This window comes from Tetrao urogallus (genome assembly GCF_951394365.1).
Source record: "Tetrao urogallus genome assembly, chromosome: 1".
Lineage (NCBI taxonomy): Eukaryota > Metazoa > Chordata > Aves > Galliformes > Phasianidae > Tetrao > Tetrao urogallus.
The window spans coordinates 66,343,588-66,415,676 of NC_136813.1; the positions used below are offsets into that span (position 1 = coordinate 66,343,588).

At 37.4% G+C, this 72,089-nt stretch overlaps 2 protein-coding genes across 2 annotated transcripts in view; both read right to left on the minus strand.

Annotated features, from left to right (window-relative positions):
* Nucleotides 1-11,531, minus strand: part of CRLF2 (cytokine receptor like factor 2) — a gene marked incomplete at both ends in the record, with an annotated part of 14,960 nt that extends 3,429 nt beyond the window's left edge. Inside the window, 5 exons of the mRNA XM_079549475.1 lie at nucleotides 1,017-1,179; nucleotides 2,227-2,366; nucleotides 3,709-3,881; nucleotides 5,953-6,064; nucleotides 11,456-11,531. Of these exons, the coding sequence (XP_079405601.1) occupies nucleotides 1,017-1,179; nucleotides 2,227-2,366; nucleotides 3,709-3,881; nucleotides 5,953-6,064; nucleotides 11,456-11,531 (664 nt within the window). The remainder of the gene's footprint in view (nucleotides 1-1,016; nucleotides 1,180-2,226; nucleotides 2,367-3,708; nucleotides 3,882-5,952; nucleotides 6,065-11,455) is intronic.
* Nucleotides 11,532-40,544: 29,013 nt separating this feature from the next.
* On the minus strand, nucleotides 40,545-57,660 carry LOC306953817 (interleukin-5 receptor subunit alpha-like; the record flags this gene model as incomplete). Its single annotated transcript, XM_079544811.1, has 10 exons — nucleotides 40,545-40,661; nucleotides 43,035-43,125; nucleotides 44,791-44,878; nucleotides 49,193-49,337; nucleotides 52,853-52,989; nucleotides 55,818-56,005; nucleotides 56,138-56,246; nucleotides 56,793-56,940; nucleotides 57,074-57,228; nucleotides 57,558-57,660. 10 exons carry the CDS (start codon nucleotides 57,658-57,660, stop codon nucleotides 40,545-40,547), a joined length of 1,281 nt encoding a protein of 426 aa, XP_079400937.1.
* Between the last annotated feature and the right edge of the window lie 14,429 nt (nucleotides 57,661-72,089).

The window sequence follows — 72,089 nt, forward strand, 5'->3', positions numbered from 1 at the left end:
CTGTTCCTACCACTAGTGCACAAGTAGTACAATCTTATGCTCCAGGATTTCAGCATAGCTTTGTGTATACTGATTTTCTTTGGGTGAGTTAGTTGTATCATAGAAAACTCAGGTCTGGGTAGAATGGACATTTGGGTGTCTCATAATTCCAACAAAGCCTAGTGGGTGGAATTCTGTGGTTAGATTATATGAATCATAGAATTTTTAAGGTTGGAAAAGACCTCTGAGATAATCTAGTCCAGCCATCATCCCCATCATGTCCAGTAACCATGTCCTCAAATGCCACATCTGCACATTTCTTGAGCACCTTTGGGAATGATAACTCCACCACCTCCCTGGGCAGCCTGTATTCGCTTGAGATAGTGTACATTCAGTTTTACAATAAATCTGTTTTTTGTTTTGATAAACAATAGAAGTAGTTTCCACCAAAGGTCTAACTGAAACCAATTACATACAGTTAAATGGGTCTTCCTGGTGGGAAAGCAATGTTGTTAATGACTTTGCTCCCATTTCATGTTTCCCCCATTTTCAGCAAATATGAACACCAGACAGTTCTAACCTCTGGTCTTATAGCACTCCTAGATGTATTTTAAAGCAATCAGTCTTAAAAAATTGAGCATAAAGGTTTTTCTTAGAGTTCAAGTTTGATGTTAATGTATCATCTGTCACCAGAGTGCCTGCGTATGCTTATGTTTTACATAAATATGTAAATCCACATATATTTGTGTATGTGTGTATATTAATATATACACACAAAATATATACACAGCATGCAACACATCACTGTCACCGGGGAATCCTAGACACTACTGTAACACAAATAATAAGGACATTTTTAACTTTGTAGATAAATGCATAAATTTGTAGTGTTATGAATCACCAGGAACAAAGTTTCTTTGATAACAGAAGATGGAACATAGTGAAACATAAAACTGATTGCACATTCTGAACTTCTTTTGCAGTCACCTCTTAACAGTTTGCATTTAGACAATATATGAATATAGCACAGCTGTTACCTAATAATGTGCTATTCATCCAAAATGTTTCTGCTTCCCAGTCACTGCTGAAATCAACTACGTTGCAAGAGGGTACTATCCTCTTCAGTCTGACCCGAAAAGAATAACATTTCCTTGGATCAAAGCCTTGCTCTCCAACTCTGCAACACTTAGAAGTTCTGGACTGAGAAGGAAGGTGTATAATTGTTAATTCCAGCTTTCAAGGCAGAATGCTTGAACATAACTCCACTATGATCATGACTAGGACAAGGAGTAGACCGAAACCTCAGAAATAAAATTTTGTTTCTCTGAATTCTGAGGAATTCTTCTTCTTGACCTATTCTTTCCCATTCATCCCCATTGTTCATTATTTGACAGTGAGCTAAAGAGCCTAACAGTCGACATACAGAGTACTATGTTACAGTTTCTGCTTACAGTATAAAAAAAGAAACTTTAATTCACAAAATATTTACATGTTCTACAGGTGCGTTGGTAGATTTAAGTCTGTGAAATAATATGTAAATAACAGCTAGCCAGAATAAATAAAAATCCTGTATCATCTTTTTTCTTTCCTTTTATTTCACGCTGTTTCTCTATTAACTCTATTCAGCTTTCTGCTTTTATCTTCCAATGCTGTTCTGTATTTATGAACTTCCCTTTACATCGTCCCCAGTTCTTTGTGTAGCAAGTAGATATAACTCAAAATGTAAATGACTTCTGTATGGTAGACTTCTATGATCTGTATGGGAATTGTTGAATCACAACCTGAACCTCTGATTGATCATCTTTGGCAAGCAATGAGTCAACTGCGGGAGCACATGTGAAGGCAATTCACCTGTATGACCAGAAGGGATGAAGCCTGGCTCCACCTCTTCTAAACCCCCATTTAAGGGCTGACTGCCACTGAGGAGATTTCAATCTCTACTTTCTGGAGATTGCTCCCTTTGGAGTTTTTCCTGTGAGCCTGATTATCCCTTGATTATCCCTTTCCACCATGATAATCCTTCTAGTTATATGACCTGTAAAATACCAAGCTAACCATGCCGCTCTGTTAATTGTATATTTTGTTCATTGTACAGATTAAAAAAAAAAATCCAGTGGGGTTCTCCTACAAACTATTTTGAATGTAAAGGTGAGGAGAACAATTAGTAAACAACCAGGCTTTATATTTTATGGAGATAATATTTCCAGCTCCTTCCAACATTGATTGAACGTGCCATGTTCAACTCACTTGCCATCCTTTGTCATATTTGCTTTTGTACTGAAGCTCAAGTCTCAAGCACTTCACACCTCTTTCTGGTTTATTACATGTAACAGTAACAGTGTCATCCTTCCAATTGAAGGTCACATTTTCTGGTCGATTGGGCTTTACTAAGGAAAAGAGAAAAAAAAAAAAAAAACATGCAATAGCCTCTTAAAAATATTTATTCTTAAATTAATTCCTTCCATCTCTCCATGTTTCCCTGAGTAGCAAGGTGGATATTCCTCTTACGTGATGCACTTCTGCAGCTAACTTCCTTACTAAATGTCAAAATGTACCACTATGACATTACTCGCCATTGGAGGTGTCACGTTTAAAGGTAGATGTCCTCCCGATTCAGGAAAATCCTGAAACTACTTAAAGAAGGACTCTGATCTTCTTTCAGTTCCTTTGGTTTGAGAGAAATGAAGATTCTTCTGTATTGGAAAGAGATTGACAAATTCAGTACCACTAAACTTAAAAGACATACATTCATCTTCTGGAGGAAGTGTGGGATATGCTGAGATATATGGCAAAAGCACTGGGTGTCTACCTGTGTGCAACTGAATCTATCCCTTGCTATTTTCAGATGGTCTAAGAGAATGCAATGGTTTGACCTATGTAATTGTGTAGTCTTTAATAGTGGGAAATAGTGTTGAGAAGAATGCTACTTGCTTTCTCAGTCCTTGATTCCTTATCATGTTATGAAGAAGCCTTGCCTTCCTAATTGTAAAACTGATGTCAGACTTCCATTATTTCTGCCTTGTTATCTAATGCTTTTGAAATTAATTTTGGTATCAGTGGGAGTTTAATAGCCAAAATTCGGGGACCAGGCTGCAATTTTTCATAGTTTACCATATGAGATACAAAAAAGTATTCTCAAAGTTAAATATTTTAACAGGTTTTTAGATTTATCTTTTTTCCCTAAAACATTCATAGTAAGCTCTAAATGTATATTTGGATGATAATGGCTTTTCCAGATTCTTTCTTACTGCCTTATTTTCTGCTTGGTATTTATTAGGAGGAAAAAAAAAAATCCTTCACTTTAAGCACTGTATCTATGTGCAATACCAGAAAATGTAAAAACAGGAATATAAAATCTCTTATAATAAGACTTGGAATTAGCAAGTTGTATTTGTTTTCAGACATGAATATTGAGTAGGTCTACAATATGCCAAGTATATCCATAAATTTTATTTTGATTCTAATCTTGAAACTACATTTTGGGACAAATCTTGCTGTTCAAAGTAATCCCACCTAGTTACAGCTGCACATGATCCTATGTAACTATCAATGACAGAAAGGTATGAAATCAGCATCCATAATTCCAAATACTGATAGATTGCTTATTGTATACACTAACAGCATTTTATACAGATAGATAAATGATTTCTTCTCAGATTAAGCACAAATAGAGAATGAATGGGGACACCAGGACTATCAAAATATATAGTTTTGATTTTACATACTTACTATAGAAATTGGATTTCAGTCTTTTAGAAAAAAGCTCTTCACTTCCATTGCTGTTCATGATTGAGAAAGCAAGGGTGTATCCTTCTGTCTTAAAAAGACATCCTGAATTATAACCTTGTGTCAATAGATATGTGGGACATATTTTCCAGTATTTCTGCTTGCCATCTTCGAATCTGGAAATTAAAAAATATCAGTGAACAGAAATACTCATATCAGGACATAAAAGCTAATTCTTTTTTGCAACTATATTTTTCTTTGTTTTGTTTTCAGTGGTCATACAAAGACAAATCCACATACAGAACTTGAAGAAGGAAATTTCATTATGATTTGAGGCAATTCATTGGCATGACCTGTAAGGTCTTAGGCCTGTAACTAGCGGTGTTCCTCAGGGGTCTGTGCTGGGTCCGGTCTTGTTCAACATCTTCATCAATGACCTTGATGAGGGGATAATGGCCACCCTCAGCAAGTTTGCTGATGATACGAAGTTGGGAGGATTGGCTGACACGCCTGAAGGCTGTGTTGCCATTCAGCAAGACCTGGATAGGCTGGAGAGCTGGGCAGAAAAAAACCGGATGAGGTTTAACAAAAGCAAGTGTAGAGTCTTGCATCTGGGGAGGAATAATTGCACGCACCAGTACAGGCTGGGGGATGACCTGCTGGAGGGGAGCTCTGCGGAAAGGGACCTGGGTGTCCTGGTGGATGACAGGTTGGCCATGAGCCAGCAGTGTGCCCTTGTAGCCAAAGAGGCCAATGGCTTACTGGGGTGCATTAAAAAGAGCGTGTCCAGCAGGTTGAGGGAGGTGATCCTCCCCCTCTACTCTGCCCTGGTGAGGCCTCATCTGGAGTACTGCGTCCAGTTCTGGGCTCCCCAGTACAAAAAAGACAAGGATCTCTTGGAAAGAGTCCAGCGGAGGGCCACGAAGATGGTGAAGGGCCTGGAGCATCTCTCCTATGAGGAAAGGCTGAGTGAACTGGGTCTGTTCAGCCTTGGGAAGAGAAGACTGAGAGGGGACCTGATCCAGGTCTATAAATATCTAAGGTGTGGGGGGCAGAATGGCGAGGCCAGACTGTTTTCAGTGGTGAGTGGAGACAGGACAAGGGGAAACGGCTGGAAACTGCAGCATAGGAAGTTCCGCACAAACATGCGCAAGAACTTCTTTACAGTGAGGGTGACGGAGCACTGGAACAGGCTGCCCAGGGAGGTGGTGGAGTCTCCTTCTCTGGAGATGTTCAAGACCTGCCTGGATGCCTACCTGTGCGACTGCTGTAGGGAACCTGCTTTGGCAGGGGGGTTGGACTCGATGATCTCTGGAGGTCCCTTCCAACCCCTACAATTCTGTGATTCTGTGATTCTGTGATTCTGTGACCTCAATGACTTTCCAGTCCTTGGATTTGGTGCAGTCTAAAACTAACAAGTTTCCTTTGTGTTAGTTGTGTTAGCTTGTTTTGTTTTTCCTCTAAAAAGAGAATAGCTTATTCAAACTAATGTTTTCATAAGCCTTTTTTCAAGATTGTGCTGTTAGTTCTTTCATGTATATCAACTAGAAAAAGAAGGGAATGTGAAGCTTTATGACTACCTTCAACCAAAACATTGAGTTTCTGTTGCGTAAATAACATCTCTTATACATATACAAAATATACATACTTAATATACATAGTATACATACTTAAATATGCAGGAAAAACACTTTCAACAGTGTAATTAACATCAACATTTAGCAGAAGAAAAAAAAAATGAAGGTTTCGTATCTATTATCACATATTTATTATCATTGTATCTAGTGGAATAGGACAAAGGGGAATGGCTCCAAACTAAAAGAAGGGAAATTTATGTTAGATGTTAGGAAAAAATTATTTACTCAGAGGGTGATGAGACAATAGCACAAGCTGCCCAGAGAAGCTGTGAATGTCCCATCCCTGGAGGTGTTCAAGGCCAGGTTGGATGGGGCCCTGAGCAGCCTGATCTGGTGGGGGACAGCCCAGCCCATGGCAGAGAGTTGTAATTCAATGATCCCCTCCAGTCCAAGCTGTTCTATGCTTTATTACAGCTGATTATTCAGCAGGTTTACGGGTTTATACAACTTTGTAGCAAGATATGAATATAAACAAGCTTCCTCTTGAATTATTACAAAAATGTTAAGAAAGTTTAATTTATAGTTCAGAGATGACTTAAATAATTTTGGTATTTTAGCTTCCCAAAGTAAATTATTTAGGGAGAGAAGCATATGCATTATCAATACTCACATATAATAAAATGACACATTCTTGCCAGGGAATAGTTTTCTTGTTGCCCACGTGATCTGCATTTTCTCATTATTGAAATTGATTATTGTGGTGCTGATGGCATCTTTCTGACCTGTCCAGTATATTTACAGAGAATATAAATTCAGCACTGAGTATGAGAAACTCCATATTTGTAGGCAATCGGTATTTCAAAGATGTTTACGCCATAGGCTCAGATAATCATAAAATGTATATGTAAGAATATAATAGTATACATATTTACATAACACTTATACATAGCATATATGTGACATGAACATGCCCAAAATGCAAGGAGACAGAATATAATACTCTAGAGAAACTGAAACTAGAATTTCAAAAGAGCAAAATGAAACCATGTGCAGCAAAATCAGAAAGAATGCAATGGTTCCTGGCCCAAAAGAAGCAGACTGTGCATGATGCCTAAATAACAAAGCCAGCTTTACTCCATAGTAACTAGTAAGATTTTCCTGCTGAAGAGATCTCTTTGGGCACCAATGCAACATGGATTCTCTGTGTAAACTCTGATCTTTACCACAAGAAACAAGGGCTCACAGCATAGATTTACAGCAGATGGATAGGGTAGACACACACAGGATACCCGAATAGATAAGCAAAACTAGGTGAACTATGCATTTAGTCTGAGTGGTCTTGGCCCGTTCCAGCTTATTGGCTTTCTCAAAGCAAAATAATTTGATGTTCCCTGGCTGCACATGGTTGTTGTTTTTTTTTTTTCTTCTCCTGGCCTCCTCTTTGTTATAGCTCCTTCTGGGGACACAGGTATTTTAATTTTGTGTCCAACAGGATTCCACAATTAAATGCTGAAGATAACTCTGACCTTGAAAAATGAGAAGCCAGAAAGAGTAGAAAACCACAATAGCAATCTTTCAAGAAGAAAGAAGAAAGACAAATGTATTTGAGTTCTATAAGATGTGTGAAATTATATTTAATTGAATTAAAAAAAAAAAAGGAAAACAGAGAAAATATCAGTATCTAAGGAGAGACTATAAGAAGGAATGGGATAGATTCTTTAGCAGGGTCTGTTGTGATAGGAAAAAGGGAAATGGTTTCATAGTAAAAGAAGTGAGACTTATACTGGACATAAAGAAGCAACTTTTTATGATCAGAGTAGCGAGGCATTGGCACAGGTTGTCCAGTGAGGAATTGGATGTATGGTCTCCAGAGACATACAAAATCAGGCTGGACAGAGTTCTGAACAATCTGATGTAGCTGTAGGTGTCCCTACTCATTACAGGGCAGTTGAACTAGATGACCTTTAAGGTCCTTTCATACTCAAATGGTTCTATGATTCTTTGAAAATATATCATGAATACTGCATACAAGATTCTGAGGGTAAAATTTGCAGGCTCTTGTCTCCAGGCATGAAACGTCTGCCACTAAATACTTCTGCAGGAACATTCCTACCTAGAGGAGAATAGAGGATTGATCCCTGTTTAAACATTTCTGATGACCTGTGTATTACAGTTAATGATCCTGAATATTCATCATAATCAGGCCTGCATATTTTCCAGTTTGCTATACTTTTGCTCAGTAATCAACACTAAGAATGTAAATAAGCTGTGTGGAAACACTTGGGTTCAAGTAATTGTTTCGTCTAACTATTTTCAAGGCTGCATCTCTGCTTAATAATTTTGCAATTAAAGCTTATCAAGACATTTTTGCATAGATGTCATTGTGTTCTTACATCATTCTCTTAAAATCTCTCTTAAAATACATGTGACAGAAATCCAAGAGCAAATGTAGCTGCAGATCCCTGCTACACTATTCACAGAGCTCTAAGAAAAAGAGTGAGTATTCCTCTGCAAGAGAAATTCTTGAACAGAAGTCCTCTGTTTCCTAACTAGTGGCTGCAGAATTGTTCTACACTGTTTTCTCAAACCAAAACTGTTATGTTTTTCTGAAGAATGGAGAAGTAAAAGTACTGAAACAAAACAGAACTTAAAAATTTTGAAAGCTGTCATAACATGGATTTTATCCAGACAACTTTATCTCTGTACAAGAAACTAGCTGTTGTTTCCTTACTCTCCAAGCCCCTCAGCAAGTCTTAGAGGTCATCTTGTCTTTAACTGAAGCCACCAATATGATGGCAAAGTGCCTGACAGTGGATTATTAGTCTGCAAGTATACTAACAAGTTTTAATTTTTATGAACTAAATTTTAGCATGTGTGCGCTATGTAGTATATATAGTGTTATGATTATATTATGATGATCCATGACTATTTGTATGCAGATTTTCTATGAAAATAGCGAAATGTATATTTAGCATATTTGAATATATAATTATATATTCTCCATTAAGCAAAATTAGTTCTATTAAAAAAAAAAAAAAAGAAATATTAGTGTACGGAACTAATTTTTATATGGAACTGTAACTCTTGGGTTTCTCAATGCATGTTTTTGGATGACAGAGAAGAATATCGATATGACTCCAGTCTGTCAGTGATTTATGAACAAACTTTGCGCTTTCTGAGTAGTCCACTTGACTTCCGCAGTATTACTCAGAGCACACTATCTTAGCATTCTATATAAATCAGATCCTTTTTCTGTTCAAAAGAAATACAAAACCAAACTAAACAAAAGAAGTTACATTTTATGATTTGGAACTCCGAGATTTTAACATTTAAATATAAACTCCAGTACCTAAAATGGAAGGTAATACATTATTGAAGATCTTCACAATAAATATAATTATGTAGTAGAAATGGAACTCAGAATGTAATGAACACTTGGTGACATGTATTTTTCCTATGTTCTATCTCTAAATGACTTCATCAGAAGTCTTAACATAATTTATAACTTTGAAATGCATTCAGCTATATAATATAGAAAAGTTTTTGAAAAAAACTTGTTATTAATAGTGCTTCCGCATCTCCATTTAGTGCAATTTTTATACTGTGCCTTCTAATTTAATGGGATTTGTAGTCTTATTACTGTGGCACGAGATGCCTCTTGTGTCAGTGAACAAAAAAAAATTATGTGCATCTTTTCAAAACATAGCATGTATATGTTGCATTATTTATATTTCCTTGCTTTTTCAACTTGAAAAGATGCAAATCCTGATTAAAGTTTTTAAAGTTTGATTTAAGTTGACATCAAACACTGAGGATATGATGTTATGTAAAATTATGTTTCTTACTGATGATCTTTCCTTTGCCTTTAACAGGAAAGGCTTTTAGCTTCTTTCTTTATTTCATTTTACTATCTTTATTTTATGTTATTTTTAATCACCTACACTTAAGGACGCAGAATCATTCCTATCTTTTGTCAGTGGGAAGAGATACAGAGAAAGAGAGGAGCGAGGACTGTTCACCTCTTTTCCTTGATGAATCCACCTGTAATAACCTGGATTGTTCTCAGCTAATGTGCCAGATCTTTCACAGTAACTGCAATATTTTAAATCATGATCCTATGGAGTACAGTATCACATTTAATTACTTTTTGTGTTAAGGGAATGGTTAGATAAAATGTCAAAAATATAGCAAAAGGAGGCCTAGGAAGGGATGGCAAAAACTTTCTGTCCAAGGGTGGCCTTTCAGTCTGTCTAGGAGGATAGATAACAGTATGTTGCAGAAGTATAGAATGTGTACCAGCACTCTTGAACATCAGTCAGAAGGAATAATCAAGGTCTAAATCTTCAGTAAAATCAGAGAGAAAATGGTAGGGCTCTACGCTGGACTTAATCTCACATATGCTATTGGACACTTGGTCTTGTTGGGAAAGAGAAGAATGGAAGATCTTGCTATAGTGTGTACAGAAAGTACTATTACAGATGAAGAAAAAGGAAATTACCTTGAGCAATGCATTATAAGGACGCAACCATGAGCAAGAACATGAGCAATTATAATCCACCTCCAAACCACTTTTCAAACTTCATTGCTAAGAAAATTTGCTATTGAAGGGGAACTTTGTTAAAAGCCCAAATGTCATGGAACAGATCAAAAAGGAAAAGAAAAAGAAAATTAGAATGTCAATCTGCAAAGATAACAGTGGAATGTACATGTACAGGAACAGTTGAAACCTCATTGAAGGCAAACAAAAAAGAAAAATCACTTTTGATTTCCTCACACTGATGAAACCTGATAAGTAACCACATGTTGAACTTACACATAGTGCAGTAGTTCTGTGTATAGAAACAAATGGAGAGAAATACCCAAAACTGAGCCTACACTCTAATTACTCATATATGAGAACAGTTTCATTTCATTAACTGGAACACATGCAAGTGAAAGTGCAAACTCTTGCACACAAGGTTTCTGAAATGTGTGCTCAAGGCTGACTGAGTAGAAAATTTATTTTCAATAGAATTAATAGGACAGCAACAGAAGGTTTTTATAGACGTTTTGGAGCAAAGCATACTCCTTAAGTATAATTCTCATAACTCATCAAATTGATTAGTGCAGGGATTTTCTGTTTGTTTGGGGTTTGATGTTGTTGTTATTTGGTTGATTTTGTGTTTTGGGTTTTTGGCTTTTTTTATTTGTATGTTTGTTTTCAGTAGAAGCTTGACAAACTATAGACATCACTATATTTTGCATTAAATAAGAACCAGAATGCTGACTTTCAGCTTTTGTCCCACAAAGTCATAGCATCTCAAGGCAGAATCAAGTCCCCTCACAAAAGAGCCAACAGCTCACGGGAGCAATTAACTTTGAAGAATTAAACAGTGTTGCATTGCTGAAAAAAAGTACTTATCATACATACAGCAGAACACAGAGTTGATTTATAGGTTGATAAGAGGAAGGGACAGCTTTAGAGTTCTCAAATGATGGGGTCCTTGTGATAAAATAATGAATGAGTATTAAGTTATCAGACTATATTTTGGGATTTTTTAATGATTTCTTCAAGATTCTATTTATCTTTAGTGAACTACAAGTAACGGCACTGCAGTCAAACACATGAAACAGAGATGTTCTTGCATGTAGACACACAATGAGTTTTTAAAGCTTTTGTTAATTTTGCTTTTTAAAATTATTTTTACCTTGTTGCTTTTACAGGAACAAAATATTGCTGAATATTTCCCAACTTTCATTCTTCCAGAATAGTAAGTGATGAAATCTTACCTGGAATTCATTTTATCCAACTTTTTTCAGTGAGAAAACTGTAGTCTGTTTCAGATTCAGTCCGCTCTATCAGAATCTATGCATTCCTTGGATGGAAAGTATTCTTGCTTAAAGATTTGAATATTTCTCTCTTTAACAGTAGACATAACCTTACAGAGTTCTTTCGGTTTTTTTATTTAGAAAATTGGGTATATTTCTCTTACTCTCATCATCACTCTTGTTGTTTATTTGTTTGTTTCTAAGAATCCATATTTACCTCTTTTGAATCTCAATTTCTGTTTTGTTGATTCTTTTTGGCAAAAAGAAAAAAAAGAATACTGTAACATATAAAGTAGGTTACCCACAGAAATATTAGTAATTAATATATCAATTTCTTAAATAAACATAAATGGATTTGAACTTACCAAATGATTGTGATAGAGTATCCACCAGGTTGACCAGTGTGAAGATCACTGAACATTCTTGAAAGATGAGTCTCATGGTTTGAATGACGCAACAGACTGTAAAGAGATGAATAATTACAATCCTTGGTCTTTACTATTTGATCACTTTATACAAGAGACGGGAGGGAACTAGAGGAAATGACTACAGGAAATTAAAAAATGACTATCTCTAGCAACAAACAAATCAGAAGTGTAGAACTTCAGTATGCATACTTTCTTTGCAGTATGTAATAATAATAATAATAATAGAATAAATTCTCAGAATAAGACTGTCAATCTTATCAATACTTGCTTTGCTTTATCTTATCACGATACTACAGGTGATGACAGCCATGATCCAAACAAGGATTATGTAGTTGTGAGTAGCAGTGACCATACCATACACCTGAGCATGCTGATCTCAGCACGCCTGGGGACCATAGGGTAGGTGGGGACCAAGCAGCCTGCCTCCTCCCCACTTACTAATAAGACCTTCTCCTGTCATTCCACATGCTTGGTGCACTTCACATGGCATTAGCTACCTCTGTCCACAGATCAGAGGCAGAATTAGTGGGCCTTCTGTGTCAGGGAAAGGTGGGCTGCCGGGGTGAGGAGGCTGTTACACAAGAGGTAGCACTACAGTGTATTTCCTCCTGCATTACCTGGACATCTATATGCTGCTATAGAGTCTTATCAGTTTTGTAACATCAGCAAAATCCCCAGCCAGATGATGTGGTACCAGTTTTGATCTGTCTGTTCACTTTTCTTGGGTTGGCTTCTTTCACTTATTTATCCATTACACATGCCAGGAAGATCTATTCAAATTTCAGCAAGTCTTGGAAGCTCCAGTCACACATGCATTACTCTTTTGCCTTTCTAGTCCCTGCTTTGACCAAGTTCCTCTAAGGAGGCATTAATTCCTGGAATGAAAATAACAAGAAACAGATAATTGAAATACTGAACTGGGTTCAGTTATTTTTGCAGCTGATGACAAATAGCAGATTTGGAACTCAATGGCCAAATCTAGCGAAGCCTGTGCACCTCAGAACTTACTCTCATGCCAGAAGAGTCGCCCAACCACTCGCTCAAACAGATTCTGCTTTCTTGAATAAATCTGTGATTATCTGGTGTGATTTTTCTCCAAATGTGAATAATCCCAATCCATGAACTGAAAAGTTGTCTGTGGGCCTAGGGTTCTGCTCTCCCTGAGTTTACATCTCTAAATGTGTAATTGATTAACTTGCCCACATCCCCAGGGTCACTGCTCCTGTGAAGACAAGGTCAGAGTGTAAAAAAGTGTGCATTCTCCTAATGGCTCTTACACAATGCAGCACTGGCATGTTTGGCCTGCAAAAAATGCTAACACTGCAACTTCACTCAGCAACAGTGAAAGAAAACAATGAGAGTGAGCTGATAATCTGCAGTCAGTGTTAGTGATTTTGACTGCCAATAGAGACAAATGCAAAGAAGACACTCTGAGAAGTATGGTGCTTTTTTATTTATGGCCTGACCTAGAACTTCTGCAAGCCAAACAAAAGAAGTGCTTTTGTCATCAATTTGGACTTTATATTAAACTGCACAAGTAGCCGCTGGCCCTCTGCTGAGTCCTCTACCATGATAGCTGCCCTCAGATGTTCTTCCTTCCTTTTTATACCTTTTAGTTTTTCAGTTCTTTTGTCATCATCACTGTGAATCAAGTCTTTGATCAACATATAGTTCAGCAAAGCAAATTGTCTCAAATTTATTTCTTCCTTCACCTAGAACATAAACAAACAATATCCTGTGAGCAACTTCCATTCGATATTTACTCTTGGCCTTGATCCACAATATGACACACTAAAAATACATAGATAATCCCATTCTTACAATGATGATTGCTTTTGATTTTTAACACTAGGAGGAGATAATGCCAGTGTGCTTAGAGTATGTGAAATAAAGAACAGAGAATCCTATCATGCCATGGTAAATCAGCTCAGTCCACAAGAGTCAGATCAGCCTTTTATTCTCATAGCAGAATCTAGTTCTCTTTGGTAATCTGCTGCAAACTGAAGTGCATGTAGAGATCTCCACTGTGCATTTTGGTGCCCATCTTTCACCCATGGGAAGATTAGAGAATTAAAAGTCAAAGGTCTCTGGCGTTTTAAAAAATCGTGCTCTTGTACAACCACTTCAGAACCTAGCAATGATGCCATCATAGCAGCTGTGAAATGGTGGGTCACCTCTGCTGGTGAAAATTTCTATGACTGCAGCATGCAAGCTCTTGTTCATCACTGATGGAAATGTATAGTTAATCATGGTGACTATGTCAACAAATAATGTTTTGCAGCTGAGAATTATTCTATCAAACAGTGTTATTGTGCTCTACATATCTATTGTAGTTTCTGTGGAAGTAAATAGGAGGCATTGCTTTCAAAGACACCTACATATCTTCGAGCGTAAAGATTTGGTAAAATACAGCCAGAAAAGATGATAGGGCCACTGATACTGCAAACCATTTCCAAATATGTGAAATCATGTTCAACAATCCTGATAACATTCTACTGCAAGGTCAATTAGGGGAAAGAAGTGGGTACTTACTTTAATAAGGCATTTTAAACTCTCTCTCATTACACATCATTGAAAAATTGACAATACACAGGCTGGATCAAAGTTAGGTGGATTGAAAACTGGCTGAACTAGAAGGGCCATTGGGTTGTGATTAATGGCATGAAGTTCAGTGGGAGGTGAGAAACTAGTGGTGTACCACAGGAGTCAGTAGTGTGACCAATAAAGATTAACATCTTTATGACTTTGATGCTGGGACAGGGTGCATCCTCAGCAAGTATTCAGACCATGTAAAACTGTCAGAAGTGGCTGATAAACCAAATGGTGCAGCCATTATGAGGGACCTGAAGAAGCTGGAGAATTGGGCAGAGAACTTCATGAACCTCAGGAAAATTAAATACAAAGTCCTGCATCTGAGAATGCAGAACAGTGAGGATCAGTTCATGTTGAGGTCTGATGTCAGTCCTTCTTTAGAGAGTGAACCTGGGAGTACTGATGGACAAGAAGATGAAAATGAGCCAGTAATGCAAAGATTGATGATCTCCTATACTACACTAGGCAGAGTATTGCCAGTGGGCAACCATTGCAGGTTGAGGAAGGTGATTCTTCTTATTGTCTCAGATCTGGTGATACACATCTGGAGTGATGGGTCCAGTTCTAAGTTCACCAATACAAGAAAGATATAAATTCAATGGATCAAGTTCAGTGAAAGCTCACACATACGATCAAGGGACAGGAGTATATTTCATGCAAGAAAAGGTTTAGATATGGGACTATTTAGTGTAGAGAGGGCTCAAGGAGGTCATAGCCATGTGGATAAAATAACTGATGGAGGGAGTAAAGAAGATGGATCCAAACTTCTCAGTGGTGACCTGTGACAGAACAAGAAATAATGGATACAAACTGAAAAAAATTATGAAATTCAATCTGAAGAAAATACTTTGTACTGTGAAGATGGTCAAAAAAACAATAATTGCTGAAAAAAAATGGCTGAAAATTCAATTGGACACAGTCCTGGGCACCTGATCAATCCCACTTGTGCAGAGGGCTAGACTAAGTGTTTTCAAGGGATTCATCTCCAACTTCAATCATTCCATGTTGGTGGGGGAAAAAAAAAACAGAAACAAAAACAAAAAACAGGCAGTATCTCACCTCTGGATTTGCATATCTGAAATTCTAAAGCAATTCCTAAACATGTTGTACAGCTAGTACAAAGAAGAGAGAGAAGAGCTACAAGGTAAAGCAGAGGTAGGGAGCAATATTTCTAAGAGGTAAAACTGAAGAGGCTGATGCTTTGCAACTTGGAGAAAAGGCAACTGGGTGGAGAATTGGTAAAGGTCTAGAAGTTCATTAATAACGAAAAGGGAGTGACTGTTTGCCTTTTCTCACTAGCTGTGGTTTCCTAAAAAATGCAATTATGAGACACCAAGAATTATCAGGTAATACTATTCCTGAAAATATATCTTTAAGCAAAGGACTGTGTGCCAGAGGGAGCAAATTACAGTTTTGCAAGTGGTACTATATTTTTGATAGATCTAGGAATGTTGATACAGCTAACAGGAGCTAAGCAGGAAACAAGAGCAGGTAGATGGTGAATGAAAGAGGAAGGAAAGAAAAATACTTTTTCAGTTCACAAAAAATAAGACCTGATATGATCAAAAAAGGAATGATCAGGAATCTGAAGTTTTTATCATTATTGATAGGAAAGAAAAATGAACTGCACAAAATGTGTCCTAGAGATAGAATATCATATTATGATCAAGTAATGGACCAGTAAATTTTACTTCATAAATCCCACGCTGACAATGTGGCATATTCAATCACAAGAACTGAACTAACTTTTCCTTCTTTCTTTCTCTGGGCAGATATGCAATAGCTACATCCAAGAACTTTGTATAGGGAGTCAAATCCATTTCTCTTACACTGTCAAGTTGATCTCTCTGTTGCAAGAATTCACTCTGAAGAAGGACAGGGAGATTATTCTAGATGAAGCAAAGATTAAGCTGAATGTGTGTGTATGTGAGAAAACTGTCTTTCTAACTTTAAATGCAAGCAAGCATAATTATAGATTCCATGCATGATTGTTCTGCAGAGATGCATCACTGAAAAGCACTGAAGGTTTCCTGCTGCTTTGCATTCATTTAAATGATATCACTACAATCTGCTGAACAGTACTTACCTTCTGAACTTATTGGAAACTTTAAGCTTTCATTCACTCCCATGCACTGCCTGTTGAGCTAGTTGTAGCCACAGTAGGCATGTAGTTAAAAGTTTGAACTTGCCAAAAACACTGCAGAGAGCCATGCATAAAAACAGTCATTTTTACCAGCGCCATTCTCATTCAGCACTGTCCTATGCATGTGTCTCGTATTTAATTTCTTCTGGTGACAGTGCCTATATCAAGAGAAGTGTAACACTGAAAAAGTACATAGGTACTGTTGCAGTAGATGAAGTCATACCATAAAAATTATTACAGATCGTAGTTAGTTTTGAAAAGTGAAGTATCCCAAAGTATTTTCTAACTAGTCAAATGAAGAGAGCTGCTTAAGTCAAACCCTTTATTCATCTCCTTTTCTGTGCATCTGCTAAAGAACTTGATCACAGAGATATGAGCCCAAAAGGCAGGAAAAAGCTGCTTTTGAAATGAATTACACTTGAATCCACATTTAAGACCTCATTTTATATGCTAAAGAACATAGAAGGTGTCCACAGAATGAATCTGAGTGGTACAGAATTAAGGAAGAGGGTACACGCCATGTTTGGAAGTTCTTAATTTTAATAAGGCTCTTTACTGACTTAAATGGCCACCACAGCTGAAGATAAGCAGCTTCAAGAATAAATCAGACACAAACAATCACTTAACGTAAAAAAATACATATATAAGAATGACTTATCCAAGTTATAAGGTGGTGAAATGGTGTAAGCGTAAGCAAAATAAATAGGAAGTATTGAACAGTTAGCATCTTGGAGAGGGTTACCAGTTCAATTAAAAAAATAATTCATTTCATGAGTCAACTCAGTCATGTATTTTGAACTTTTTACCATATCATTTTGCTACATTTCCTGTTTGCTATGTGTATCTTTAAAAATATATGTAGTAAGTATCACAGGTTTTTTTCTTGCTAATATGTTTCTATCTTCCAGGAAAGAGAAGGATGGAATTACAAATTCAGAAGTTGCTTTTGGGGATTATTTTACATTTTTGAAGTATTCTGCATCAAATATACATTTGATCATCAGTCCCTTTTTTTCTTTTCTTTGTTTTCTCTTACCTACTTATGTTAATGTCACATGTGTGATCCTTCAACTATACACTAAAATACTGTCCTAGTTCCACATCTAGAGTGTAAGGATGACAATGTGAGTTTCATCGTATGGTCAATTAAAAATCTGTAGAATACGGCAGAGTAATTGTGTACCTTTATTTAATTTATAATTTATGTATTTAATTACGTACGACAATAAGCAGTCTAAAGCTAGCCACCAGGGTCTCCAGTGCAAAAAGAAGATCCAATACAAAACCAGTAATCTTAAACCACTGAAAAGCTATTTCATCCCATGTATCTGCATAATGGAGGCAGGAGACCACACCGGGATAAGTCAGAGCATTACTTTATTTTCCAAGGGCTGAACTACGTCGAGATACATCCAAAAATACTTGAAAGGCACAATGGTGAAACACCAGTTTGAAATCAGGATGAAATGAGAAGAGCTAAATGGCTGTTTCCAGATAAGTGAGGTCTTGCTAGTTCATAAGCTCTCCTGTGAGTCACTTGGTGGCTGGGGCTGACCAAAACCTGACTTGCCTATTAAGTTGTGACAGAAATAGCATCGGTTCTGAATATAAAATGTTCTGTCCCATGTATGTGGAAACTGCATCAGCGCACTTGAGGCAGAGATTGATAACTGTCACTGTCACATTTTCACCTTCTGTGAGGCCATACCTGGAGTACTGTGTTCAGTTTTGGACCACTCACTACAAGAAAGACATTGAGGCCCTGGAGTGTGTTCAGAGAAAGGCAATAAAGCTATGAGGGGTCTTGATCACAGGGCTTATGGAGAGCAGCTGAGGGAGCTGAAATTGTTCAGTGTGCAAAAGAGGAGGTTAGGGAAAATCTTATTACTTTCTACAACTACCTGAAAGGAGATTGTGGTGGGGTGGGGGTCGGCCTCTTCTCCCAGTTAGCATTAATAGAGTGGGAGGTAATGGTCTCTGGTTGTGCCTGGGAGGTTCAGAATGCATATTAGGAACGATTTCTTCTCAGAAAGAGTGGTGAGGCCCTGGAACAGGCTGCTCAGGGAGATGATTGAGTCACAATCCCTGAAAGTCTTCAAGAAATGTTTAGATGTGGTACTTAGGGACATAGTGGGCAATACCGGTGATAAGTGGACAGATGGACTAGATGATCTTAAAGGTCATTTCCAACCTTAATGATTGTATAATAATGATTTTCAGTTCTTATTTAGCTATGTGAGAAGGAATTTTAATGAAAGTTTTTAGCAAGGATTGGGGAGAGAAAGAATAAGGTTTGGTCTTGATTTGCTTCTGCATTTGTAGAGGACCCTCATCCCCAGAGGTGATAAGTGAGGGATGAACCTGCTAGAAAGCTGGGTTGGTAGTCAGGAACATTTTGCTTGCTAAATGCAGATTGCTGGTAAGGAGAAAGAAAACAGGCTTTGGGCAGGAGCTGGTTTCATGCTGGTGCTTTCATAAGGTACTGCAGGCTTCTATGTGTTCTGGTACATCCACTGGGTCTGGGAAACTACAAGAAATGCATTCTGGAATTTTTAGCAGACTTCCCTCCCCCCTCCACTCCACTGCTACAGACACCGATAGAGATGAGATAAGGACACAGTTTAAGAGCTCTTCCGGAGAAGCATCTGCACATGCAGTTGTACAGGAGATACTGAAACAAAGATAAGAACTTTAAGAATGATTTTTTTCCATGCTACTTTCAACTTCTTGCGAATGCTGTTGCTTTCATACGTTACGATAAAATTTAGTTATTGGATTTTTCTTCTGCTGAATGCCAAAGCTAACATCCTGAGTCAAATTATGTTAATCGATCTGTTTTGTTATTTACAGTCTTTTGACCTTTTCTTTAAAAAAAGACTAAGTGACAGATGGTTTGTACTGCTTCTTATATGAATGCAATGGTGCAAGCTGAAGCAATAGCAAAATCAGTGCTTATACCCTTCCAGCTGGAAATTAACTTCATGAAAAGCAGAATGCTCCTTCTGCAACCTGCACTGAATCCCCATGGAGGAAAAGAAACAAACAGTCAAACAATCAAACAAATTAATAAAAGGAGGTTTCACCTCCAAAATGATGTTGATGTTTTGGCAGCTTTCAAGTGGATGAGGTGTTGAAACAGGATAACTGCTTTCCACAATTTTTGTTCATGCAAAACTGTTAAGAGCAAATTCAATCACAGAAAGATCTGAAGCACCAGTACCTGAGATTCAGCTTGGTGAACTTGTTCTCTGAACTATTTATTGTAGTTAACATAACTGTTTAAATATCTCATTAACTAACAGAACTTGCTGCTTCTGAAAACTCCCACATATCACCATTGCTTCTGACACTTTTTTAAAAGTATTCCATAATGCAATTGTAGTTTTAATGTACATGAGTTCTCTCAAGTTCAGATTTTGCAGAATATCTGATAACATCAAAGATATTTTGAACATCTTTTCTGTGGCCTTAAAGCCAGGTATTGTGTTCATTGAAAAGAAGTTTTAAATAAACAACAAATTTATGTCATGCATAATATGTATTACATGAAATTACAGCAACTGCTGATGCAAACTAGGCAATTGTGCATGCCAATTATTTATTACATGCCTGTTGTATTGTTTGAATAAGCAATTATTGAACTCATAGAGACCAGCATGTTAACTAGGAGTGTATATTAGGCACATAATTATCACCACTTAACTCAGAAAAATCAAGCAATGTAGAATTTAGCTGGGGGAATGGTTATGAATCTTGACATTTTTCCAAGGCATAAAATTCCTGTTTCATTATACGAATTTCTTGCATTTATACCAGCTTATGCCCCAAAGTGATTTAGAAAATGATACAAGCTCAGTAAATCAATACGCGTGCCAGCTAAACATATGAATGGTCATTTGGGTTTCTTTGTCATTCTTCAAGATTTGTGTGCAAATCCTGCAGAAACAGGGTTATCTGTGGACATTTCTTCATTTTCAACTGAAATTTAGTTGCCCCTCTGTCAGGGTATGCAGTCCCAAGTACTGCACAGCAGTGGAAGTAGTGAATGAAGCCGTACTTGGATAAAATTCAGAAGGAAGTTGGTTACAGTTAACACACTGAAACTTAAATTTTAGTCAGTGTGATGGCTGATGCCTTCTAATTTCAGATGTTTGACATCCTCAGATTGCTAGACTGCATTTTTAATCCTGATATGAGAATTGCTGTCAGCTGGTGCCACAGAACCAGTGCTGTAGTGTAGTGATAACTCCTAGATCATTCAGGGTCCTTCAGAGTACTCTGACTGCACTGGGGACCTCATCAGAAATTTCTGAGTCTCAGAATGGCACAGGCATGTAAGATCTAAAATCATAATACACTTCGATTGCTTGAAAAGCAAAAAGTTTGTAGCTAATTCTTCCTGGTGTTAGCTTTATCTGAAGTCCCAATGTTAATTAGGTGTCAGCAACTCTTACATAGTTGTCAATATTAAGAGAAGATCCAGGCAAATTTACTTTGTAACTATTTTAACTGATAAAAATAAGAATTCAGTACCGGCTAAAGAACTCTCAAATGAAGGCCACAGAATTGGCATCTCAACGCTTCCAGACTTGAAATTCTCCATTTTCTTTCCATTAATTTCAATGGAAACCGCTTGCAATATAAGGCAATATGGACAAGGTAAGTCACATCTTTAGGAGATCTGAAGGTCCTCGTTACAATTTAAGAATTATTAGAAGTCTGTATTTTTTGTGTTGGTAAAAATAAGAGTACATGTTGGTAAGAAGTAACACACTCACATCCCATGGACAGAAGAGAACTAAAGCATATCATCTAGCTGTCCTCCACTTTTCCCCCTGGTATCGACAACGTATGCTTCATCATGTCTGCACTTGAGAAATGAAAGTTGAAGCATTGTTTTCAAATTGTTTAACTGTTTTTGGAACATTGGTGGGCTCCCATAGGTATGGTAATAGTCTAGTTCTATATTTAAAAGCAAAACAAAGCAGTTGCCCCTTCAAAATACAACTTAGCTTTCCCTCTTTTTTCCTCCTTCCCTTCCCACTCCCCCAAGGAAAAGATGCTGGGTCTCATTATCTCAAATCCTGATTTCATCCATACGCAAATTAAAGGAAATAATGAGTCACCCTGCCTTACCATGCTTGCAGAACAGAACAGTAACATATTTTGAGCTCCTTCAATGGTCAATCTGTTTTATCTGTTGAAGAACACATTTGACATCAGTTTTCTTTATGACAAAGCTAAAGATCTTATTGCTTCCTCCTGTGACACTTCTACTCTGTGTATGGACCACTTTTCACTGTAACTTTCTGATGAACATACTTTAAAACCATAGCAATTATTCACAACATTTGCACACCTGTAGGATTGCTGCGTTCACTTCAGAATCACAAAAGATCTGTGTGCTTAAAAGTTTCTCGTTTTTTTTTCCAGATACGTGAGCTGGTTTCATAAAAGATATTTCCTGACAAACTTTTCGCCACTTTACTAAGTACTTTTTAACAGTAAAATGTTCCTATTAAACATAGGATTATGGTAGAATTTTTTCGCAGATAACAGCCATTTTGCTTGCTTTTTCTGTAGAAAAATAATGAAAAAGTAATAGGTTTTTTTCTTATTTTTTAAATAACTGACAGTGTATTTTTCAACAACAAAAAGTGAAGAATTTTTTAAATGTGAAAGTTCTGATTGCAGATAATTTTTATCAACTCTTGTAAAGTTCCACTTGCTACATCAATAATAGGTTTTTGGTTTTGTCATTCCAAATCTTTTCCAGATTTTTTTTTTTTTTTTTAGGGAGAAGTTCACCCAACTGTGCTACTTTCATAATAACTTGCAAGGATTATACATAAACAGCAATCTGCAGTGTGCTGAAGAGTTTTGGTTAGTATTTCTATTTTATAGGCACATATTTTATTTAGCTCTAAATTGCTTTAAAGTACTATTTGAAATGCTTATCAAAAGATGTTTTTCAGTGTCCTGAAGTTTGCAAACTACCTGCTGATAATAAATGTGTGTTGATTTACATTGGTCTAGTGATGTTTTACTTCTTTCATCTGTTCTCAAATGGACACATATATGAAAAAATAATGAAAATAAAATTGCATGCAAAAAATTAACTTTACTCATTCAGTCTTCTGGTTTAAATTTTGAAAAGCAACAAAAGAGACTAATATTAACCTAACAATTTGCTTGTTTGTTTAGTACACGAAAGCAAAGTTGAGATTTTTATAAGAAAAATGTGATAAAAATTCACTACCCAAATCATTTTCTTATACATCCTTTTTTCCTTCCATTTAATAATAAAAGTGATAGTCATTTTTTAAAAGTCTATACTGGATCTAAATATTTGTATTTTATGCCTGACATTTTAATCAGTCCAAAACCTTTTCCAAGTACTTAGTTATAAAGATTTGATTTCTTTATCTTATTTTCTAGAATAGTGGAAAATCCTCAGTATGACTATCCATTCCTTACTAAGAACTTCCACACCATGTTTAACCATCCAAAATTTTGGGGTGTTCAATTCTATTTGGACAAGTTAGCTCTCTGTATTTGATTCTTACTTGCTCAGAGAATGTATCTGTATTCTTCCTAGGTTAGTTGTCATTGCTTCCATTATTTCTAGGCTTCTGTGTTTAATCTTGACTAGAAGCTCCTAATTCATTCATACAGGCTTGATGGTGTTTTTGCTTCCTTTTCTCTTTGCTGGGATGCATCGTACTTGAGTATGGGGAAAGTTATCCTTGAATATTAGCCAGCATTCTTGGGCCCATCTTCCCTCCAGGGTTTTATGCCATGGAACTCTACCAAGCAAACCCTTGAAAAGCCTGAAGTCTTCTCTCTTGAAGTCCAAGGCCGTGAGCTTGCTGTGTGCCCTCTTTGCTGCCCTAAGGATCTTGGACTCCACCATTTCATGGTCACTACATCCAAAGATGTCTTTGATGTTTATGTTCCCAATAAACCTCTCCTTGCTATCTTCTCTATCACTTTGAAATGGAATTTATCATCAACACATTCAAGGAACTTCCTGGATTACTTATGCCCTGCTGTGTTGTCCCTCTGGCAGATGTTGGAGTAGACTAAGTTGCCTGTAAGGACCAGAGTTTGTGAATTTGAGGCTGCTCCTAACTATGTGTAAAGGATCTCATCTGTTTTGTTTCCTTGATCAAGTGACTTGTAGCAGACTCCCACTTAATGTCATCTAGACCTGTCTTCCATTTAATCCTATACCATAATATCTCCATCAGTTCCTTATCCATCCCCAGGGGCTGTTCCACAGACTCCAGTCAATAATCAACATAGAGAGTGTCATTCCCTCATTATCCACTTAGTTTATCTTTCCCAAACAGCCTGTTTCCTTCTACTGCAACACTCCAGCCACAGAAGGCATCCTACCACAGCTCAATAAGATCACAGCAGTGCAGAAGTATGCATATCTCTAACACATCTGATTTTTACCCATACAACATGTGTAGGTGTTTAAAGGGTCAAGTTTTCTGTTCCTAGAAAGAGTTTTGGGGATTTCTTTGTACTGCTGTCTTGTAGGCATTGCTTTGCTAATCTGCAAGTGTTGGAAGTGGACCCTCCCTACTACATCACTCCACATCCCTTTCTCAGGAGTCCTATGTGTCACTCCTTGACAGAGCTGCTGGTTATCATTTCCCTTTCCCTCCTTCCTAGCATAAGGCCCTGCTTATAATGTCTACCAACCTACGGGCAAAAATGTCTTTGCTCAACTTAATGAGGTACATTCCATCTCCTAAGCTGATCTTCAGACAATATCTCAAGGTGTCAGAATCCAAAACCCTGGTGCCAACTCCAGTTCTATTGCCAATCGATCTACAGTTAATACTGCTTTCGGGGGAAATTTCATCCAGGGCGCCTTCTTCCTTACAATCTAGCTGCAGTCATTACTGACAGCTGAGATGATCTTACAGTATAAAACTAATTGGAAACTAATTGGAAACAGACAGTGCATTTAAATAGGAAAAAAAATCTGTTTAAAGTGTTTAAATGAAGAAGGGAGGAAAGCCAGTCAGTGAGACTGTCTTTTGCACCAACAAGAGTCTGATCTTTTTCTTGATAGCTCCTATTTTCTTTTCTCCTGTGAGTTGTTTTTAAAAGGAAACAGGGGCCCTTCTCAGAATTGTAGCAAACGTAATTGAATTTCAAATGTTGTTTTCAAACAAACAAACCATAGAAAAGTTGAGGATGGCGAATGTATGAAAGTATGTTTTCTAAAATGCAATTGTACAGGCAAACACGTGTTTTCAGTTAAGCTAAGCTCATTTCTGGTACATTTCTCTTTACAAGGAGAGTGGTTAGGCCCTGGAACGGGCTGCCCAGGGAGGTTGTGGATGCCCCGTCCTTGGACGTGTTCAAGGCCAGGTTGGACGGGGTCCTGGGCAACCTGGTCTAAATGTGTATGTTTGGTGGCCCTGCTAGGCAGGGGGGTTGGAGCTACATGATCCTTGAGGTCCCTTCCAACCCGGGTGATTCTGTGATTCTGTGGTAACAGTATTAACTTTGTGATGGCCATGACCAGCAGGTATCTGGGGAATGAAGGGTAGTAGCGCTTATCAAATTAGATCTAAAGGGGAAGAACATGTATTTAGGATCTTTTTTTTTTTTTTTGTAGTGTTCTCCATAAAACAGTTTGGAAGAAGCAAGTGAAGGCTGGGAGGGCTCATGGAAAGATGGTAATACTTTTGAGTTGGAAAGGAGGACTCTGCATTTGTTAAACAAACATCTCGTCAAAATGTCCTTTTCTCCTTATTTCAATTTTAAATGTGTTACTGATATGAAAGGTCATGCAGAAAAACTGTATCTGGTTTTCCTGAAAATATTCTTCTTTAACAAAGTGTTTGGGTATGACAGAATGTAAGCAAAGTAGTTTTTATTCTACACTGATATTTCAAAGCTAGTTACATTCCCTGCTTTTTTTTTTTTCCTCTTTCCCCTCCATTAGTTTGTACTGCTTGGCTTCTACAGGGAGAAATTTCTATTTTTAAATGATTAAGGAATAATAACCACAAGATTCCCAACTTCATTGCTCCCACTTCATACTGGCCCCCTGTACTCCCATACAAACTCACTTATGTAATTTTAACTTCACAGCTCTTAGGGCAGAAGACTCCTTAGCTCACTTATTTGAGAAGAGAACCAAACCAGGACAGCATTATTACTCTCAGCTAAGAGAGGGTCAGCCTGAGCGCTGTGTGCCATGTAACATGGATTCACAGCTCTTCTGCTTGAGTGTACAACAGCACTATAAGAGCACCCATTATTCCCTGCTGCAAATTGGTGCCTTGATTTCATGCATGTAATATAAAAGTTTTCAGACTTTTTCCCCACCTACCCTTTATCAACCATGAATTTGTGAAATGAGAGTTTTTCCTCTCACCTTTGCTGAGGGACAAACCCACCTCTTGGTAGAAAAAAGGCTGCAGGCTCGCAGCTGTGCCAGCAGAGCCAACCCAGGCTGCAGCCCACTCATGTCATCTCTCTTGTCATGGGAAGCAAATTAAGCATTAGTCAAACTTGCACTCTTTTTAGCTCTGCACTGAAATTTATATTAGGAAAGAATGCATTCTGAACTGAGAGTGACAAACTGAACAAATGATAAGAAAACCTAGAAGCATATTTAGATTAAGCAGGATAAAAAAAATATAGTGGCACCTAAAACAGAGTACTAACAAGGAAAAAAAAATAGATCAAGATAGACCACTTTTTCCTTATTCTGTTATCTTCAGTTTTATTATCTCCCTCATCAAACAACAAAGCAGAGATAGTACAGCAAGTTAAACTGAGGAAGTTCAGTTTTTTTCTTTGACTAAAATGGATAATCTCCATGTCCATGTTCAGGCAGCACATTTAAGTAAATATATTTCTTTGCAGTGGGGAGGTAAGGAGGGAAGGAGGTGGAGAAATGAGCCAAAATATGAAATACACCCACCAGTTATAGATGAAACACATTTTCATGGCATGTGTATTCATGTGGAGTTGTGAGCTTCTGTAGCTGGAGTGTGATTACACCTTCAACCCACACTAATAGCCCAGCCCCAGCAGTCATAAGCACCTGACCAAGGTCTTAGGGCTCATATTCAATAGCTTATTGTTACTGTATCTGCTTATATATTGTAAGCCTGTTCACCATTTTTAGAAAATTTCTAGAGGCCTTTAGTAAACAAGTTCCAGGAAAAAAGATAAGGACTATATCTCCTCATGCCCTTATCAATGGTGATCAGCTAGTCTATACTTTGAAGACTTATTTTCTTCCCACTACCAAAAGGTGCACAAGAAATAAGATATGAGAGCTCAGCTCAAAATCTCCTCTGTATTCCCTCCAGGGGAGGGAGGGAGGGCATGGCATGGTCTCCCCCAAAGCCTGCTCCTCTCCACGCAGAGAGGCAGACTCTCAGTAATCACGAGTCCAGCCTGGAAGACTCCATGCCAAGGATGACATCCTAGAGCAGGTGAGGAGGGCACACTGCACCATCAAGACCACCAGCAAGTGGGCAAACACAGAAGGCAACTTTCCCTCATCTGGCTGTCTGTAGCTCAGGGTCTTCCTAAGTTAGAGAAGTGTGCTCAATAGGTCTTGATGAACCCACAACTGTTGTGTGAGGTTTTTAAATCACCTTTTGCAGTCATATTGCCTGTAGCATCCATAATACATTTTGGCAAAGATTTTGCATTTCAGCAGTTTTGTTGGAAGAGGTCTATCTGATTTGTTATGTTTATAACCTACTATCATCATTTCTCCTAGCTATTTCTGTTCCAGCCTGAAGGACCCTAGTCGACCTCATTCCTTCTCAAATGCAAGCCATCATGCCTTCTGTCACTGTTGATTTTCTTTTTCTAGATGTATTATGTTCTTTTTTGATGGTACAACTAGAATTGCTTGTACAGACACTGAAACACACTGAATTTTTACAGTGCCCTTCCTATTTATTCCAAACATTCTTAAAATCAATCAAGAAATAGATAAAAAGTACACCCACACAATACACAGGAAAAAAATAGATAAAACATCAGTCTGTCTCGACAGGATGTTTGTGATATGATTCAACATATCAAGTTGCATCTTTACATCAAGTATCATCTAGCTTTGACAAAAATATGGAACAAAGGTTAAACAAAGCAAAACCCCAACCAACCAAACAGATAAACAAACAATATATTTTGTTTTAATCTTCACTCCTATTGATGCTTACAATATCAAAAAAGGATTTCTTTCAGGATCTTCAAATTTGTTTTGAAATATGTATTGCTTGCACTTTTATACTGGTTCTTTAAGCCAAGGAAAATATATCTTCATCTCGAGCTGACGCACTGATGTTGTTTACCTCTCCTTCTTTCTACAAATGATGATGAACTGTGAAATCAGACTCTGCCTTGCTGTGGTGAGCAGTCAGAATTTGTGCAGTAATTTCACATATTTCCCACTGTTTCAACAGAATTAAAAATCCATGTAGTCAGAATTTTGGTATTTTGGTATTGATTTCAATGGGAGTAAGATTACTGTGCCTACTTGAAGTTTACACAATAACTTGACTTCCATTCACCACAAGTGTAAATATTATTTTTCAATGACTGAAAGAGCTGAACACATCTTTAGCACGTGTGTAACCACAAAAAAAAAAAAAAAAAAAAAAAAAAAAAAAAAAAGGGTTGTATGCTTTTGAAATCAGATATTTAATAACCCATATTATTTCCAAAGAGCTTGGTGTTATCTCACTTGGTTTCATTGACAGTTTCATCCTATAGCACTACAGAAAAACTGTTTTTCAAACAACCCTTTTACTCAGTTTCACTTAAGAGAAGATCTTATTTTGCAGAGAAAAAAACATCAATATTTTGAGTCTACGAGTTCTTGTATTTTTATAATTTGACAGTTTGATTATTCAAAATACTAGTGTGCCTTCAAGAATTTTGAGCACGATTTACTAGGAAAACAGGGTTTGGCTGATCATGCTCTGCATGTAATATGAAGCGATGTCTGTTAGTCACCTGTCTTTTCCTTTTAATTCTGTTAGCCAGCTTCAGAGTTTGACCAACGGTAAAAAAAATTATAAGTATTCTATTTCACAGCCATTAAGGAAGGTGTCATCAAGGGAGAAAGCAGAGTTTGTCAGATCTGCTCATTCAAATTTTAGAGCCATCAAAGAATTTTCATAGATGAAGAACATAGAGTTCTTTGTTGTGTTTGTTGCTCATTTGTTTTACTTTAGCCTTAAAACACCAAATTCAACTTCATCCAGTTAGTTTGCAACAAAAGACCTACATGATAATTTGGAACAATAGTTTTTCTTCTGGCTATATATTACAGATCAAATCAACTTAGTATCACATGCCTCATGTTCTGAGCTCAGTTTGTAAGCAAGGCAAAGACCATAGTCATGACATCAAGTCAATCTTAGGTTTCAAACAGATTAATCCAAAACCAATCCCACTTTTCTGAGCTGACTTTAGATGGAATTAGGAATGGATATTTCAAGCAGTTTGGAGGACATTTTCAATAATGGTTGAATCTTGAATCAGTCTTGCATCTTCTTGAAGGAAGAATTATAAAAATGACAGAAGTTTCAAAATACCCGATATGTATGTCCAAAATGGGCTATCTTCTGATGACAGGTCTGAGGAAACATTACATCTGAGAACCATTTTCTCATTCACCATTACACTACTTTCCTCTTTTTAACTACATTTCACATCTTTGATATCATTAATGTCTTTTCTTTATTTCACTTTAGACACTGAACTAGAGCTTAGTGGTAAGATGATCCCTCTACAACCAAAGGAAAAAAGTATAAGGAAACAGACATCCTCAGGTAGAATGAGCCATCTGTGCAAGATATCTGCCATTCTACATGGGCTGTAAAAGGGTTCTGGTTTTTTTTAGCAGACACCTCACTTAAACGGGTTGAATTCAGGTACAGTTACTGTTTCGGGTATTTCAGGTATTGTCCTACACAGTGCAGCCTATGTCCTGGTAAAAAGGCTTGGCATACAAATATGTCTTGCTTTTACTGGTTTAAGGAGGTATTACAGCCTTAATGATGATGTTCAGGTGCAAAACTATCCTGAAGTAAAGGGAAGAAGAGAGGATGGACAAGTGATCACAGCAGAGAGACAGGTTCAAAGATGAGGAACTAATTCATTGCTGTTTCTTCCCATTATCAGGAAAAAAATTACTGAAGTCCTGATGTGAGATCAAACAAACTAAATAATATTAAAAAGACCCAAATGCAGTGATCATCTGGAGATCAAAAGGACTGACTTTCCAGTTCCCTCACCTTCTGCAGTGAACTATGCTCAGGCAAGATGAGTGCAGAATGGGTGGAAATACAATTGTTCTCACAGAGAAAGCCTGCACATGGATGTATGCTGTCTCACAAAGTATACAGAGCAGTGAAAAATCCAACTCTGTTATTTAGCTTGAAAGCTGTTACCTGCCAGCTCTGATGTTCTAGGAGGTTTTTCTTTCCATGAACTGACAAGTGGAGACATAGCATAGCACAGTTTAAAGAATCATAACCCCAGGATTCTGCAACCTCGCAGATAGGCTGAAAAAATTGGCTGCTTTGCAGTCAGTATGTAACATTTCTCCTCTGTCCTACAACTGAAATGCTGTAATTTGAAATATATATATAAAAGTGTAGAGATCAGAACTGTAGAATATGGTTTTTTTGTGCACTCTGCAGTAGGTTTCCATTCAGTATCCTCATATACAAGTGGCACTGTCTTAAGAGCAGCTGAGTGTTCAAAATCATATGTACATATTATATTCCATGACATAAAGGCAGTCTGAATGTGTTTCAAGAATGCATAAGCAATTTTTGGAGGCTTACGGAAATTACTGAATTAAAAGGCAGACACAGAGAATAACAAAACATTCTGTTATATAAAGTCAAGCTTAAGACACTGATTAGATGCCTCAGAGGATGCATGTGCCCCAACATCTACTGGAACGGTGAGCGTTTGAATCAGGTCCATGATACAGTCTGAAAGGAAAGCTTGGTGCCTGAGTCACCTGGCAGAAAGGCAACAGAATTCCACTGCACAAATTCTTTCTGAGAGATCAGTAGAGAACATAGCAGTTCAGGTCCAGTGGTGGTATATCTCTAGGCATACCGAAGTGCTTAAATCAACAGGTTCTCTTGTATATCATTATTCCATGGGGACAGACTGAGTTTCTTTGTATCTCTGGCGGTACCAAAGCACTAAGAGCCAGAGCCAGGAAACTGAAGACCCTCAACACTGAGCTGCCCAAGAGATGTGACTCACAAAGTCCAGCGACACATGGGTCGCTGCCAGCTAAATGCACTGCTTCTCTTCTGGAGATCTGGCAAAAGATCTTTACTGTCAGTGCAAGCATTGCTTTGCATTTTGCTTAAGCAGTCCTCAGTTACCAAAGCCATAACTGATGTAGCTTGACTGTAGACATAAGCTTCTGTATGCCAGTGCAGTTCTGTTGGCTAGCAACCTCCAAAGGTCAGAACAAGAGGGGCCCATAACTTCTTGAAATGCAGTTGTGTGACCTCTTGCCAGTGTCTTAAGTTAGCTAGCAGGAAATGCAGAAGAATGCTTCTTGGTTCTCCAGTGTAGCTGGTAAGTGCCCCTTCTTTTGAACCTTAAGTTTTGCAAATGCTCCAGAAGCTGAAGTAGAATGGGTGATTTACTCTGGTAATTTGTTTGTCATCTGTAGTTTTAGACGACAGATCAGTGAGGATTTCACGAAGACAGTATGAGTACTCAGCTCTGTGCGTGCAAACATTTTCTCCATGCTCCCTGTGCCTGGAATCTCAGTGGTTGTGGCTGCTAAACAGCCCTGTGGGATAATTGCTGTGACTGCATTTGGCAATTCTGCAATTATTATTGGATGTCTGATTATAGTTAATACTCCCTGCAAATGTTCTTGCTGCCACAGATAAACACGCTATGGCTTGAGAATTTGCTTTTGTGAGGTGACTGACTGACATCTAGTGTTTAAACATATTCACATGAAAAAAAAAATAAGTGTATACAAAAACAATCAAATAAACAAAAAAGGTATTTTTAGTGAGAAGAAAGAGCTCTCAGTAATTTCAAAATATCACCCCAATGGTAAGGTGCCCTACAAAAGCTGAATTTAAGGAGATAAACTGCATTAATATATGCATAAATGATAATCACCATATTTTTCCTAACTTCAGCTTCTGAAGAGAACTGCCTCTACCTCAGACCTTCCTGTACCATTAAGACTAAACTGTGGCAATAGAGCTGAAAAGGAATTGACACACCACTCTTAGTGTGGTGTCTTTGGCCCTTCCATGCCCAGGAGATCCCCAGGGCACACGTAGGGCACAGTGCCCCAGTTCCCAATGTTGGTAAAGTGATTCTTCACACATTTAGTATGAGTATGCATGCTAGGTATTCAGCAGGAGATGAACAACGTAATATCCCCAAGTAGGTTAATTTCAAATTAAGAAAAGCATCTTAATTCCAAATTATCAAGATCAACTGTCCACCAAGAATAGAAGCACCTTTCCCTTTAACATACACAGTTTACTATCTAAAGGAATCCAGAATATATATTCTTCATATGGAACAGGTGTTCAGTTATTTTATTCTTTATTGGTTTTCATAAAGAAATAAATTGAGAAATGTAAGGATAATTTACAGTCTTTATATAGCTCTGAATATCTCATACTTCACAGACTCTTCAGTCAAGTAGGACAGCTTTACAATGCATCAAAGCTGACTTCATTCACAATATAATGAATATATGTTACTGTAAATTCTCCTCAGCCTGTTGAAAGTGAGCAAAATCTTGCTTGTATCCACTTCTTTCTATTGTTCCCAGATGTTGGAACAGTCCATTGTATATGCATCACTATTTATTTTTATTACATGTCCAGAGTGGATTAGGGATAAAGCTTTTCCATGCAGTATATTTTAAATGAAATATTTTGTTCCATAAAGAACATCCTCTGGTTCAAGAAGCTACTGAAATTATGTATGTGGATAAATCCCTGTTCATACTATCACTGGAAGCCCAGGTTTGATAAAATTTCCTCACATTAACACAGTGAAGATTAACTGGGTGAGTTCATGAAATGTTTCCAAAGTTCCTTGTCATTATCTGAATATTATGGGGTTTAGATGTTAGCTGAATAGCACAAATTCCTGTTTTTCTGAACACAAAGTTCATACAGTCGGTTTCAACATCAATAGTGAAAACATTACTTGGTAAATACATACCTCAGCAGTTTCTCCAGCTGCTCTATAAATAATGATTGTAACAAATCAGTCCGAAGGCTGACATAGTCCAGTGGCCTACTTTGGCTCTAATAGTGGCAGTAACAGGTGATCAGCAAAGTCAGATTGTCCCTGTGCCTTGCAACTTATGAATAGAGGACCACATTGAACAGAATCATAGAATCACCAAGGTTGGAAAAGACCTCCAAGATCATCTAGACCAAATGCCCGTCTACCACCAGTACTCCACTAAACCATATTCCTCAGTACAACATCTAAACTTTTCTTGATCACTTCCAGGGATGTTGACTCCACCATCTCCCTGGGTATCCCATTCAAATGCCTCACCATTTTTTCAGAGAAGAAATTTTTCATAACATGCAATCTAAATCTTCCCTGGCTCAACTTGAGGATATTCTTTCATCCTATCTCTAGTTAGGTGGGAGAAGAGGCTGACCCCCACTGCACCACTACCTCCTTTCAGGTCATTATTGAGAGCAATAAGGTCTCCCTTGAGCCTTCTCTTCTCCATACTGAACAATCCCAGTTCCCTCAGCTGCTTCTCATAAGACTTGTGCTCCAGGCCTCTCACAGGCATTGCTGCCCTTCTGTGGATATGCTCCAGAGCCTTGATGCCTTTCTTGTAGAGAGGGACCCAAAACTGAGTTGTCCTTGTATCTAATTGGCCTTTGCAAGATATTTTTTTAATCTACTGGTCCAGTACCCACATACAGTTTCAGCATCCTGTTGCAATCAGCCACATATCTTAAAATGTAGAAAAAGATTTCCCCATACAGTGGACTCCTGAACAAAATCAAGGATAAAAGAACTATCAGTTGGCTAGCATGGTCTAGAATATTTACAGAATGGAATGGAATGGAATGGAATGGAATGGAATGGAATGGAATAGAATAGAATAGAATAGAATAGAATAGAATAGAATAGAATAGAATATTTACATAATGACTGTATTTCTCATTTTCCCTAAAGTTAAAAAAAAGACTGCCAGAAGTCAAAATAATCTTTAAAATGCAATTATTTTCCATCTATATGAATGTAAAGTGGCAGTTTGCTAGATCCAAACTACTCTTTGTGAGCTACCGAACACATAAAAAATAGTGTTATATGTCATAGAATACGAACACTTTCCTTCTTTCTCTCTATTTCTATCTCTTCTTTCCTACTTTGTTAAAGTTTTGATTTGCTTATGTATTATACCTGTGCTTTTTAGCTTAGGTCTTTCTAATTTACCGTAGTTAGATATGTATCACTGTGTTTTTTAGAAGCTTTTTGAAACCTTGAGGTTGGTAATAAGAATAAAGTCATGGTAGAATCACAGATGTCCACTGATTCTCTGTGTCTATAAAACTAATTAATCTCCTGAACTAAATATCAAAAACATATTATCTAATTATTTGTCCAATGGTTGGAGTTTGTTAGTGATCACCTGCCAGGAGTCAGGAGATCCAGAAGCATGCATATAGGTTTTATAAGCAATTTGTACTCGAAACTGAATTTTTGACCTGGGTTATTTTGAGGAGATTAACAGAAATATGTTGGCATGACTAAATTCTGATAAGATGCAGTGATACCACTCTTAGTACACCCAATGCTGCATCAGGCACCGAAGCATTTTTATCTTCTCAATGTCATCTTTATCTTTAGATTTACTTATCTTGAAGATGCCCTCTGGTTCCTTCTGATATATCCAATTGATTCAGTTAGTTAGCACTGGCCATTCAAATGCCAGCAAGATAATGTATACAGTAGGAATTGAGAAATAGAGGCAGTATGCTAGGAATACCATACACGCCATATTTTTGATCCAGATGAAATTGATGCCTTTTTCAAAACAGAGAGCATTTTCTTTGCTGTCTTTCTTTCATAAGTCGCCTACTACACATACACACTCAATACATGCTCTTCTCAGAAAGAGTGGTCAGGTGCTGGAATGGGCTGCTGAGGGTAGTGGTGGAGTCACCATCCCTGGAGGGTTCAAGAAAACCTTAGATGTTGTACTGAGGGACATAGTTTAGTACGGTAGATGAGTAGTTGGACTGGGTGATCTTGGAGGTCATTTCCAACCTTGGTGATTCTATGATTCCATGTACAATTTATCTAATCAATACATTGTACTTTGGTGAAACTTATAATAGGCTACTGTTATTTGTAAGTTAGATATTTTTGTCCTCAAACTTTTCCACTAGAAAGAGAGAAGAATAAAATGCGGGCTTTGATTTGGCCCAAATTTAGCAGCCCAGTGATGTCTGCCTTTCATACTGATCAAAGCTGTTTCTGATCAAAATTACCACTAATGGCATAATAATGATATCCTGAAAAATGCTTATATACAAACCGTGACTTCTTTAATTGTGCTGGAAAACCTTCCAAAGGTAAATCTGTCCCATCTGGCCAAGATGAGCTTTGGCCAAAGCTTCTCCTTTCATGTGGATTGAGAGAGAAAAAAATAAAAAATAAAATAAAAATAAAAAAATAAAAATAAAAATAAAAAATGAAAATGAAAAATAAAAAAATAAAAAATAAAAAAATAAAAAATAAAAAATAAAAATAAAAAATAAAAAATAAAAAATAAAAAATAAAAAATAAAAAATAAAAAATAAAAAATAAAAAATACATGCACGTTTTGCTGATATAGGCATCTAATCTGAGTTTGACCATCTGGGTTCTAATGAGAAAGAGACAGGCATTTCCAAAGCAATTATTCGTCTTACTCTTGGGCACCTGTTTAAGGCTGTAATGAAGTGCTCCCTGGTGGAGTATCCCAGCTCCCTGGACCTAATATTTGGTTAGATGCTTTTAGATGCCTAAATTTGAGGAAGCTAAAATTAGGTGAGATGGATACTGTCTCTAATGAAAATGAAGTCTTCAGGATAAAGAGAGGATGACTTCATTGGTAACGGTGTGGTTGAATCAGCAGACCTGCCCTGAGTTAAATTGGTTTGAAAACCAGGAATATTTCTTATTAAAAGCAGGATACGTGCACTGTAGATGGCATCAGTGGACAACATGACCAGTCCTCATGCAAAGTCTCAGATCTGAAGGTTGCTTTGTTTATTTATCTTTCCTTCTTGTAATTATCTTTCTTCCAAAGCAAAGAGAAGAGGGTGTTGTGCTTCCAGAAGCTAAAAAAAAAAAAAAGAAATCTACAAAGTCACCGATGTTCAAAAAGAAACATAAATGCAGGGTGATATGTTTAGCTCCAAATCTCTCTGTGTTATATGCTCTTGGCTGAACTGAATACTTGGAGTGGAAAGCATAAAAATAGCCACTCATGATATAGCACATGGTTCTATAAGTCAAAATGGATAGACAGATAGATAGACAAATGAATAAATAAATATTTTCTCCAGATCTCTCTACATATGTAAAGTGGAGAGAAAGTGGAAAGTCCCTACATGCAGTGCACTTTCTGGTGTCTCATTAGGTAGTGCTACTTAAATACAGAATGTGCAATCTTATGAAGGTAACCAATTCATTCACAGAAGCAATCCAGCTGAATGAGAGTTTGTATATACTTTAGCATTCATCACCAGATTGTGCAAATATGCTTTGGCACATGTATGTAAGTGAATTACTTGTTTCGACCAAAACTGAGGTCTCCTGAAAGCACAGTAGTTTTTATTTTAAAGGATTATTCTGTTTTCAGGTAAAATGATCTTAATCTAGAGGTTCTCGATCTAAATTTAAATCCTGGCAGTGACTGCTGGTTTCGAGCACCACAAATTAAGACTATATAAAATATTTGTATATAAAATGCATTTTAAGGAACAACACAATATTCACTATGCCCTGATTTCACCATAGAAAGTCTGGATTCCAGATATATTTGCTAAATACGTGGTACTTCTCCACTCCACTCAGTGAACATAGGTTCTGATTCTTTCCTTGTACCAGTTCTATATCCTCATCAATAAAGGAATCTGTAAGTTCATGTCAGTTGTTTTCTAAATGACTCCTGAAATAACTTTTAGCTGAAGTAGTAGAACTTCCCACCTTTTTTCTGAAATAAGGTCTAGACCACATCTGATGAGATAAACTGCCTTGACTACTCACAGAGAAGATATTCAGTTGTCCAATAGAGAAAGAAATATGCTGATTGATGCTTTTCCTTTTGCACTCCAGGAAGAGGAGTTGTCATTATAGCAGTAGTTGTTACTGAAATTTGGTTCAGTACCTCAAATCTACCACTCATCTTCTCCCTGCTGATCTCCATAGTTATCTGTCTAAGATGTATCGGGGGAAGAGCACCAATGTTCATAGGTAAAGTGACCTTTCCCTTCTCTTACCAAAAAAACAAAAACAAAACAAAACAACAACAACAAAAAAAAAAACAATCCCCTTCCCTCAATAAACCCCCCACAAAACAAAACAAAACAAAACGAACGCCACTGAGACAGGTAAAGTAATGGTACCAAGTAAAGTTGATTGTTTTAATCCTGTAGTTATTAACTTGGTCTTACAGCAAACACTGTCAATAACAGTTCTTTCATTGTTCAGTCAATTCCAACTTGGACTCTTGAGATCACAGAATCATAGAATGGTTTGAGTTGGAAGGGACCTTTAAGATTATTCCAAACTCCCTACTATGGGCAGGGACACCTCCCACTAGGTAATGCTGTTCAAATGCATGGATTCTACCATTCTTAATAGGAAAGGAGAAAGAGTGCAGTATTCTTCCTTGAAGAGAGAAACATCTTGCCAAAAAAAGGAATATTCAAGTGAACCAAAACTTATTTACTGAATGTTAAAAAAAAAAATTTGCAAACAAAATTTCTGTTTTTCCCACAATAAAACAAAAGTTGATATTTCAGGTGGAATGAAATATTTTATTCAACCAAAATTATTCTGAACTTGAAGAAATTTTACCAGAAAGCAAATTGCGTTACACTGGTATGGAACACATTTTCTCAAATCAACATGAGACACCTAGTAACAATTTTGTGGACAGTTTTGCATTCAAAAGCATTCCTTTGGACAGAGCCAGAAGATATTTGCTTTTATATGGCAAGTTCCAAGGATGTTCTCTGGCTGAAGACTTGGCCTGGGAGCAAATATTTTCAGCTTGGTACAAGAAGTTACTGGATGATACCACTGTATCCTGTGAAGGAAAGATACAAGCTGGCATATCCTTGCTTTCTTTTACCTTTACTGATTTAAATTTGCAAGCCCTGGAAGACAGGAACAAAAGAGTTCCTGCTGAGAGCCGGGAAGCCAGAGGCTGTCACTCCAAAGAGCTCTCTGAACAGCTCTGGACTATAATTAAGACTGCATGTGTGTTTATCATAGCCATCAACTGACCATCACACCTTAGACAACCCACCACTACTGAAGATCAGCATCCCCCAGCAACAAAACATCACTGGATTGAGGAGTGGTGAACCATTTTTGCCTTGCTGTGTCTGTGTACTTATATGTCTGTATGTCTGTCCATCTGTCTCTCCTTCCCCATTTTCAACCTTTTCTCTTTATATTATTTTATTTTGCATTCTTTGTAGCAGCTGTTGTCTAATATTGTCTTAGAACTTTTAACATAGAGATAACTTCTCCACCAAAGTACTCTTACCTATATTGCTTACAAATTGTTATTAGCAAATTAGCTGATTTTAGCTCCAAGTAGAGTATTGTTATTAGAAAGCTCTCAATAAATTTATTTGTATTATTTCTCTGAGTCTTGGATGACTCTGTCATGATAGTGACCTCTGCTGATTAGGGAAGACACAAATCAGGAGACAGAAAAAGATTCATTTCCCTCAAAACACACTGAGTGGAATGAGATAGAAAAAGAGGATCTCTTAAGTTTCTCCCTAACCCTCTATAGAATTAAATCAGTCTTTTACTTGTATTGCTCTGCTATAGAAGAAATCTACTGAAATATATCTTCCTTTCAAAATCAAGGCTCTATACTCCTTCATCTCAGCTAGCAGTTCAAATAGTCTACCCTGACTGCATAGCTCAAAATAGAATCCTAGAACTGTTTGAATTGGAAGAGACAATTAAAATTCATCTAGTCCAAATCTCCTTCAATGAACAGATATATCTACAGGTAGACCAGGTTGTGAAGAGACCTGTCAAGCCTGATCTTGAACATCTCCAATGACATGATGCCCACATTTCTGGGCAGCATGTTCCAGGAAGAATCCAATCTAAATCTCCCCTCCTTTAGTATGAAGCTTCTTGTCTTATCACAACAGATCTTGCTTAAGGGTCTGTTCCCTTTTTTCTCATAGCTCCCCTTTAGATATTGAAAGGTCACCCCAGAACCTTCTGTTCTTCAGGCTGGACAGCCCCAGCTCTCTGTTTGTCCTTGTAGTGGAGGTGTTCCATCCCTTGGATTATTTCTGTGGCCCTCGTCTGGACATTCTCTAACAGGTCCACATCTCTCCTGTGTGGAGGACTCCATATTTGAATACTGTACTCCAGGTGGGGCCTCACCAAAGAGCAGAGGGGCAGGGTCACCTCCCTCGATCTGCTGGCCACACTTTTGACGCAGCCCAGGATACAAGATGGCACATTGCTGGTTTGTGTCCAGCTTGCCATCCACCAGTAGCCTCACGTTCTTTTCAGCAGGGCTGTGCACCAAACATTACATCTCCTCACTTATATTGAGAGCAGGGGTTGCCATGATGCAGACACAAGACTTTGCACTTGAATTTACTGAAACATATGAAATGCGCTTGGGCCCACTGCTCAAACCTGTCTAGGTTTCTGGCTGGCATCCTATCCCTGAGGCGTGTAGACTTCGCCACACAGCTTCCTGTCATCTGTAAACTTGCTGAGGATGCACTTGATCCCTCTCTCAATGTTGTTGATAAAGGTATTGGTCCCAGTACTGACTCCTGAGGGACACCACTTATCACCAATTTCCATCCATACACTGAGCCATTGACCTTCACTCTGAGTACAGTCTTGCAACCAGTTTCTTGTTCAACAAACAGTCCACCCATCAAATCCATATCTTTCCAGTTTGGAGAAAAGGATGTTATGGTGGACCGTGACCAAGGCCTTACCGAAGTCCAGATAAATTACATCAGTGGCTTTCTCCTTGTCCACCAATGCAGATACACTGACATCAAAGGCAGCTAGTTTATTCAGGCACGACTTGCCCTGGGTGAAGCCATGCTGGTTGTCTCCATATCACCTCCTTCTCTTCCATGTGCCTTAGCATAGGTTCCAAGAAGATCTGTTCCGTGATGTTCCCCACCACATAGATGAGGCTAACAGGACAGTAGCTCCCTGGCTCATCTTTTCTACCCTATGAATGAACTTTTATGTATGAACTTGCATGGCTTGCTACTCCATGGAAAGAGAGGGGAAAATTTCTTCACTAAGATAGGAAAAATTAAGTAACAGTAGCTGTTCAGTTCAAAGCGATACCTTCTCTGAGTTATACTTATTTAAACAATTACAATAGGTTGAAAAAAACTGTCTTTTTAACCTTGTTTAACATTTTGTCCCTTCGCTAAATGCAAAAGGGTAGGTATATCATATTAAGACATTGTTTTCACATGCAACTTGTTAATATCTACTTGCACAATGTATGATATTTTTTGAAGCTATAGAGAACCATTGTGAGCTTCTGCTGCAACTTCCAGAAATGATTGCTTCTTCCATTGCTTCTTATTTCTTTAATCAGATATTGAATAGGTACTGTGGTATTTGTATGAAGAGCCAATCTTAAAGTTATTGATCTATTGGACATTATTTGGAAGCTAATGCAGCACTAACTCTAGTTCCTTCTTGACCCAAGTAGATTCAATTGTTCAGTCATATTGTCTGACCTGCTGTATTTTACTGGGCTGAAGATTAGTACTAGTTAGAGAAAGACTGCAGTATACTTTACCTTTTTGATCTGAAGTGCATTTTAAGAGTTGCAGAATGTCACAACTCAAAACATTTCAAACCATTTGGATCAGACAAACTCCAGTATCAGCCTTTCTTGGATCAGTGAGAATCCAGCCAACTCTGAGAAAGCTAGCTTTTACATGAAGATAAAAAATAAAATTAAAAAAAAAGCACATAACTCTCCTACAGGTCTTCAGATTTTTTCATATATGTATGTTGTTTAATGTCCTCGTCTCCATTATCTTCTGATATTCTCAGTATGACCTCTGACTGCATCTCCATTTGCACTGAATTTTGTTTCTGTTTGGAAAAAAAATTGCATAATGTGCATCTACATTCGATATTCTGTCTGAATTTTATTAAAAGCATGCTATCTGTTTGATGCATCTGGGATTAGTACTGATTACTTCTTCCATAATGATAACTGTGATACAGAGATCACATTAGTTACTGTCTCCCTCTAAAAGGTGCTCATAAGCACATTTACTTCATTGTTATGAACCCTATCTTTTTTTGGTTATTGCCCTGCAGGATATTGACCAAGAGTTTATGTCAAAGTAATAATCCAGCTTTCCAACATTATATTTATGTGCTGGATAAAACAGCTTATTGCAGCACCATTCTTCCCAATCTTCTTAACTCTTATGGTATGTCCAAAGCCAAAATCTCTGCGGTGTCAGCAATATTAGAGATACTAATCTATTCCACATGTTTTATTCAATTTCTCTTTCCTAGAAGTGTCATCAACAGTCATCTTAGTCACTTATAATAATCATCTAGACAATAATTACAGCTATGCTGAGGTTTTCCTGTCAGAGGTGTGAGTAGTGTTTTGTAATAGGGAACAGAACTGTCTTCTTCCTCTGTCAGTGACATTTAAATATATATTTTTTGTGGTCATTGATTGCTGCAATTTTTGATCTATACAGGGAATAAAAATGGACACCTGAATAGTAATGAATGCCGTTGTAGATTGCTGGCAGATACAGAGTATGTGTTTAATGATGATTTTGTTTTTACATTCTAGTAGTCTGTAATCAAAAGCCACAGGCACAGCCACAATTATCAATTACTTACTGGTGAAAAGGTACCAAAAGGTACTGGTGAACTGGTACCAAAGGATTTTTGCATAGAGGAGGCAGCAAATATGGCACCCTTAGGTCAAATTCAGTCAGATATTTTTGGACAGAAGTGTCACAGAAATGATCAAATCTTGAAAATAGAACATAACTTTAGTACAATTCTGGAGCTCTATTGGATTTTTCTTTCCTGAGAAGATGACTATAAAGTAAGAGGGGAACAGAATGCTCCTTAGGAGCCATCCCAAAAATGAACTCCAGGTGAAAGTTCAAAACACATGCCATCAATCTCATCATTTTGTGATATCATTATGCAGCATATACACACTGGTTTCTCCATAAATTTGTCTGTAAGAAGGTAAAAGCAAACAAAACAAAAAAACTCACTCCCTTTGCCTCAAAATTCTAATTGTGATTCATGAATTTTGATGGTCCATGGTTGCTGTCAGAGTTTGCAGCTACATACATGCATTTAGAAAAAAAACAATAAAACAACATTGAAAGACACACTCTTATTCCCCTCGGAGTGGAGGTGTAGCTCTCATTGGCAACTGGCAGTCACAATAGTGAATGCACTTGCAGAAGAAGTTCAGATATTGTAGTGTAAGTACAGCAACAGTGTTGAGTAAGGTAAAGAAAAGGGTATGAAACAAAGGCTCCTCAAAAAATGTTTTAAATACATAGGATGAAGAAAATCCTCATAACAGTTTTTTATTTACATCTCTCTGGAAAACACTGGGCACACCTTCATCTTTTCATCATATGCTATAGTAGAACTAGGTAAGAAAATCTTGCTGTGTCTTCTGGAGAGCAGCTCATTGTGTAGCTTCACTGGATATGCAATAATATAGACTACTGCCTGACCAGAACATTTTTTCTTCCAGCTCACACAATCACATGCAGCAACAAGAAACATTGAATATGCTAGCAATGGAGCTGTATTAAGTAAATCACACAAATATTGGAAACATGTATTTTCTGTTTCATCCAGTCAATTCGTAACTTGCTAATTTGTAATTTGTTTTGTAACTTGCTAAGAGATAAGTCAGAATCTGAATTTCCTGTCACGTATCATATTTTTCAAAATAAAATTTCTGTAAATGATTTTATCTTGCAGCACAAGCACTGTTGTGGTAGCTTGCATTTCATGTATTGCTGAGCTTCCTCTTATTTTCTCTAAATGTGCGTGCTTACTACATAATAGCCAATGACTTGCACTTCTCCACAAAGAACTTCCCTTTCATGACTTTCCCACATTCTTATACCTGTAAGACCGTAGAACTGATTATTCTGGAAGAAGTCATGACTGCTCCTTAAAAGAGTGGTCCATTGAGCATGGAAATGCTGAAACCCTTTCTGTCTGAGACACACTTAAGGTAGTAATCTCCTGAGGAGATTATCCTTTCTGAGAAAATCGTTGTCCTGTAATCTCCACAAACACTCTGTTCTCTTTCAGCTTCAATACAAGCATTCTACATACCTTTTCCCCAGTTCTTCTTAAAACTGACCCACTGCTTCAAATGCAATGTTATGCTGCTCTGATTGCAGGTAATATTACGCACATCATTGTAGCAAGAGAAGAAAGACACTCTACCTGGTGATGAGTCTCATCTGTAGCTAACCAAGTTGTAACTTTATCTGTAGGACCTGGAAAGGGCGTGGTTATAACTTCCAGGAGTCTATACCTACAAGAGAGTGATACAGACACACAATTCTAGAATATCTGCAAAACAAATTATTCAATAATACTTCGCAATAAATTCATCTGAAACAGACATCGGGTAGCAATTTAAATGAGTAAGAAACTTAAATATTGAGAGGAAAACATCCACTCAAATGGAGCACAGTCTCTGGTCTGAGTGAAAGATTCGGTGTGAATGTAACACATCTAAATTTAGGTGGTCAGGAGCTGCCTAATAGCCTCCAGAGATACTCCAGAGCTCTTTCCACTGACTAGAAAGGTGTCTTACACTTCAGTGAAGATTGTAGGTGCCAAAAAAATAACATGAATTAGATGTTAGCATTAGGCAGACATCTGTTTCTAAAGATATTCTACTCCTTTTTTGATTCATCACAGACATTTTGCTCAGCATTTTTCCTAGCTCTTCTTTCACTTCACCAGTTTTAACTTGCTAAAGTTTTAAAAGGATTGTAGTATGGATATGCACCTGCATTTGAATTTCAACAAAAACAAGAGACTGTGGCATGCAACCATGCTTATAGCTGGAAAAATGCTCCTGTTTTCGTACTATAAAATGTGATAATCAAAGGAAGAAACACAGAGAACAGGGGCAGGCATAGTGTCAGAAATGTGTTTTAATTCCTATACTGAAATCTAGCGCAATTCAAGTTGAGCAAGAGTGAGGTCTGCACAGAACCATGAAAACATTTTGCACTATAACAAAGGGTTATATGTTGGCTTTCAGTACTGTGTAAATTTACCACAAAAGAAATCTACCAGCTGAACTGATCTCTTGAGACCAGAAGCACTCCTTATTATTTGACCAGAATACTGTTTTATGTTTAGATGCAGGTGGGTTTTAATTGCTTTCCTTGTGCCAGTGGAAGCATTTTGTACTGTATTTTAACAGTTTCATATCCAGAGTTCCTTGAGTTCTTGTTTGCTAAAATAAAGTTTATAGTAACTTCTTCTATCCTAACCAGGAACTTTATTTAGTTTTCAATTAATTTATTTATTTACTTCTAACACTGCTTCCATTTTGTATCACACCTTCCAAATACTAAGGCATCTTGAGTTATCAGCTTGTCCTGATTTATTCTTTTCCCGGTTCAAGAAAGCCTTTTCTGCTATACCAGTAGGAAATATAAGTAGCTGAGCAGAAAAGCAATGATGTGGAGTCTTTTGGTTGCATTAATTTATGGTGGGTGTAGGGACACTAATGGTACAGCAAAGCAAATTACTTCTGTCAGCCTGACTTTCATTTTTTTACTTATTTCTTGTAAGCTGTCTGAGTTAGAGGAAAGGAATGCTCTAGGCAATACCCATGAATTATGAAATGAAGTTGGGCAACATGGGAAATGCAATTCATCTTTGGTGTGATTAGTGTTGGTAGCTCAGAATGCAGAATCCATAAAACCATGGGGCAAAATCACACTGAGAAGAGCAGTCAGGCTACTGGCAGACATACAGCTGAGAGCATCTTATGAGACTGGAGCTCCAGGGACAGTGATGGAATCTGTGAGGTGCTCAGTAACCGTGCACTACTGCACACCTCTGATAAAGCAATAGCTGTTACTGCACTATTATCTGCTTTTTGTAAGTAATAATTCATTTGTAAAGATCTCTTTTACAACAAAAAATTGTATTATCTGTCAGAAATGTGTATTACCTTCTACATGCACATATCAACAAACTTCCAAGGAAAATCAGAAGGCTGAACAATGTGAGGCTTAGCAATATGCTGTCCACAGTTTCTTCTTAAAAAGAAGAAATGATAATGTTAATAATATGGGAAAGGGTAGTTCATAAATTGATGAATTATATATTAATGACTCATAAATATTTCATCATTCGTGGGCTGCTACAGATTTAAAGAGTCTTTTCACCAAGCTTTTTAGGGGAAACTGAGCCTTCTGACTTCAGCACAGTTCTTTCCTTCTCCCTTTAGCCCTCAGCCTTGCTGCTACCTTGATCCCACACTTTCCTCATCTTCCCCTGCACCAGTGGATTCCATTTGCTCCTTTCCTTGGATTGCTGCTCTCTTATGCTGGGCATGGTCAGTCCTTTCACAGCATGCATTCATCCAGCCTGGATATCATGCTCTTCTGTCTGTCTGTTGCTGACACTCCTGCTGCTGCCCAAGTTGCTTCTGGATTCTTGCTGTTGCCACCTCTCATCTCCACACACAACCAGCCCCCCACCACTGCCTGTTCACCCCTTCACAGCTGTAACTGGTTTAAGGCAAAATGAAAGCAAAATCTTTTTGTCAAAAAAAAAAAAAAAATTCTCTTTGAATCAAGAAGCAACATATTTTTTGCATTAGACTTACCTAAAGAAATGCAAGGAAACAATCTGAAAGACATATTTATACCATTCAGAAAATATTACTGTTTTGTACTTTGTATTCCTTCCTCTAGAATAACCCAATCAAAAATATTGTGGGTTTTTTTTTTTTTTTTTCCAAATTGTGTTTTTGTTTAATACCTGGCTTTAGAACCATGACTTCAAACTAAGTACTTTGAAGAAGAAAAACAGGAAGGAACAGTTCTTGAAATTTTAGTAGTCCTAGGTCAGAACGATTTTATGGCCAATCCAGATAAAATTCAAACAAAATGGTTTGAACCCGTTTGGGGTTTAAAAAAAAAAAAATGAAATATCACAAAATTAATGTGAAAAGAAAAAAAGCTCTCAGACCTCTGAACCTAGAAAAACTTTTATGTTCTACTAAAACACAAAGATATTCTCCATTCACTTTAAGCTGAAAAGGAAGCTTTTCCATTGTCTTTCAGGTTGAGTGCTCAGAAAATATGTTTTGAGCAATTTCTGGACCATGAAGCATTAATACTTCATTTTGAGGTGATTGTTCTGTTGGTAATCCTTTCTGATCTACACACTCAAGACAAGGGGAAAGCAGTGATCTCTGTGTCAGCCAAACCACAAAGAGGTTTGGTCCTCTTGCTTTCTTTCTTTGTTTCAGAAAGTTGGAAGACAAAAAGCATGCGTTCTTTCAGTTAGGTTATTTTATGCTTTGGGGTTTTGTTTTGGGTGGGTTTTTTTGTTTGCTTGTTTTTCATATGCAAATGTTTAAACTCAGTCACATACAACAGTAAATTGAACCAAAACAATTGGCTTGGTGTGCAGAATTCAGAACACCTCTGAATTGCTATTAACATCAAAGTGATCTATGAATGCTCAGAAGCTCCAAAAATCAGACCAATTATTTCAAGTTTCTATATATGAATAAAGCTGATCAAACATTTCTCTTTTAGCAGAAAGTTTCTATACCGAACAGTTCAGTTTAAATTGTCTTATTTTTCAAGGGCATATGCTAATTCTGGTGGAAAATGAATATGTTTCCCATGAGAAAATTAACAAATTCTTTTCATGTCAAAGGAACATTTCAGAACAAATATTTTAGTTATGTTTTGAATTATGTTATTTCGTTTTGATGTATCAGCTTTTTAAAATGGAGAATGAAATGTCTCTGAAAAATGCATTCTTAAAGAAATGTATTTTTTTAGATAAAACATCAGAGTGTCACGTGAAATAAAAAAAAAAAATAAAGCAGGTCAGTTCATGTTGCTTCAAGACTTTCAGCAGAAAAACTGACACATTCTGAAATAAAAATACCCAATGGAAGTTTTTTTTTTGTTTTTTGTTTTTTCACTTTTAGTTTACTACACAGAATGTCTCAATCTTTTACAATCACTGTGTCTAAAAAATTAGGTATGGGTCTACTTCATAACATCCATTTATGATATATTTTCCCAGTTAAAAACAGCCAAAGTCATTTCAGCTGAATACAAAATAAAACAGACAGAAAACCCTCTCTAAGCATCAAAGGAGTTATTTAAAAAGTTGCCTGAGTCTGTGATCCTTCAATGTAATATACTCCATAGATTCATATTACAAAAGCCACTGATCCTCTCCAAATACAGGAAGGAAGAAGGGAAATTGCTGTATTACATGAACTTGTGCAGAGTTACATGCTCCAGAGGCAAATCAACTTTCTGCACCAAACACATGGAGATATGACATATTATAAGCAATGGCAGTCCTGTCTACCAGTTTTTCCTGAAGTAGAGAAAACAAGTTGTGATTGTTAACCTCAGCAACAGCTGTTGAGGAAGTTGGGAAAGCAGTGGTGTTGAAAACAGTTGAAGGACAGTTGCAGCTGCTGAAAGCAAGGTTTTGTAGAGTGGAATTAGGATGAGTGACTGCCCAGGTCCATTTCCTTCTTCTGATGAGGGGCTGGCAGAGAATGGGCAAATCTACATCTCCTCACAAGGAAAAGCCCTTCAAATTTCCCCCCCCTCCACTGTCTACATTTCAGTTCAAATGCACCCAGCCTCACACAAGGCCAGGCAGACATCTGCTGGCCACGTTACCGAGCAAGTCTCATTTTCTATTCAGTGAGAAGAAATAAGAATTTCTGATGAACAAATCTCTGATGGACAGAAGTGCATCCTCTCTTTCATCACAGTGAGCAGATGCAGCTCCTCTCTCCAAGCATTTCAGAAGTAAAGTCTTCTGAAATGAAGTAAGTGAATTTAATCCAACAGAGATGTTTAGCTGAGAGGTGCCAACAGAACAGTGGGATGTGGTGAGGTATCTGACGGCATAGGCAGGCAATATCCTATAAACTCTATTACTGAATTTACATTCAATCCATTGCGAAAATAGCAATGCCTGCCATTGCATTTCCTGTCTCTTCAGATAAGCACGTACTTGAATCTTAACAGATCAGAAAGGCATATTCCAAAATGCATAGCCTGTTGCATTAAATATTTATATTGTATTGTTTTATTAGCAATAGCACTGAACATTTTTACATGCCGTCATTCAGGGACAAGTCTATGTACCACTTTTTCTACCTAAATATTGAGTGTTATTCATCCCACTCTACTGCTTCCCTTTTACCCAACCTGACACCATGAAGCAACTGTACATGAAGGCATTTTTTTAACCATGGAAAGTACCAGTTTCCCTTGTTAGCATACAAATTAAAATCTAGTCATAGGAGGTGAAGGAAAAAACATGGCTTTTGTTTAATTTATACTAAAGCAAATGATGGGAGTCAGAGCGCATATACTTGAATTAGAGCTTAACCACTTCTTATCTCTGTCAGGTGAGAAATTATTCACAGAATCACAGAATGTTAGGGATTGGACAGAACCTTGAAAGATCACCCAGTCCAATCCCCCTGACAGAGCAGGAACACCTAGATCAAGTCACACAAGAATGCATACAGGCAGGTTTTGAATGTCTCCAGAGAAGGAGGCCCCACAGCTTCTCTGGGCAGCCCATTCCAGTGTTCTGTTACCCTCACCATGAAGAAGTTTTTTCTCATATTTATAGGGAACCTCCTGTTTTCCAGCTTGCACCCATTGTCCCTTATCCTACCACTGGATGTCACTGAGAAAAGACTGGCTCCATCCTCCTGACATCCTCATCCTTTGCATATTTTTATAAACATTAATGAGGTCACCCTTCAGTCTCCTCCAAGCTAAGGAGACCCAGCTCCCTCAGTCTTTCTTCGTAAGGGAGGTGCTCCACTCCTTTAATCATCTTTGCAGCTCTGTGCTGGACTCTCTCAAGCAATTCCCAGTCCTTGAATTGAGAGACCCAGAACTGGACACAACATTCCAGATTGTATTCTCTTGATACAGTAATAAAAATGTTAGATTTAGTTCCTAAGAACTGTGATTTAATGAATATTATGACATTCATAAGTTTCCTGTCTTAAAACTCCAGCTGAAATCATTTCTAAAGATGTCCATTCCAAAAAAGGCTGGAAGGTGCACCTTCTAGAAGCTGTCACGAGTCACCTTAAGACATCTGCCCTGTGCTAAACTAAGGACCAAGGAAATACGACCCATTAATTCAAGGACTCTGTTTCCCCACAACATGTAGAACTGTGAGAGCTGGTGCATGGCATGGACCTCTTTGTACTGCTACAGTACAGTGATGCAGTAAAGAGGAGATCCATGACTATGAAAAATTAAATATGCTGAGTGATACTAACATATATGGTTACAGAAGTTACAAATGGTAAATATATGATAACTTACCATCATAAATAGTCACCGGTTCACTCCAATCACTCCAAATCTTGTTCGTTATGCATACCTCTTTCTTGGCCCTCACTTGTGCAGTACATTTTTTTGCTGGTCTAAGAAGTAGATACTCATATTTCTCTTCACTGACATCTACAATCTATGAAGATAGTTTTCAGGGGTTATTTTTTTGTGATTTCATTTTGCAGTTAAAACAGATACAAGTCTAGGAATGACAAATACTATTATTTATATCTCAAATCCAGTGGAAAAAGATTTTCAGAAAAAATGTTTATATTCAGGCACAATCTGTCGTTTTGATGGCATGTATTAAATCTTAGAAAATCAAGAAGAGGCTGAACTGATAAGATGGAAGAATGTATCAGCTTTGGTCAAATGGTAAGTATCTGAAATCACTGATTCCCCTTTAATTTTTTTCTTACTCCAAGTATAGGGTGAATACAATAACAATGAAACTATAAGTTCTAAGGTTTTTGTGGGGGGTAGTATGTTGCCTTTGGTTTTCTGGTAGAAAAAACCAGTTTTCAGCTGTCTAATGCTGTAGATTGTCTATTACTTTAGTGACTCTCTTGAAACATCTTTAACTGTGCTTACAAATCAAAGTATGCCACTTCAAAAGATAAAAAATACACAAGATGTGTTCATACCAGTTCAGACCATCTACAAAACCCTACAAAAACTGGAGCCAAACTTAGTATCTAGAAGAATGAGTCACAATCTACATCTTACATATGACATGCCTGTCATACACACTTTAATAGCTTTTGACCTTTATGTAACAACATGGAATTATTGACTCAGTTTGTGGCTCACTGTAATCCACAGACCTTTTTTCTTCTGCATTTCTGCTTATGCATCAATTACTCATTTGGATTTTGCATATGTGACCTATACTTCCTAACAACAGTATTTTCCTTATTGCTGAATTTTGTCTTGTTGATTTCAGGTTTCATCATTTCAAATTCAAATCTTGTTTTCTGTACTACTTGCTAACCCTTCCTAGCTTTCACATATCTGTAGACTTTACTCCCTACTTTTAAGCTTTGTCTCTTTGTATTACAGTATTATTAACATTATTCACAAAGTCACTTCCTTTGGTATTCATAATAAATACAGATCTGCATATTTTGATCTTCCTCTTAAGTGCCTGTCAACAAATATCTATAACCCTGCTCATGGAAACCCTAATAACAATTAACACAGAACCTCAAACGTGCTCCATCCTCCTCCCTCCTATTCCTCCTGTAACATCACTGTGTTTTTTTTCCTTACCTTTGTCTCCTCGTTTTGTATCCCTTGGCTACATAACTACTCTTCTAATTGTTACTAGCTTTGATGCTGATTCTCCTCAAAGCTCCCCTCATTCAGGTATGTTAGCAAAGATATAGGTGCTTCAAGGAAAACACAGATTAAAAGAGAGCTTGAACAAAAACACCAGAGGCTCAGAAAATTCACATTCAAATAACATCTGAACTCCTCAGTATCATATGTTCAGTTAAGTGCTTCCTACTCTTTGTGAGTGTAAATAAGAAGCTGTGTGAAAACATTTCAACTCTTACTACTCTATAATTTTAAACTGCCAGCTGGAACTGCCACCATACTTGCACCATGCTCCATAAACTAAGCTACAACACTGTCCTATTTTTTACTGTTAAAAGAAGCTGCTGATACATGATGAAAGATTATTAAATATATATAATATATGCAAATAACAGGAATGATTATTTTAGTTCTGTATGTAGATAGAACAATATTGACATGTAAATTGTAACCACAATCCTGCAAGGATTCACATGCATTTCACATGAATTATTCACTGAATAAGGCATGAATTAAGTATGAGAGGAAATCTTTGCAAGGCTAAAGCCTGATTGCAAATTTCAGGAACAAATTAATATTGCAATCTAAATTAGCAAATATATTTTAGTTTTGAGGAGTACATTGAGAGCTGACATAGTTCTATTTCTATGGTAGAAAATCACATGATTTAATCAATACTGTCTTTCTACAATTTATTAATTTCCTACTAAAATGCAGGGTTATGCAGCTACATTTCAAATCAAGCTTTTTTAAAGTTTCTGTCTAGAAAAGAGAATGCTTTAATATATCTACAAGCATTTTTCTAACAAGCTGCTTTTACATGTTATCTCAAAATTCATATGGGACATCAAGAAGGAAGAGATGCTATTCAGACAAAAATAGATTCAAAATGTTCTGTGCACGATAGAATCATATTTACATTCAACTTTAAATTTAAAATTAAAAAAAAAAAAAAAAAGAAAGAAAGAAAGAAGAAAAAAAAAAAAAAGGAAAAGAAAAAAGTGTAATTTCAAAGAGTCATAGGATGGCTGAGGCAGGCAGGGCCCTGTGGGTCCCTCAGGCCCAGCCCCTGCTCCACCAGGGCCACCCAGAGCAGGGTGCCCTGAACCATGTTCAGGTGGCTCTGGAGATCCCCAAGGAGGAAACTCCACAGCCTCTGGGCAGCCTGTGCTGCTGCTCCATCACCTGCACAGCACAGGAGTGCTCCTGACATTCAGAGGGAGCTCCTGTGTGCCAGCTTGTATCCAATTGCTCTTGTCCTGGCACTGGGCATTACAGAGAACAGCCTGGCCGTGTCCTCTTTGCACCATTCCTTCAGGTATTTGCATACCCTGATGAGACCTCCCTCAGCCTCCTCATCCCCAGGACAAAAAGTTTCAGCTCTCTGAGTTGTACCTCATAAGTTAGGTGCTCCAATCCATCCCTAATCACCATCTTCAATTCATGTAAATGTTTTTCTCTTTTTACTTTTAATGCCTTTTGGTTTCAATCAGTACATGTTGACCATTTAAAACTTTTTGTTTCACTAGAATCATCTCAGGAAACACTTAGCAAAAGAAATATGTCCTTTAGTTGGAATAACTCCCTTCATCAAACAAATACTGCAGGTATAATAACATTTTAAAATCTTTAAAATTTAAAATTCAGAAGTTGTTCCTTCTGAACAACTCTGAAAATAGCTGAGCATATTTCTATAAGGAAAAGCGTAAATAAATCTATATATTATTTCTGTAGAAAATAAGATAACTTCAATTCCAGATCAAACATGGTAAGCTGGAATCAGCCCATATTGGCCAGCATCTTTCTGGCAAAACACATAGTATCTTTACAGTGCAACAGTAATGATCCATTTATTTCCTGAAGGGGAAAAAAAAATAATTAAATGTTAAAGTCCTATCTTTGGACAGAAATGATACAGAAAAAATGAACTCGAACACTTTTTAATAACATATTCTTCAGGTTGAATATTACCTCTCTAAAAAAAAAAAAAAAAAGATTTCTACCATTACTTTTATTTCTCAGTATTCACAAGTTAGAATCTTTTATCAATAATAAAAGGTCAGAAATCTAAGTGGTGTTAATGTAACAGTAAAATTAATGAAAAACAAAGCCAACAAAAAAGCCCACTTGAATGCAAGCATAAATCTGAAAAAGTTGTAAAATATGTTGTTTCTCTCTTTTGTTGAGAAAGACAAAAAATTTTGGATTATTTATGAAAGACCTTGGGATTTCTTCAAAGTTTGTTTGAATTTTAAATCCTTTAAACACAAGGGATGCCTATTTTTATAGAAATTATGCTATGTGGAATAAGTGTATTACCAAAAATGTGATTACCTTACTGTCTGTTATTTTCACTTGATACTTAAAGCACTTTTTTTCTCTTGAACCAATGGTAGGTGGGGGTTTCCAGTGAATTTTAATACTTCTGTTTTCAAGGGAAACAGAGACGTTGATCGGTGGGTTCAGTTTCTCTGAAAATGAGTACAGAGAGGTTTGTGCACTTTGTGTTGTTTCTCATATTTATGTGCATCAGCCCTTGAAAAAGACAATTGACTATTATGGAGTTACCACTTGCAAAGAAAACACTCAGTGAATGAGACATTTTCTTTAAAAGTGTCACTCACTGAATGACATTCATTTCTGCCTCAAAATAAAGGGAAAGATTTTTTTCTTCTCAGTATTTCCACCGTGTCTCATGGGATACCCCAAGTCTGTCTACGATCCCAGTGATATAATTTGGAAAATAATGGAGTTAGAGCTCTCACTGATGGGATACTGAAGGGCTGGCAACTAGTGGCAGGTCTTATTCACGCTGTCAGGTTTGTTACATATGCCTATAATATCTATTTCTTCTTGCAAATGAGCAGAAGAAAACTTGCTATAGATAAATGTTTTTCCTTTGGAGCAATGCAAGCTTAGGAGATAAAAAAGGGACATGGACCTCTTGGAATGTGCCCAGAGGAGGACCACAGTAATGACCAAGGAATGAAACACTTCCCTTATGAGGACAGGCTGAGAGAGTTGGGGCTGTTCAGCCTGGAGAAAAGAAGGGTATGGGGAGACCTGAGAGTGGCCTTTCAGTATTTAAAGGGGGGCTAATAAGAAAAAGGGACAGACTCTTTAGCAGGCTGTGTTGTGATGGGACAAGGAGAATGGTTTCAAACTAAAAGAGGAAAAAACGGTACTAGATATAAGGAAGAAGTTTATATAATTAGTGTGGTGAGGCACTGGCACAGGTTGCCAGGAGAGGTGGTGGATGCCCCACCCCTGGGGTCATTCAAGATTAGGCTGGATAGGGCTTTGAGTGCCCTGATGTAGCTGTTTCCCTGTTCATTACAGGATGGTTGGACTAGGTGACATTTAAGCATCCCTTCCAACTCAAACAATTCCACCACCAGAATTGTGTTCCCATCACAAAGTGCAAGCTGCGCAGTAGCCATGAGTTCTTTTTTTTGGAGAGGGAAGGTGAACTGGTTTGGAAGCAAGAGACATTTTTGCATTTTTAGGTTTTAGCATTTGTTGTAGATAAGCAAGTCCACAGCCACTTTCTATCATGGAGTCCACTGAGGCACTGATCTGGGTACAGATGTGTGCAGGGTATTCAGGCAGCAGGAACCCTCGCAGCTGATGTTGCATTGCCACAAAGGGATGAACCACAGTTGCAGTTCTCTAATCAGCCCTACCAGCAGAGATGTGTTCACCACAAAGTTGTGGGACTGTGCTAGTTGCACGGCTGCAATGTGGTGCTCTGTTTTCCTGCAGCTGTGGCTACATGGCCCTGTCTTGCTCTACAGGAAGGTATGTCGTGCTGAGGTTCCCTTTTTGGCTTTTATTTTGCCTTTCCCATCTACAGGAGTCTCATTTTGGAGCAATGAGAGTGCTCCACAAAGTCAACAAAAGCATCTATACCAACCTCAGCCTTGTAAAGTTGTTCTGTTCTGCCTGCCCCCAAATCTGACCTTACTGGCAGTGACCAGAACTCACCTTAGGGGTCAAGGTGCACCACAAGCCATGAAAGGTGAGGAAGGTAATCAACATCATCTTTGTGTTCAACCTCCAAAGTGAAAAAGACATATTTTTCACCTCTGAGATATTTTTCCCAGAGGATATCATCTTGTTGTGAATGCACTGAGGTTTGGACAAGATGATCTGAGTGGTCTTTTCCAACTTTAAACACTGTATGATTCAGCCATTTAGACAGCTAGGACTAAGTTGCCCTAATAAGCTGAGGGTAAGTTTGCTGCATGCCATGAAACTTTTGCAATGTATTTTAGAAGTAAGATAGGTTTCTGCTTGGCACTGGGGCAGGAGGGGAAACTGCTGGCTTAACCATCAGCGAGCTCCTCCAAGTTGGCTATGAAACATAGCACAGTGTTCCTGCAGATTAGTTCTTCCCTCCTTGATTTTTTTTTTTTTTCCTGAAAAAAAGACTTTCATGAAGATATTTTATTTTGCTAAAGCAGAACATATTGCTTTTAACTGCTTTTAACTGCAGTGTAAATACTAAGGTAAAGCCAATAATTCTAATGTATGAAAACACAGTAAATCAAATCTAGCTCGGAAGAGATTTTGATAAATTTGACTCAGTTTTTGCTTTCACCTGAATTATCCTGATTCCTATTTTACAAGTCTGGAATATGATCAATACATTCATTATTTGAAATGTATTTGATTCTGCAATCTGTGCTAAAGCTCAGGAGAATTTCTTACTAATGAGATTAATTCAAGCATCACAGAGAAGTTAGGAAAAATAAATATATCTGATCATTCGGCTGTCAGTAGTTAAAAATCACTATCAAAATATTTTTAACTGAAAATGGCTTCATAAATAAATAGAGATGTTTTTAATGATTCATAACACTCATATTCTCAAATACAGTTATTAATGATGGATGTGTGTTTAGACTCCACGTTAACTTGTTTTCCTCAGGACAATAAGAGAAAGAAATTACAGAAAAGAGAAAAACTGGAGGAAAGAATAGTATAATGCTTTTCAAATTACGTGGAATTAAATCTTTAAAACAGTTTCTCACAATATCCTATTATTTTCTAAAGGGCAATTATAGGTAAACAGTGATATTACTTCAAAGAATAAAACTAAAGGCATTTGAGTCACAATCTCTTTCTCTCCCTTTTTTTTTTAATCTTTGTGTAAAATTCCCAGGGATTCAAATGTATAGCAAGTTGGAAATAATATTCTAGTTTTGTCACACTTCTGTCTTTTGTTTCCTTGATTCCAGATCAATGAAATAACCAATAAACAAGTTTTTCATAATAGGCAGTAATAGATAATACTTACCTATTTTCTGAGGTGTAAAACCTTTATAATAAGACAGTCTTCTTGAATTATTTCTTAGATCTACTACAGATATGTTTAAAATTATTTTCCTTAGTGGTTGGAAAGATACATCTTTCATGTGGCATCCAATATTTTTATTCCTTGCATTTTTTATATATTGCTGGCATTCAAAATATTCTTCTATGTGTCTGTTGGAGGGAAATATGAGTCTTTCAGATCAAAGTATAATAGAGCTTAGACAAGGTATCACAGATTTGGTGTTTTAAAACAAACAAACAATAATTTCATACTAATTTACTAATTTTGCACAAGATCCTTACCTGTATGAAAAAAAATACTGGACATCTGCAGGATCTTCTGCTTTAATATGCCAGGTGCAATTGAAAAAAGAAATATTATATATGATGCATGAAAGATTCTGAATATATACTGCAACAAAGAAAGGAGAAAAAAAGAAAGTGTGCCATTTCTGTTACTTAGATTTTCTAGGAACACAATGGATGCCTTTAAGATCTGTCTTGTATCCTTATCTCTAGAGGGGCAGTTAAGTACCGGGTGAGAGCAAATGGATTTTTGGGGCAATAATAACTGAGAAGTACTTCTGACACTACAACCAAAAGCCTTACTAATACAGTTAAAAAGAAAAAAAAAAAAAAACATCTGGATTCTTGCTGAAGAACTCTACTCTTCTAAGATTTTCTGAAACCAGATAATACAAAAGGCAGTCTTCAACAGAGTTAGGAGTTAGGGAAGATGGAGACTTGGAATAACATTCTGACATCTCACTCAGCTGAGGTGAACCTAAACATGTCTTAAATAATTACCAGTATTCCAAGATGCTGTATGTCATTCTCTTAAATGAATATTTTAAAAATATGGTATAAGATAATAATTAGCTTTTAGAAACTATCCAAGTAAGACAGAACATTGCAAGGAATGCTTATGTGTCTTAATGACATGCAGGAAATAGCTGACCTGGAGGAGATCTGTATGTACATTCAGTCCAGCCGCTCTCCTTAATTAGGTCTTCTGTTTCTTTCATAAAAACTTGTGTTTTAACTTTAGCTTTAAAACCTGTATGTAGCTCAATACCTATCCTTTTTTTCTTTTCCTGTAGTCTTTCCTAAAAAGAGGAAGAAGGAATTACATTAAGACAGACAGTAACAATGACTGAAAGGCAAATTATGCAAATTCATCTATCAAATGAAGTAATGTGTGATTTCACTTAAACTACATGTAACCATTGATCAACTTACTTTCCTTTCCTGAAATGTATCAAAGAATGTGTAACTCAGAATATACTTCACACTGTACTTCTCTGTCTCTTCTTTTGTCAGGTTGTTGTTCCAGTACAGAATAACTTGTGACTCTTTCTTGGTAACCTGCAGATCATTATGTAGCCGAAGTTCATCTGCAATTAGAATGACATTACTGAGAGAAAAAAGTTATCCCTTACTACATACACAAAGGATTTGTCTCCCAATAAGTCCTGCACACTCATCAGCTCCCCCTGGGAGCTCTGTTCTCATATAGAATAGGCGGTCAAATTCAAGAATATGAGTGACTTTAATAGTGAGATTCACGTTTACCCATCTACATCTCCCAATATGTTAGGTAATTCACTTTTACCTGTCTTGGACAATTTTCGTATTGGTTGTAGAAAGAGACTTGACAAGAAGATCTGATCAGATAATTGAGATGGCTAGCATGGGATGAAACATTACTTAATTTTTTACTTACCCACTACATCTGGTTGTCTTCTTGCCAAACCAGTAGAAAACAGTGTCTTATGTTGGAAAAAGCTTAGCATCAGCACAACAGGAACATATGTAACATGTGCCATATTAAGTGCTTAGGGTCATAGATTTGTAGAAACTGAGAATTTAGTTCCAAGTTTGGCTCACTTAGAACATGATGTTTTCATTTTTCATCTGTGAAATAATATGACACCGTCACTTAACCACTGAAGTGATGTCAGAAGTCTAGGAAGAAAACATGAAAGGAAACATGGTTAATGAGTCTTGTTGGTCACTGCCTACTGTTACCAGGATGCTTGTATTTAAACCTGTGCTTGGGCTGTTTACCATAGTCAAAGAGGATATTTATCATATTGAGCTGGTTTTGAATTGGGTCATTGCACTGATTGTATGGTAAGATCAATGAAATTGCAATATTGATAGTGCCTGATAGCAGACAGTTTGAGTGGGAATCACCTGACATACGTTTGGATAGATACAAAACCAGAAGCTCTATTTGTGTGAGTGACCTAGCCTCTAACAGCAGCAGGCCAACTGTCACTACTGGGTTGTAATTCATATTACCTGTTCCAAGCAACTGCAACTATCTGAGGAGAGATTAATTATGACATTCTTAAAAGTGAGTATTGGGAAGATTGCACCACCTTTGCTAACTTTGGGATACAGTAAGCAGATTGTGCACTGGTTAAAGTTGGTTTTAGAAAGATATATAAATTGCTCAGACAGCTAAATATTTATTCAAAGGCAGATCTCTTGATGTAAGACGACTTTGCAGACAGTTCTCTATAGAATGAACGAGTCTCTATGATCAGGGTCTTTCATTCACCAACTAACTCATTTATCTTGAGTTTTACATTTTTCAGTACTAAAAACGTACAGCAGAAGGCCTTTTGGAGCAACTGTCTATCACAGTGCTCTTGATAAATTGACTAACAAGAGGCACAGGTTGTGCAGAGGAAAATGCGTGAATCTTTAACACACTCCAAAAAAGTTTACGTGTTTACACAAAGTTACCTGGAAATGTATACATACACATATACACATACATATGCACATATAGGTACATTTATAATGCTATTTTGGTTCAATGCAGTAAACAACAGGTAATTTAATGAATTGTATTGTTCTCAGGTTCTCACTTTTGTTTACATCCAAACCCACACTAAAGCAATCAATAGTATTCCTACGAACATTTATGTACTTTACTTTAGTCAGTAGAAAGAGAAAAATGGGGTGAAAAACACTAAAAATTTAAATATGAAACATTTGTAGCTGTGAGTACCATGACACTTGTGGAAAATGTAAGTGAAAAGACTTAAAATAGGAAAAGGAACAAAATAAATCTTAAAGAAGGAAATGTTGTCAGTGTTAGGAATGAAAACAGAAATAATCTGTGAGACAATATAACTGACTGAACTCAGAGAGATAGAGGAAACAGTGGTAGAGAAGGAAGGTTTCTAAGCCTGAATGATTATTTAAAAGGCAACCATCAGTTTGAGTCAAAAATGGGCATTTCAGGAAAAAGCACTACTGTTTCCCAGAGGCAACTTGCTCCTAGGAGTACCTTTTGTACAACACTGAAGGCACTGAAGGCAATCCTATGCCCAGAGCACAGTGAACTCTGGCAATCTGCTGCCATGGGAGGTGTCATGGAAGACAATATCAGCAGGCTGAGAACAAGGCAAAGTAAACTTGTGGAGAGCATGTCTGTGGAAAGGGACTAAAAGTTTGATAGGAAGAAATGCTGTAACATCTCTAATTCAGCAACTGTGGATGCAGGAGTTGGCCAAAGTTGTGGATTATATAACCCCACAGGTCATATCTTATGTTTACACACAATCAAAGTATCATAGAATGATAAGTTTGAGCGGACCTTAAAGATCATCAAGCTCCGACCTCCTGCCATTGACAGGGTTGTCAACCAGCAGATCAAGTTTCACAGGATCTCAACCAATTTGGCCTTGAATGCCTCCAGAGATGAGGCATCCACTACCTCTCTGGACAACCTGTTCCAGTGCCTCACCACCCTCTAAGCAAAAAATTTCTTCCTAACATCCAATCTGAATTTCCCCGCTTTTAGTTTAAAACCATTCTTCCTTGTCCCATCACTATCAGACTGTGTAAGAAGTTGGTCCCCCTGGCTTGTAAGCTATCTTCATGTACCGGAAGGCCACAATGAGGTCTCATGGGAGCCTTCTCCAGGCTAAACAAGCCCAGTTCCCTAAACTTTTCTTCATAGAAGAGGTGCTCCAGCCCTTTGATCATCTCTTCATGGCCCTCATCTACACCTCCTTCAACAGCTCTGCATCCTTCCTGTACTTGCGGCTCCCAAGTTTGGACACATTATTCCAGATAGGACCTCACAAGGGCAGAATAGAGGGGAAAAATCCCCTCCCTCTCCCTGCTGGCTGATCTTTTGATGCAGCCCAGGATATTGTTGGCCTTTCAGGCTGCAAGCACACAATGCTGGCTCATGTCCAGCTTTTTGTCCACAAAGATTCCCAAGTCCTCCACAGGGCTGCTTTCAATGAGTTCTTTCCCCAGTCTGTACTCATATGTGGGACTTCCTCAACCCAAGTGCAACACCTTGCAGTTGTCCTTGTTAAACCTCCTTATGTTCTTTTGTGCCCACTTCATGAGTATGTCCAGGTCCCTCTGGACAGTATTCCTCCCTTCTGTTCTGTCAATTGCACCACTCAGTTTGCTGTCATCAGTAAACTTCCTGAGGTTGCACTCAATCCCACCATCTATGCTATTGATAAAGATATGTAAGAGCACTGGTCCCAAGACGAATCCCTGGGGGACACCACTCGTGACCAGCCCCCACTTGGACATAGTGCCATTGACCACAATCTTCTAGCTGTGACCATCCAATCAATTCTTTGTCTAGTAGTCCAGCCTTCAAATTCATATGTCTTCGATTTAGAGATATGGATGAGGTGCACCATCATGTCAAAGGCTGTGCACAAGTAGAGGTAGATAACGTCCTTTGTCCACCAATACCATCACTCCATCATTGAAGGCCATCAGACAGATCTGGAACAATGCATACCCTTGGTAAAGACATATTAGCTGTTTCAGATCACCTCCACATCTCACACATGCCTTAACATCTCTTCCAGGAGAATTGGCTTCACAATCTTCCCAGGCACAGAGGTGAGGCTCACAGGCCTGAACTCCTTCCTCGGGCTTTCCTTTCTCCCTTCTTTGAATATGAGATTAATATTTCCTTTTTCCCAGTCACCAGGAACTTTGCCTGACAGCCACAGTTTTTCAAATACGATGGAGAGCAGCTTGGCAGCCAGTTCCTTCATGACCCTGGGATGCATGTTGTATGGTTCCATAGATGTATATGCACTCATTCTCATGAAATAGTCAATGAATTGGTCCCCAGAATACAGCAGAGGGAAAACACTACAGGTGATCAAAAAGGGATTAAAAGACATCCAAAGATAAAAGGCTTTTAGATCCACTACTTGTCAAAGCAAGCAGATTTTCATTAATGTCTATTCAGATGAGCAGGATCACTGAGTATTTTTTCTCAAACATGAACAGAGAGAACAGTGTCCTAGTGTTGTTTTAATTACAAACAGCTTTATGTTGGCATATGGTGCCAAAATTCAGTCCATGAGATGCAAATTAAAATTCACAGCCTGACTTTTTGTGTTTTAAAGGCCTACTCTGGAGAAATAGATTCTAGGCAAATATAATAACAGGCAGTTCAGCTGTTTTAATAGGATAGAAAATATGTGAATAATGTAAATTATATAAAAAATAACCAAAAATCAACAAAGTCAGATTGTTTTCTAAACAGTTATCTGTCAAAAAATCCCACAACAAATCTCTTTTATTATCACAGAATCATAGAATCATAGAATCACAAGGTTGGAAAGGACCTACAAGATCATCTGGTCCAACCGTCCTCCCATCACCATTGCTACCACAAACTAAACCATATCTCACAGCTCCTCATCCAGACACCTCTTGAACACTGCCAGGGACAGTGACTCCACCACCTCCCTGGACAGCCATTCCAGTGCCTGACCACTCTCTGAGAGAAAAAGTTTTTCTTATATCTAATCTAAATCTCCTCTCATGCAGCTTGCGACTGTTTCCTCGGGTCCTGTTTGTTGCCTGGGAGATGAAAGTATTCTTAATAATTAAAAAAATACTATTCTTACAATTAGCACGTTTTGTTGTTACTGTCTTTTGCTTAACTCCTTGTTTTTTTGTTGGATTCCAGGTACAACCAATGCCAGATGGTTACTGCCAAGCAATGTCTTTGTTTCGCAATAGTGGGTTGCTAGAGTTTGTACAGGGAAGTAATGCATGGCAATCTGCCTGCCGTGCACCAGAACAGCTGCAGAAACTGTAGAAAATGTGCAAAACACACCTGAATCTGTGAATCTGGAAAGTAGACAGTTAGGACAAGAAAATGAAAGTAACAAAACCCATCTGAGCAAAACTTAGACTAGCTACTACGGATGTGTGGAAAAATAGCTGTTTAATTTTAAAAGTTCAAGAGAATGGAGAATTTCCCGAAGTATAGAGGTTTGCTCTGGCTATGCATTTGAAGAAATAAATTTTTGAAACAGTTGTGGGTCTGATTATTTGAATACTTCTCAATACAAAAGATAAGATCTAAGTAAGAACATTTTTTTTATTTTCTTTGAAAAAAATTGTTAAATCAACCAAAAAGGCAATCTTGGGTATTCCTGAAATATACATCGTACAGAATTTAGAGGACAAATTCAATCATTAAGCAATAAAGTTTTCATTTTTAAGCTGAAATTCAAATTAAAAAGCATCACAAGAACTAGCTGAATCATGAAGAAATATCTACAACTTACACATAATTTAAGGCTACAGATTCATATTTTTCTGAAGTCCCCATATGTGATAGTACATAATGTTGGCATTGACTAAGGAATAATGAAATAAAAAACATAGGTCAAATAAATACATTTTAAATACAGTTAAAATCGCAGACTATTCACTTTTGTTTTTTCAAATCTTACCTTCCCTTTAATGCATGTTAATTGCATGCTGCATCACTTGGGCTGAGAAGGTATAGAGATAAGCACGGGAGAATGTCTCAAAGACTATAGCCAGAAATGATTCAGGAGACTTCCCTTTTTCTCAAGATACCATCTCAGGAAAGCCCACTGCTGCTGTCATTTCCTCCTGTGGGAGGAAAACACACCATGAATATCAACTGGAACATTAGTCAAATTCTTCAAAACACATTGAAAAGGGACACACCTTAATGACTGACCCAGTGGACGTGATGTTACTATTTTTTCTATTTACATATGGAGAAGAAAGATTTCCAAACGTTTTACATACTGCAATGAGTTTTTATCTTTCAAGAAAAAGTCATATTTCAGAATAAATTAAACTACGTTGTGCAAGTGATAGACATGAAATTAAAATCCAAGAAAGATCATGCCCTCATTGCCACTGTTCTCCTGGTTTTCTGGTGATTAATATACATGCTTCAAGGTGGAATAAATCAAAATAAATTAATTACTTAGTAACAACTACAATGTCAGATTGGTAGATTTAAAAAATCTCATGAAGGTAAAAGAACAAACTCCTACTCTTTGAACAGGCATGGTTAGCTGTTTTACTCCCAGAAGCTTTGCCCAACTTAACATCTAATTCATGGATTTATTATTAACATATCATTTTATTCATACAAGCTGATATTTTGTATTCTAGTTTTCCCTTAAAGCTGAATTTGATGAGAGAATTTTGGATAATTCACTCCTGTCTTCCTGGGAATATGGTTTGGAACTGGCACATCTCTTTGTTCCAGTTGAAAGTTATTTGCTGAGCATTTTAAACTTTCCAGGTTTTGGTGCAAAGAGTTGAAATGTGTCTAATGTGTCAAGAATGTATTATTAAATGCCTTTTTAAAAAATCTCCAAATTGGAAAAGCTCTTTATCTTCTTAAAAGCCTCATTTTACATGCAATGCCACAAGCAGTTGAACAAATCAAATAGTCTTTTTCCTGCTGTATGCTATGTACACACTGCTGTGCTCCACTCTAGAGCATAGAAACTGGCTCTTCTACTTCAGTTTTCCCCATCTTTAGCAACCAGGCACAATAGACAGATGCTAACAGAGGAAGGATTCCAGTCCTCTCCTTGCTTTAATTGCAAAATGTCTTCAATTCCGTTTCATGCAGAGGTTGTAAAAGGAAACAATGGAAATGTTTTTTATTCTTTATAATCCATATTAAAAATACAGAAGTTAAAATAAAATTAATACAAGCAAATGAACAAACAAGAAGAAATCTCATACAAAACCTCAATGAAGTGTTCCAAATTCTTACTACTGAAGCCTCCAAAACTGCTGATTTGTACCTTGGTTATGTTCAATATAGCTCAGTCTTTTAATGAGTGTTGTTTATTTCTGCTGTGATTTATGTGACTACTTTATACCTGTATTTCTCTGATTCACAGATTCAATAATTTTTTCAATATTGGTTTTAGACTGGAAAATAATGTATATAGGAAAAAAATGGAAAAATAATTTAGGAAAAAATGGAAAATAATGTATTTAGACTGGAAAATAATGTATATAATGTACATGTAATTTTATTTTTAACACCAGAAAATGTAGTTATGCAAGGCATAAGGCCAAAAGAACATTTGTACCTCTTACTTTTCCCTTGTTTTGGTGTTTATCAGATTTAAGCTTAAAGGTGAGTGTATACAGGAAGTCTTACCTCTCTTGCTTAGATAATGGGGAGGCTTAGATAAAGGGAGGTGATTCTTAACAACTTCAACCAAGTTTATAGGTGTGTTCCATTTAAGTGAGAAGAATGTGACTTTAGGTCTGAAATCCAGTGGTAGTAGTAGCAAACCTGGCCACAGGCTCAGTACTTTATTTTAATATATAAAAAACTTACTTTCATGTGCCTTCTGCTTTCTATCAAACACATTTATCTGGTTTAAATGTTGTTTGTAGACTGAATTGATGAATGCATGTTAGCAATTGCAGCACGTTTCTTCCTACACTAATGAAATACTGCCATTGCTGACTTCAGAGAAAATCCATTCATTACCTAGTAGTATGTTATTGGAGTTTTCTTATAATTTCAAGTAATTAAAGATGAAATGGAAGAAAACTAGACTGTGGGGATTTTCCTTTTTTTAATACTCACACACATTTTTAACCTTACTCAGAAAAGCACGAATGACAGGAGTTCAACACTTCTTTCCATCATTAGTAGACTCTTACACCAAGCTAAGTGGAGGTTCTTCATTGCAACTGCATGTGAATTCAGGTTGATGAAAACAGCATGTTTTATAATTAAAAATATCCACAAAAGCAGTGCACTTAGCATTACTTCACCCAAAGTTTATCTGCCTGTGAAAAGGAACTGCTGATAACTTTCCAGAAATTCAATGACCTATGCAAAATTCAGAACTTAGCAATCATTTGTTTTGTGGTCATCTAAGCACTGTGCTAAAATACAGTTCCAGTGAAGACTCATGCATGTGGCTACGTGACATGGATTTTCCCTTCTCTCATTCCCCTGAATTGTTTTGTGTTGAGTTAGAGCAACTAATGCTTGTAACCATGTGCTGGTGGCATTTTGGTTGCTTTTTAATTCCACCTCTGTTTACGTCAACAGAGGAAGAAAAGAAGATCTCTTTTTCTGCTCTGCAGTGAAGTAAAAACGGTATTTCAAAGATATTGGCCATGCTCACTGCAGAGGAATAGTGAGGCAAAATGAAAAGACATCAGTAAGGTAAAGGGAGTGACCTGAAATCATATGTTCTTGTTAGCAGAAAGGAATTCTGGCATCACAGTTTTCTACTGCAGTGACTAATCTACCACCGCTTGGGTCTTTTAATTCTGTTTTGAAGCTGAACTTAACATTTCTGTTTCACAAAATAGTGATGGTAGCTGCCTTCTACTCTGAATCTACAGTCTCAAAATGTAACATTTATTTTGTTATGGATAACATTGCTAGTGTTTTTCAAACTGGATAGATGCACATGTAACTTAACAAGGTTAAGAGAAAGGCATTTCTTGGAGGGATGCTTTTTGTTGTTCTTTTCTTTCCAAAAATTGTGAACTACAGCAAAGAGACATCAGTTGACCATACAAGTTAACTTTGGAATGCTTTTGTTTCTCTGTTTTTCTAAATCTGCAAAAGTTAATATAAATTACACTCAAAACCTACTTATAAAGGTTCATCAAAGACCAGTGTGCAAGTTTGAGGAACAATCTATATGTAGGATAAAGTGACTGCACTTTCAATCTCCTTTGAGTGAGAATATAAGAACACTGAAAGTCAGCAAGCTGCATTCATCAGTCATAATACTTCAGATGCTTTGAAGCAACCAAGCATAGGTTTGGATGAACCATTCTATGTGCTCTTTGAAGCAGTTCTATTCTCAATCAAAAGAATGACCTATGGGCACTGATATTTGCCATAATTTTATATATATGCATATATATATATATATATATATGATAAAAACTTAATATGTTAGACTTTCAACAAAACAGATAAATTCTAAATTTTTGAAGAATATGGAAGAAGAGCCTTCTAAAATCTACACATTTGCTTTGAAAACAATCATGATTTGTTTAGATGTTTATTTCATTGTGGGAATTTGTTTTGAGTCAGGTGGAGAAATGTCTGCAGTTTCCCAGTGGATAATACTTGCATACTTTATTTCTCAGATTAAATATTAAAGTTTTTTACTCAGGCGTCTCTGAATAAAAAATTAATTAATTAATTAATTAATAAGGTTACAAGGAAAAGTTAGGTTGGAGGAAGGCTGCTCTAGCACAGTTCTGACTTCTTCAATAGAGAAGAGAGCTTTGGCTTTCAGGAAGAATTTGAAAGAGAAGAATGATCCTTGCCTGAAGTTTTGAAAAGTAATGTCAGCCCTTACCTTTGGTAGCCCTTCATAGCTGTTGCAGTCCACGCACGATTCACTCCTTCAGTCTTAGAATGAGGACACACAAGCTTCTAATAGAGAAGACAAAATGTATGGCTTTCTACAGCGCTATTTACAAGCTTTGGTAATTCCCCATTTAGCATGTCGGAGATTCCCAATGAGACATGATTAAGTTTTTGCTTCTACATATTTGGTAAGGCTGTAGCTTCCACTGTCATAGAATCAAAGATCCATAGAATGGCTTGGTCTGGAAAGGACTACCACTGCCTGTACATGTCTCTTTTCCCTCAGTTAGACCAGCATGTCCTTGCTCAGTCAGTTTCCCACCTCCACTTCTTGATTTCTTCTGCTGGAGGATGGGATCTCTTGTGCTCTCAGAAAGGTGTCCTTCAGAGCTTACAGCTCTGCTCCATTCCTATCTCTCTAAGGACATTTTCCCTGGGAGATCTCATCCATTATTTCATTATTTCCAAACTGTTTCCTGCACTCAGTCCAGTGTTAATTTCCCTCTCGCTACAGATCAGTTAATTCACTTCTCTTCGTGTGACCAGATAAGTTATCTCTTAAAAAAGAATCAGACCCCTGTTCAGAACTGGATACTACTTCCTTTTTCAGCTCTTTCTATTGCACTTGATCATGCAAGCAGTACCAACCCTCTTGACTCAAGAAAACCCAGATGAGTCAGGGATGTCCTCTTAAACAACTCCCTGCTTTCAGCTGAGTCATATTCATCAGCTATTTCCATTTTCTTTATCCGACAGAAGTACATGGCTAAGCATTTTTCTTCCTTTTAAGCAGCTGTTCATTATTTTGACAGAAGTTACAATATCTGAAAAAAAAAAAAGTAAAAAATAAAAAATAAATTAGAGAAGATATAGAAAACACTGTGCAAACAAAATTGAATTAGGTAATACTTGTAGCAGGTAACCACACCACTGAAACCACCAGTACTGGTGTCACATGAGGAGACATATGTGGCACTGTGCAGAGATCTCCACAGAGAAATTGACCATTAATTAGTTGTCTATCTAAGATTCCAACATCTGAGCTTGTAAGTAGGGAGAGGAAAGGCCTCTAATGTTTGCCTCTAATGTTTGCCTTTTGTTTCTCACAACCCAGAAGTATTTTAATTGGCTATAAGTTAATTTTCACAGAATCACAGAATTGTAGGGGTGGAAGGGGCCTCCAGAGATCATCGAGTCCAACCCCCCTGCCAAAGCGGGTTCCCTACACCAGGTCACACAGGTAATTTTCCCAAAGTCGAGTCTCTTTTGTCCAAAATGGTAACTAGAAACTTCCAGCTCTGTTGTACAAGTATTATATTCAGGTACAATTTCTGCAGTGACTCTTCTTCAGTAAAGGTCAGGATGGCTAGACTTGACAAAGGCAATCTAGGCTTTTTCAGTTTGTCTTTGAATGTGATTTGGGCTAAATAACTTTTATCATACAACACATCTGTATGGTAAGAGCTGGAAGCACAGGAGAGTCAAAGCAATTACCTCCTGAGAAGCAATAGAGGTTTCCAGGCACTACCTGCTGTAGCATCATCAGCATGTCAACATGTATCATCTTAGAGATGATTGTATATTACCTACAAAAAGAGGTCTCAACAGCTCTCCAAGTTGAAGTTCCATACAAACTAACAAGATCTCCTTCAAGTACTCACTATCTGCACCACAGCCATTTCTGCCTTACTGAAATAGCATGTCACTGCTGATACAGTAAAGTACATATAAGAGGGGCTGTGGCACTCTCACATCTCACAGGATCAACAGATCAGCGTGTGGTTGTCAACAGTTTACGGGCTGGTTCAGCCTGGTTCTATGACTAGTGGGACAGGGGAAACCATAGACCCATGCCCCAGGAAAAGGAAAAAAGGGGAAAGGGTAGGGAGATGGGCCTAAAAACAAAACAGCGGCAAAGATCTAAGGAGAAATAAATTAATTTACTAAATAAGATATCGGAATGCAATAAAACACACTATAATACACTATAGTACAATATAATTAGAATCGAAGACAATAAAATAAAATGAGAGAGAGTGTCTGAAAACAGAAGGTCTTACTCTAGTGTGGAAGCAAGTGAGACATCTAGCTGGGCTGAGGAGAAGAGTAAAGAGGGGAGAACAGCTTGTGAGATGAGAACAATTTTATGTTTCCCTCTGAGCAGAAACGGTAACAGAACACTGAGCAGACCTCTGGGGGATGTAGTATGTAGTTCTCTTCTGGGACAGATACCTGGAACTGGAGCATTAACTCTTTAACTCTCAGTGCAATACATGATGTTATGATGTGGAACACCAACAACAGAAAATCATAAAACCATGACAGTGGTGCTTTACAGGTAAGAATAGAGTTGCTGAGAGACTACCTCTGCATAGGTGGAAAGGGTCCTAGTGAATATTTGGTACTTAGGGATTAAAAAGCGCTGCATCTTTTCTGAATATTGCTGGCAAAAACTGCACCATGTTGAAAATGAGAGTAAATAGTGGTTAAAAAGTCTTGACGAAAGAAAAGCAGGAATGGCTTGCATAGTAGAAGTCATGAACTTTAGCAATAGAACAACAAGTGAATGAACGAAAAATTCTGCTGTAATGAGAACCTCAGTAGAAAGTATTGATCAGAACACGATAAGCCCAAGTTTACTAAGAAACTCAGAAAGGCAGAGGTAGAAAGTTATCAGTTTACTTCTTCAATATCTTAAGTATTCAGAGAATCCTAGACTGGAGATGATCAAGGAACCTGACCGCAGCTGGCAGTACACAGGAAATAATTGAAAATCCTTACACTACTACTGTGTTACCACAACAGCAGACTGGTGTTTATAGCCTTGCCAGTAATATTCATGATTGTCACTGCAACATCAAAGACGAATTAAGTTTTAAATGACTAGACTTTTTTTTCATTGGAGATATATATATCTTTGCAAATCATGTCCTGTTACTGTTATTGCCAATGAAAAAAACTACACTGGCAAGAGAACTTTCCCCTCACCTGGTTCATTTTCATCCTGAAATTATCCAGAGATATAGCTAAGATGTGGATGACAACAATATGCACCTTTAATCTATAATTCAGAAATTAATCCCTTTTATTGTCCTTTTTAACTTCCACTGTATGAATGAAGTGCAAAATGACTGTAATGAAAAGCATGGTTTTCTCTTGTCAGTCAGCCTGCCTGCAAATGCAGCATTAGTCTGCTCATCAGCTTTATATAAAATCTGCTAGAAGAACTTTTCTTTTTATTTATTTTTATTTAAAACCTCTAATTTTGCTAAAAATAAAATTATGTAACATATGAAGTAAAGAATGTAAAATAAATAACATCCAGTAACAGGAGTCAGCAATGTCTGTAGCTAATAATCTTCGTCTAAAATATATCCAATTTTCCACTTTTTAAGCAATTTGTATATAGTAAATATACATTTAATACAAATTTGTGTATAACATAACATATATATAACATATATATATATGTATATATAACATATAATATAAATTTGTGTATAGTAAATACATATATATGGTGTATATGGGTAAAAAGAGATAAGGTAAATTAACCACATTAAACATTTAATTTGGGTTATTTCCTGAACAAGAGATTCAGCAAAGGGTCCTGGACAATTCTGCAACAAATATATTGAGAATATATATATTTTAAATAATAATTGCACTGTAACATGAAGAAGCATAAGTGCAATAAAACGGTTTGTATTTGATACAAAGTTCTGGTCCAAAATATAGGCTTGCACTGCAACACAAGAACTCTGTTCCTCTTATACCAGCAGCAAAGCAGCACCATTAGGTGTTTCTGTTGCTTTGCTTTGATTTACAGCCTGAAATAATAGGTCAGATGGCTGAACTTTGGAGCATTTTGGCTAGATTTCAGACCTACGGGCACATTTACATGGGGATGAAGCTCTGAGCATGATGTACATGAGCAGAAACAATCAACACAAATGAACCTAATGTTTCAGAGTTTAAGGGCTAGAGTGTCTCATAGCTGCTGTTTACAGGGGAAATTGCACCTTTGTCTTTTGGAATGAAGGTACAACCTGTTAATGTTTGGTGAGGGGAGAATTAGAGCAGAACAAAACATACACGAACCAATAGACAGAGAGGCTAAGAAATAATGGATTGCAATTAAGAAGCAAAACTAAGCCCTCTGAAAGCCACCTGCAGACTCGATCTTGCCCACAGGCAGCGCCTAGATGTTTTTCAGGCTGAGTAATCAGCCTTTGTTTACGTTACTCGGGAAGATTCCCAAAGTGGCCACACGATGGTAGCCTAGCATCAGAGACACACAGGCATCAACCACTGCTGTCACATAAGGAAAGGAAGGAGGGTGAACAATTTTTTCGATTAAACAGAAATCAGAGGAAACTTCGGAACCTATCGCTGCCACATGAGCATCTAAGTTCAGTTTTGGCTTCCAACTTGTGTAATTTGCACGATAGGGCTCTAATGTACCTAGTGCTTAGCCTTACATCTAGATAACTGTACTATTACAGACAATTCATACCCAGTCCTTCCATTACACATGAGATCAGCATACCACCGTATTGCAACCAACTGCAGTTTACAATTTGAAAGCACAAAACAGGAGTAAAAAAGTTTAAACAAGCTCCTTGCTGCACTCTCAGTATCTTGCTCACCTTAGGAATAACTTTAGCTGTATATATGTCACAAAGGAGAAAGGATTTTTTTTTGACAGAATCCCCTTTGCAGACTGGAGAGACGTAGCAGCATCTGCATATCTGAACTGAATTCAGGCAATAATTTAACGTTTTTTAAAAGGTATGAACTTCTAAGCTTTTAAGATTTCAAGCTTAGATAGTTTGTGTAAAAAGATGAAGCCAATTTGTACTCAACAGCAAATTTCAGTGGCCCTGAAGCCTGACTGGGGATTGGGCAATTCTTCTGCACAGACATCTATATTTGTTTACGAAACTGAGTGATAATGATAACTAAGAAGTAAAAAAAAAATTAAGCTCAAGTTCTAAACCGTACCCAAAGGTGTTGCACTGGAGCCGTGGCAATCCCAGGTATTTATATAGACGAGGGGAAGATCTCCTTGAAAGCAGCCCTACAGAAAAGGACTTGGGGGTCCTGGTGGATGAGAAGGTGGACATGAGCCAGCAGTGTATGCCTGCAGCCCAGAAGGCCAACTGTGTTCTGGGCTGCATTAAAGAAGGGGTGGCCAGCAGGGAGAGGGAGGTGATTGTCCCCCTCTACTCTGCTCTTGTGTGGCCCTATCTGGAGTACTGCGTCCAGGTCTGGGGCCCACAGCAGAAGAAAGATGTGGATCTCTTGGAATGTGTCCAGAGGAAGGCCACTAAGATGATCAGAGGACTGGACCACCTCTCCTATTTAGAAAGGTTGAGGAAACTGGGCTTGTTTAGCTTGGAGAAGAGAAGGCTCTGGGGAGACCTCATTGTGACTGTCCAGTACTCAATGGGAGCGTATGAACAGGAGAGGGTTTACGTGGGTGGACAGTGATAGGGCAAGGGTGAATGGTTTAAAACTAAGACAGGGGAGATTCAGGTTAGATACTAGGAGGAAGTTTTTCACACAGATGGTGGTGACGCA